The sequence below is a fragment of the Mobula birostris genome, chromosome 14, assembly GCF_030028105.1.
Source record: "Mobula birostris isolate sMobBir1 chromosome 14, sMobBir1.hap1, whole genome shotgun sequence".
Lineage (NCBI taxonomy): Eukaryota > Metazoa > Chordata > Chondrichthyes > Myliobatiformes > Myliobatidae > Mobula > Mobula birostris.
Genome location: NC_092383.1, coordinates 90046324 through 90118412, shown reverse-complemented (window position 1 = coordinate 90118412; position 72089 = coordinate 90046324). Strand labels below are relative to the sequence as shown.

General features: G+C 43.2%; 2 protein-coding genes across 2 annotated transcripts; both read left to right on the top strand.

The window, feature by feature from the left end:
* The first annotated feature begins 36634 nt into the window (after positions 1 to 36634).
* LOC140210086 (pepsin A-like) lies at positions 36635 to 45326 on the top strand. The gene is made up of 9 exons (XM_072278890.1): positions 36635 to 36693; positions 36797 to 36959; positions 37544 to 37661; positions 39210 to 39328; positions 40907 to 41106; positions 41818 to 41937; positions 42785 to 42929; positions 44865 to 44963; positions 45108 to 45326. Exons 1-9 carry the CDS (start codon positions 36635 to 36637, stop codon positions 45243 to 45245), a joined length of 1161 nt encoding a protein of 386 aa, XP_072134991.1. The 3' UTR covers positions 45246 to 45326.
* Positions 45327 to 59194: 13868 nt separating this feature from the next.
* LOC140209551 (pepsin A-like) lies at positions 59195 to 68171 on the top strand. Its single transcript, XM_072277814.1, has 9 exons — positions 59195 to 59253; positions 59357 to 59519; positions 60104 to 60221; positions 61770 to 61888; positions 63471 to 63670; positions 64382 to 64501; positions 65349 to 65493; positions 67429 to 67527; positions 67672 to 68171. The coding sequence occupies exons 1-9, from the start codon at positions 59195 to 59197 to the stop codon at positions 67807 to 67809; spliced, it is 1161 nt and encodes a 386-aa protein (XP_072133915.1). The 3' UTR covers positions 67810 to 68171.
* Positions 68172 to 72089: the final 3918 nt, after the last annotated feature.

Below are 72089 nucleotides of genomic sequence, written 5' to 3'. Positions count from 1 at the left end.
AGAAAAAGACCTCCTGTTTTCTCCTATCATTTTGGATCTCCCCCTCCCCCTCCCACTTTCAAATCTCTTACTAACTCTTCCTTCAGTTAGTCCTGACGAAGGGTCTCAGCCTGAAACGCTGACCGTACCTCTTCCTAGAGATGCTGCCCGGCCTGCTGCGTTCATCAGCAACTTTGATGTGTGTTGCTTGAATTTCCAGCATCTGCAGAATTCCTGTTGTTGACATCTATTCAAACGTTCTTCCAAAGAATTAGATGATACCTACATCGCGATAGCTGATAAGGGGCTCATCTGTAGCAAACGAACGTTGCTGGGCTGATCTCTCGTACTTCGTTGAGAGATCGTATGGATGCCGTCTCAGAAATTCTTCGAGTAATCCACGCTCAGTCAGAATGTCACGCACAGATTTACCCTTGTGAATTTTCACTCTGTAACAATAAGCAACAAGACAGATCACAATTTTTGCTAGGAAGTCAGAAAATATTTCTTTCTATAGGGTGCAGAGGATGGTGCCTGGATTAGGGAGCATATCTTATGAGGTTAGGTTGCATGAGATAGAGCTTTTCTCTCTGGCGTGACAAGAGGAGACTTGATAGAAGTGTATAAGATGATAGATTGAGTGGACTGCCATAGATTTTGTTTCCCAGGACTTATAGATGATTGGAGGAAAGTATAAATGGATGTCAGAGGTAGGTATATTACACAGGGAGTGGTGGGTGCATGGTAGAGACAGATACATTAGGGACATTTAAGAAGTTTTTAGGCTGGAGCATGGATGATAGATAAATGGAGTGCCATGTAGGAGGGAAGGGTTAGATTGATCTTAGAATAGGTTAAAAGATTGGGAAAACATTGTGGGCCGAAGGGTCTGTATTGTCCTGTACTGTTCTATGTTCTCTGTTGTAAATATATTCAGATAATTGTCTTAAACAACTTGGTATCTTGTAGACAAGCTATGTATATGGGGGACACAGAAGCCTGAAGTCCCACACCACCAGGTTGAAAAACAGCTACCTACCTTCAACTATTCAATTCATAAGACCACTAACACAACCCTAATCATTACAGTTTAGAACCACCACGACTACTTTGACCACCTAACATTAAAACTGGATTTCTTCTTTTCTGATTATGCTTCCTTATAAATATTGTATATAATTTATGTAGCATGGTGGTTAGCGCATCTCTTCACAGTGTTAGTTGTTAGATTGGGGTTTGATTCCTGCAGCTGTCCATTAGGAGATTATATATTCTTCCCAATAACTATGTGGGTTTCCTCTGGGTGTTCTGATTTATCTTGTTACCTCTTATCTTGCTATTTCATGCTCGCTATTTATTGCTTTTTATTTATATCTGCATTTGCACGGTTGGTTGTTCATTGATTCTGTTTACAGTTACTGTTCTATAGATTTGCTAAGAATACCCACAGGGAGAGGATCTCTGGGTTGTATGCAGTGACATATATGTACTTTGAATTTTCAAAATATGTACATCCTTTGTATGTAATTTTGCTTTGAACTTTCCCCCCACAGTCCAAAGACATAATTGCACGTATGCACAAATTAGGGTTAGTGAGTTGTGGGCGTGCTAGATTGGCACCAGAAGTGTAGTGATGCTTGAGAATTGCACAGCGTAATCCTCACTGTACGTTCTCATGTTTTAGATGTACACATGACAAATAAAACTAATAGAACATAGAACATAGAACATAGAATAGAACAGCACAGTACAGGTCCTTCAGCCCACAATGTTGTGCTGACCCTCAAACCCTGCCTCCCATATAAGTCCCCACCTTAAATTCCTCCATATACCTGTCTAGTAGTCTCTTAAACTTCACTAGTGTATCTGCCTCCACCACTGACTCAGGCAGTGCATTCCATGCACCAACCACTCTCTGAGTAAAAAACCTTCCTCTAATATCCCCCTTGAACTTCCCACCCCTTACTTTAAAGCCATGTCCTCTTGTATTGAGCAGTGGTGCCCTGGGGAAGAGACACTGGCTATCCACTCTATCTATTCCTCTTAATATCTTGTACACCTCTATCATGTCTCCTCTCATCCTCCTTCTCTCCAAAGAGTAAAGCCCTAGCTCTCTTAATCTCTGATCATAATGCATACTCTCTAAACCAGGCAGCATCCTGGTAAATCTCCTCTGTACCCTTTCCAATGCTTCCACATCCTTCCTATAGTGAGGTGACCAGAACTGGACACAGTACTCCAAGTGTGGCCGAACCAGAGTTTTATAGAGCTGCATCATTACATCGCGACTCTTAAACTCTATCCCTCGACTTATGAAAGCTAACACCCCATAAGCTTTCTTAACTACCCTATCCACCTGTGAGGCAACTTTCAGGGATCTGTGGACATGTACCCCCAGATCCCTCTGCTCCTCCACACTACCAAGTATCCTGCCATTAACTTTGTACTCTGCCTTGGAGTTTGTCCTTCCAAAGTGTACCACCTCACACTTCTCTGGGTTGAACTCCATCTGCCACTTCTCAGCCCACTTCTGCATCCTATCAATGTCTCCCTGCAATCTTTGACAATCCTCTACACTATCTACAACACCACCAACCTTTGTGTCATCTGCAAACTTGCCAACCCACCCTTCTACCCCCACATCCAGGTCGTTAATAAAAATCACGAAAAGTAGAGGTCCCAGAACAGATCCTTGTGGGACACCACTAGTCACAATCTTCCAATCTGAATGTACTCCCTCCACCATGACCCTCTGCCTTCTGCAGGCAAGCCAATTCTGAATCCACCTGGCCAAACTTCCCTGGATTCCGTGCCTTCTGAATCTTTAATCCTCTCTAATCGTTTATGTTTCACCTGTGACTGCTGCTTACCTGATGCTGTGTGCCTGGTGATGCTCCTGCAGGGAAGTTTTTCATCACACCTGTGTGCACATATATTTGTGCAGATGGCAATGAAATCAACTTTATACTAATTACTGCAGTATGTACTGAGGCATGGATTGCTGTGTGTTCATATGAGCGAGGCTATCTCAGAATTGGAGGAGAGATTATCGGAGTTCTGACAATTTGTGTATCACTTCTGTTGGATGAAAGTGACTGCAGGCTGTGTGTGAGAGAGATGTTTTCTACCTTCCAAGAATGCAACTTTAATCCATTCTGCATTGCAACAGGTTCAATTATATTCCCCTGAAAACTTCATTAATGCCTGATTTTCAGGGTCGCAATGTCCGTCACGGGAATACTCTTTGGGATTTGGTAAAGCAAAAATAAATCAGTAGTTTTCCCTGCCCCATATCGAAATCTATTCACATTACAAATGTCATAAATATACTATCAACGTAAAGGAGTTTAATAAATACAGAATTAGAACTGCATCACGTGGAATTTATTTTGCTTCTACGACGGGTGATTCGTAAGTTCGTGGCCTAAGGTAGAAGGGGTCAGTTTTAGAAAATCTAGCACATTTATTTTTCAACATAGTCCCCTCCTACATTTACACACTTAGTCCAGCGGTCGTGGAGCATACGGATCTTGGACCCAGAAAGTGTCCACAGCAGGGTGATTGATAAGTTCGTGGCCTAAGGTAGAAGGAGATGAGTTATACAGCTCTTGTTACATGCACATGCAGTTCAACTCTTTGAGTGATCATGCAGAAAGTTTGAAGTTGATAACTCATCTCCTTCTACCTTAGGCCACAAACTTATCAATCACCCCTGATGAGTTATTAATTGATGAGTTATTAACTTCAAACTTATTGCATAATCACTCAAAGAGTTGCATGTGTATGTAACGAGAGCTATATAACTCATCTCCTTCTACCTGAGGCCACGAACTTATCAATCACCCCTCGTATACTTCACGGTGCCTCAGTAAAGCCAAGCCAGCGGAATCAAAAACTCTGGACATTCTCTCTTCTCCCCGCTCCTATTGGGCAAAAGATTTAAAAAAATCTGAAAGCACGTACCACCAGGCTCAAGGACGGCTTCGATCCCGCTGTTATAAGACTATTAAACAGTTCCCTGGTATGATAGTAAGGGGGTCAGATAGGCGATTCTGTGGATGCAGTCCAGAGACCCGGATGGTAGTTTGCCTCCCTGGTGCCAGGGTCCGGGATATTTCTGATCGTGTTCAAGATATCCTGAAGTGGGACGGTGAGGAGTCAGAGGTCGTGGTACATATAGGTACCAATGACATAGGTAGGAAAAGGGAAGAGGTCCTGAAAGGAGAATATAGGGAGCTAGGAAGGGAGTTGAGAAAAAGGACTGCAAAGGTAGTAATCTCGGGATTACTGCCTGTGCCACGCGACAGTGAGAGTAGGAATGCGATGAGGTGGAGGATAAATGCGTGGCTGAGGGATTGGAGCAGGAGGCAGGGATTCAAGTTTTTGGATCATTGGGACCTCTTTTGGCGCAGGCGTGACCTGTACAAATAGGACAGGTTACACTTGAATCCTAGGAGGACCGATATCCTGGCAGGGAGATTAGCGAGGGCTACTGAGGTGACTTTAAACTAGAATGGTTGGGGGGTGGGAATCAAATTAAAGAGGCTAGGCGAGAGGAGGTTAGTTCACAACAGGGGGATGGGAACCAGTGCAGAGAGACAGAGGGGTGTAAAGTGAGGGTAGAAGCAAAAAGTAGTAAAGAGAAAAGTAAAAGTGGCAGGCCGACAAATCCAGGGCAAGCATCAAAAAGGGCCACTTTTCAACATAATTGTATAAGGGCTAAGAGAGTTGTAAAAGAGCGCCTGAAGGCTTTGTGTGTCAATGCAAGGAGCATTCGTAACAAGGTGGATGAATTGAAAGTGCAAATTGTTATTAATGATTATGATATAGTTGGGATCACAGAGACATGGCTCCAGGGTGACCAAGGATGGGAGCTCAACGTTCAGGGATATTCAATATTCAGGAGGGATAGACATGAAAGAAAAGGAGGTGGGGTGGCATTGCTGGTTAGAGAGGAGATTAACACAATAGAAAGGAAGGACATAAACCGGGAAGATGTGGAATCAATATGGGTAGAGCTGCATAACACTAAGGGACAGAAAACGCTGGTGGGAGTTGTGTACAGGCCACCTAACAGTAGTAGTGAGGTCGGAGATGGTATTAAACAGGAAATTAGAAATGTGTGCAATAAAGGAACAGCAGTTATAATGGGTGACTTCAATCTACATGTAGATTGGGTGAACCAAATTGGTAAAGGTGCTGAGGAAGAGGATTTCTTGGAATGTATGCGGGATGGTTTTTTGAACCAACATGTTGAGGAACCAACTAGAGAGCAGGCTATTCTGGACTGGGTTTTGAGCAATGAGGAAGGGTTAATTAGCAATCTTGTCGTGAGAGGCCCCTTGGGTAAGAGTGACCATAATATGGTGGAATTCTTCATTAAGATGGAGAGTGACATAGTTAATTCAGAAACAAAGGTTCTGAACTTAAAGACGGGTAACTTTGAAGGTATGAGACGTGAATTAGCTAAGATAGACTGGCAAATGACACTTAAAGGATTGACGGTGGATATGCAATGGCAAGCATTTAAAGGTTGCATGGATGAACTACAACAATTGTTCATCCCAGTTTGGCAAAAGAATAAATCAAGGAAGGTAGTGCACCCGTGGCTGACAAGAGAAATTAGGGATAGTATCAATTCCAAAGAAGAAGCATACAAATTAGCCAGAAAAAGTGGCTCACCTGAGGACTGGGAGAAATTCAGAGTTCAGCAGAGGAGGACAAAGGGCTTAATTAGGAAGGGGAAAAAAGATTATGAGAGAAAACTGGCAGGGAACATAAAAACTGACTGTAAAAGCTTTTATAGATATGTAAAAAGGAAAAGACTGGTAAAGACAAATGTAAGTCCCCTACAGACAGAAACGGGTGAATTGATTATGGGGAGCAAGGACATGGCAGACCAATTGAATAATTACTTTGGTTCTGTCTTCACTAAGGAGGACATAAATAATCTTCCAGAAATAGTAGGGGACAGAGAGTCCATTGAGATGGAGGAACTGAGCGAAATACATGTTAGTAGGGAAGTGGTGTTAGGTAAATTGAAGGGATTAAAGGCAGATAAATCCCCAGGGCCAGATGGTCTGCATCCCAGAGTGCTTAAGGAAGTAGCCCAAGAAATAGTGGATGCATTAGTGATAATTTTTCAAAACTTGTTAGATTCTGGACTAGTTCCTGAGGATTGGAGGGTGGCTAATGTAACCCCACTTTTTAAAAAAGGAGGGAGAGAGAAACCGGGGAATTATAGACCAGTTAGCCTAACGTTGGTGGTGGAGAAACTGCTGGAGTCAGTTATCAAAGATGTGATAACAGCACATTTGGAAAACGGTGAAATCATCGGACAAAGTCAGCATGGATTTGTGAAAGGAAAATCATGTCTGACGAATCTCATAGAATTGTTTGAGGATGTAACTAGTAGAGTGGATAGGGGAGAACCAGTGGATGTGTTATATTTGGATTTTCAAAAGGCTTTTGACAAGGTCCCACACAGGAGATTAGTGTGCAAACTTAAAGCACACGGTATTGGGGATAAGGTATTGATGTGGATAGAGAATTGGTTAGCAGACAGGAAGCAAAGAGTGGGAATAAATGGGACCTTTTCAGAATGGCAGTCCGTGACTAGTGGGGTACCGCAAGGCTCAGTGCTGGGACCCCAGTTGTTTACAATATATATTAATGACTTGGATGAGGGAATTAAATGCAGCATCTCCAAGTTTGCAGATGACACGAAGCTGGGCGGCAGTGTTAGCTGTGAGGAGGATGCTAAGAGGATGCAGGGTGACTTGGATAGGTTGGGTGAGTGGGCAAATTCATGGCAGATGTAATTTAATGTGGATAAATGTGAAGTTATCCACTTTGGTGGCAAAAATAGGAAAATAGATTATTATCTGAATGGTGGCCGATTAGGAAAAGGGGAGGTGCAACGAGACCTGGGTGTCATTATACACCAGTCATTGAAAGTGGGCATGCAGCTACAGCAGGCGGTGAAAAAGGCGAATGGTATGCTGGCATTTATAGCGAGAGGATTTGAGTACAGGAGCAGGGAGGTACTACTGCAGTTGTACAAGGCCTTGGTGAGACCACACCTGGAGTATTGTGTGCAGTTTTGGTCCCCTAATCTGAGGAAAGACATCCTTGCCATAGAGGGAGTACAAAGAAGGTTCACCAGATTGATTCCTGGGATGGCAGGACTTTCATATGAAGAAAGACTGGATGAACTGGGCTTGTACTCGTTGGAATTTAGAAGATTGAGGGGGGATCTGATTGAAACGTATAAAATCCTAAAGGGATTGGACAGGCTAGATGCAGGAAGATTGTTCCCGATGTTGGGGAAGTCCAGAACGAGGGGTCACAGTTTGAGGATAAGGGGGAAGCCTTTTAGGACTGAGATTAGGAAAATCTTCTTCACACAGAGAGTGGTGAATCTGTGGAATTCTCTGCCGCGGGAAACAGTTGAGGCCGGTTCATTGGCTATATTTAAGAGGGAGTTAGATATGGCCCTTGTGGCTAGGGGGATCAGGGGGTATGGAGGGAAGGCTGGTGCAGGGTTCTGAGTTGGATGATCAGCCATGATCATAATAAATGGCGGTGCAGGCTCGAAGGGCCGAATGGCCTACTCCTGCACCTATTTTCTATGTTTCTATGTTTCTATAAGACAGACCTTGGGCCTCACAATCGACCTCGTTATGATCTTACACATTATTGTCTACCTGCACTGCATTTCCCCTGTAACTGCCACACTTTATTCTGCATTGTTATTGCTTTACCTTGTCCTACCTCAATCCACTGTGCAACGCTTTGATCCGCAGGAGCTATGTGCAGGACAAGCTTTTCTCTGTATCTCAGTACACGTGATAACAAAAAAACAATACCAATACTGCTTCCTCCTTGCTGCCTCTAAGCCAGGGGTTCCCAACCATTGTTGTGCCATGGACTCCTAACAGTAACTGAGGGATCTTTGGACCCCAGGTTGGGAACCCCTGATCTGAAGGACCTCTAAATCAACACACACAAAATGCTGGAAGAACTCAGAAGTCTCTTCGAGGGATGCCTACCCTGAAGAAGTTTAAATCTTCCCTTCGGTGGGAGTCCAATGATACTCTTCCTTACTGCTCCCGTCCTCTGTGAGCTCCGCTGCCCTCTGACCCGTCGACCTTGTGCTCACCCAGACCCACTACTACAGCCATGTACCCTTCCTGGAAACCTGTCTTCACCACCATCTTGTCTCACACGGCTTCCAGATCCACTTTCGAGCTTCTCGATTCGGAACCTCTGAGGACCCCAGGTGTTCACATTCAACTGACTGCTTCTTCCTCGATGTTCTGAGGTTCCTCTTGCATTTTGTGTGTGTTGCTTTGGATTTCCAGCATCTGCAGATTTTCTTGTGTTTGTAATTCTAAAGGAACTCAGGCAGTTTAAAAGTTCGGATGTTGTAGGAGCTAATTTGATACACAATTTATTGGTGGGAATTCTAAAACTTGAACAAAGCCACAATAAACATGCTTATATTTCAAGTTTATGCTAAGGACAAACTGCGCAGAAGGAAAGATCTCCGATTTTTCCTCTCCTTTTTCTATTGGCAATTTACCTCACAGTGGGCCTTGCACCTTGTTGTCTGCCTGCACTGCACTTTCTCTGTAACACTTGATTCTGCATACTCTTTTCCCTTCGTACTCCCACTATGTACTTACATGTGGAATGATCTGTCTGGATGGCACAAAAACAAAAGCTTTTCACTGTACCTTGGTACACATGACAGCAATAAACCAATTATCACTGCAAGACCAACCATGAAATTAGAAACCAAAGGTGAAAGAAAGATTAGCTTTATTGGCCACATGTGCAGTACCTCCAAACATTGCTTGAAATGCCTCGTTTCTGTCCGATCAAATCAGTAAAGGATACGAAATTATGAGGGGTATAGAGAGGGAAAATGCAAGCAGGCTTTTTCCACCGACCTTGGGTGGGACTACGACTAGAGGTCATGGGTCAGGGGTGAAAGATGAGAGGTTTAAGGGAAACATGAGGAGAAACTTCTTCACTCAGAGGGTGATGTGAGTGTGGAATGATCAGCCAGTGCAAGTGGTGCAGGCAAGCTTGATTTCAACGGTTAAGAGAAGCTTGGATAGGTACATGAATGGGAGGGTTAGGGAGGGCTGCAGTCCTGGTGCAGGTTGATGGGAGTAGGCAATTTAAATGGCTGAGCATGGACTAGTTGTGCCGAGGGGCCTGTTTCTGTGCCGTACTTTTCTATGACTCTATGGTTATAGGATTGTGCTGGGCAGCCTGCAAGCGCTGCCATGCTTCTGGCACCAACATAGCATGCCCACGACTCACTAACCCTGCCATATGACTTTGGAATGGGGGGGAAAATGGAGCCCCTGGAGAATGTTCAGGGGGAGAACGTCCAGACTCTTTAAGTCAGTGGCGGGAATTGAACTCCGATTGTCGATCGCTTGCTGATGCGCTAACACCTTTGCTACAGTGCTGTAAGAGGCATAGAGTGGCCAATGCCCTTTTTTAAGGGCAGCAATGGCTAATGCAAGAGGGCAACATTTTAAGATTTTTGGAGGAAAGTGTAAGGGTTTTGTTGGAGGTAGGTTTTTTTTACACAGAGTGATAAGTGCACGAGGGCAGTACAACAGGAGGCTCTTAGATACGCAAATGGGTGAAAGAGACATGGAAGGCTATGCATTAGATTGATCATGGGGTAGGTTAAAAGGTTGGTATAACATCATAGGCCAAAGGATTTGTGCTGTCACGTACTGTTCTAAGTTCTATGCTCTTTCTTTTAAAATTAAGTATAATGCTCAATTATGTATGATTTATTAATTACTTCCCACTGGGTCTCCTCCTTCCCTTCCCCAATGGCGTACCCATCTCTCCTATCAGATTCCTTCTTCTCCAATCCTTGACCTTCCCCACTCACCTTGGCTTCACCTATCACCTTCCCACTGGCCTCCTTCCCCTCCCCTCACTTTTTTATTCAGGCATGGACCCCCTCCCCCTTCCCTCTCAGTCCCGAAGAAAGGTCTTGGCCTAAAACCTGTTTGCTCTTATCCATAGATGCTGACTAACCTGCCGAGATCCTCCAGCATTTTGTGTGTGTAGTTTTGGATTTCCAGCATCTGCAGGTTTGCTTGTGTCTATAATTTAAGTTTTTCTTGTGATTGCAGACTGAAATGGTGCTCTGTGCCTGAGGTGCTGCTAACAGTTAAGCTTTTCAGTTCACCTAGTGTATACAGCAATAAATTCAACTGAGGAATAAACATAGCTTGCATATCCCTCCCCATAGATGCAGACTGACCTGTTGAGTTCCTCCTGCGTTTTGTGTGTGCAACTTTGAATTTTGTTCTTCCATTCAGGAAAAAATGCATCCAATGATATCTACATTTCAGAAGAAAGGATAAATGTATTCTAAATGTAGCTCTTACCTGATAAGACATTCAGAGAGCTGAATGCAGGCAAACTCAAGGAGCAGCCACTTTATCATCTTCCCCAATTCAGTAGAAGCACTCATGTCAGATACTTCTGTGACCAGCTGCGAAGAACGTGGCCCATGCTCCTGCTTTTATAATGGTCAGGAACAATCCTTATCCGTTGTCTGTAGATTCTGACAGAAGATAAGAAGAAAGTAACTGTTTCACAATCAGAAAATACTCAGTGTAATGACCAAGTTAAAAAATATTACCTCCAATTAAACAACGACAAGTATTGGAATAATGGTTTATCAACAATTCATACATTTGTGAGTGATAATGAATTAATAAGCCTATTTACTGTCCAATTTAAAATTAATTTGGCTAGTACTGATAATAAATGTTAAATAATTTATTAATTGAGTCATGTGAATCAAAAGGAGTGTTTCTAATTTTATTTGAGGTTTTCCTTTTGACATCTGTGGAGAGATTTACTTACTGCCCAATACACAGCTGGCGTTTAGGGCAGCGATGAAGGTCCTCCATCTCTGGGGGTGTTCAGGGCTTCCTTCATCACGTCAGTAAATTCCTCTCAGTTTTCACTACTGGCAGTCATGCAAGTCCTGCTCAGGGATAGCATCAAACTCAGATATAGAAGGATTCTTCATTGCTGTTTCTGTAACAGTTTTGTTTTACCAGTCAGGGTTGTTAGCCCTGAGCTGAACCACCAAACCTGGAAGACCTGTGGACCACTCTTATTTTGGCCTCTACCCTTTGACCTGTCTGGCATGGGTGACCCTACCAACACCCAAAGCATAAAGCCCTGACTCCAGCCAGCACGTCTCTCTGGGTCATTGAGGCACGCAAGCCTCCAAACCACAACAAGGTTGTAGCTCTCTTGGAGGAACTGTGGAACGAGAAGTGGAGATAATGGATCAGATCCAAGGTCCTTCATTAGAATTCATACAGAAGACAAAAAAAGTCATTTGGTTTTGATACTTATTTCTACTTTGGTCTCAGTTTCATATGATCCATCTCTGACTCCTACTTGTGATTCTGTCTCCATCTAGTGGATGGGCTAATGACAAATATCCATTATATTCATATCTTTCTTTATTCAGTTCCATGCTCCATGCTTTCCTATCAGATCCCATCATCTGCAACCCTTGTCATCTCCACCCATCAGCTCCCAGTTTTTGTCAATATTCCTACTCTCCCGTCCTTCATCCGCCTCTCACCCTGCTCAGCTGGATCCACCTATCAGCTACCAGGCCTTACTCTACCCCCTGAGCCCTTTACTGTACCTCTTTATACTGGTTACCTCCCCTTTGTCTTTCAGTTCAGGTGAAGGGTCTCAACCAGCAAAACTGACTGTCTATTTCCCTCCACAGACACTGCCTGACCTCGAGTTTGTCCAGCAACTCACTTTTTGCTCCAGATTCAAGCTTCTGCAGTCTCTTGTGCTTCCGTTACAAGGCCCCAGACTCTCATCTTCACTCTATTTACTCCTGTGCTGCATCTTGTAAGGATTCCACTCCGTTCTCCCAGTCCCTCTCTTTTTGTTATGTCAGTGTTGATGTTAAGGCTTTCCAGACAGGTAATCCTGGGACAGTCTTCCTGAACTGTATCTTTCCTCCACTTCAAAAGGATTCAGAAAATGCTCAAAGCAGACAGCATCTATGCAAAGGGGGAGAACGTCCGAGTGGAGTCATCGGGACGCTGTCATGACCGTGTTTTTTTAGCAGGCTTTCTTACTTTTACGAGGTCGAGTTGCTAGCTGGACGCTCAACGCAGCACGGATGGAAAACGTGCCAGGGAGCCGGCTGGATTCGAACTCGGGAGCCTTCGCTCCGAAGTCCGGCGCTGATGCCACTATGTCACCAGCCGGCCAATTCTTGGTAGGGTCACCAATGCCAAAGAGGTCAGACTAAGAGAGGTCCACCGGTCCTCCAGGTTTGGGGATTCAGCTCAGGGTTAATAACCCCGACTGATCAAAAAAAGTTGTTACAGAAACAGCAATGAAGAATCCTATATCCATGGATGGCCAAGGACAGACAGAGATGGAGGACCTTCATTGCTGCCCTAAATGCCAGTGATGTAACAGTTAGTAATTACTAACCACTTAGGAATAAGGAAGGGATATCAATGTTAATGGGATTATATTACAGACCACCTGATAATTAGAGGAGTGACTTTCAAAAGAGATAGCAGACAGATGCAGGAAAAATAAGACTGTAATCGTAGGTGATTTTATCTTTCCTCATATTGACTGAGACTCCAATGTAAAACGATTGGACAGGATAGAGTTTATCAAATGTGTTCATGAAAAAGGATCTAGCACTTTTCCAGTGTTTATGATGAATAAACTTTACTTGGGCTTCCGGCTGGGTGCAGTGAACAGTGGCTATTACTCCCTCCGAGCTGACTGTACTTTTAATTCTTTCTATTGTGTGTCGTCCTGGAGAGGGGCTTTTTAGAAGAAGAAGTGAATCCAAGAACAGCGCAGTGGCACAGTTGGAGCAGCCAATGCCCAACAGCGCCACAATCCCAGGTTCAACCCCGACCTTTGCTAACTATGTGGAGTCTGCATGTTCTCCCTTTTGACTACACTTTCCCCCACGTGCTCCAGAGGCCTCCCACATGCAGATTTGTAGGCTAATTAGATGCTGCAAATTGGCCCTAGTGTGGGGGTGAGGGATAGAATCTGTTGGGATGGGATGGGGGGAGCTGGTGAGAATATGGGGAGGATAAAATAATTGCGATTAATATTGGATTAGTGTAAATGAGCGATTGATGGTTGGCATGGGCTCAATGGGACAAAGCACCAGATACTCTGCTGTTATGGAGGACTGGATAAATGGCTGGGTGAGTGGTGGCTGATACAGCGACCGCTGAGGGCCCACCATTAGATCACTCCTTAGGGGAATATCGTACTCGACAGAGTATCACAGCTACTCCGTTGTATTCCTCTACAGCCCAATGATTCTAATAATACTCCCAACCTCAGCAGAAGCAGTTGCAATGACAGAGTGTCCTGGAACACCAGTTTGACAATCAGTCCTAGCACTCACCGGGATTTTGGAACCTGTATTCGAAAAGTGAAATATGACCTTGCTCCGAGACTAAATACACTGGTTTCAATTTACCCCGAGTTTTCTCATCTCAAAGTCACAGGCTATAAGGATAAAACAAAACTTTAATCGGCAAACTGACATGTGCTTATTTAAGTGAGATTAGATTCGCCTGGTGAAACTGTGGCTAAACATTAACAACGGACCTCTCTCACATGCTGCATCCTAAATTTGGCATCTTCGTTGTTACCTAACGCTTGGTAGGACTTTTCTGAAATGCAGGCATTCTACTAAGAACCTATTTCTCTCTGAAAACATTGCTGTCAGAGTTAGATATAGAATAGAATTTCATTATCATTGCACAAGACAATGAAGATTGCAATGTTACTTTGGTCCATGCAAAATAGATATTTACAATGTATGCTTACATAATTAGTGGCCGTTACACCACTGGTGTTTAGGGCAGCAATGACCATCCTCTGTCTCTGGTGGTGTTCAGGGCTTCTTTCATCGTATCAGTAGCTTCCTCAATTTTCACTACTGTTAGACATGCAAATCCCAGGTGGAGCCTCAGGAATACCGTTGCACTCAGATGTGGAAGGACTCTTCGTTGCTGTTTCTGTCACAATTTTGTTTGACCAGTCAGGGTTGTTAGCCCTGAGATGAACTCCTGGTACCTGGAGGACCGATGGACCACTCTTAGTCTGTCCTCTACCGTTTGACCTGTTGAGCATTGGTGAACCTACCAGGAGCCAAAGTATCACACACAAAATGCTGGAGGAACTCAGCAGGCCAGGCAGCATCCATGGAAAAGAGTACAGTCGACATTTTGGGCCTAGCCTTCGGCAGGACAAAGCATGAAGTCCAGACTCTGGCCAAAATAGCTCTCCAGATCATTGAGGAACATACAATGCATGTGGTATGGCTCAATTAAAAAAAATCCCATATTTACGTGGAACAAGTGACATTGTTATTCCATAGCACTCAAAGGCCAGGGTGTAGAATTATTCAGCTGCACAATAGGTCTCAGGAAGAAGCTGTTTTTTGGCCTTACTGTCTTGGCTGAGATGTTTCTGTATCTCTGACCAGATGGCAGGAGGTTGAGCAGGACGGGACGGGATAGGTCTTTAATGATGCTACAAGGGTGTGGTAAACCATACATATATATGTTGTAACTGGGTTACCTGTCTGGACACGCCCCTCTGCTGATTGCTCCTGTGGCTCCTCCCACAGACTCCTGTATAAAGGCGATCGTGCCACGGCTCCTCCCTCAGTCCAGGGCAGATACTCAGCAGGGATGTTGGTCCATTTTACTGTTAATTAAAGCCTTTCAGTATTTACTCTACTTCCAGTACTTTTGGAGTAATTGACAGTGCATCAAAGGACGCATTAGGCATCGAGATAGGTGGATTCTCTCCAGATCCGGTAGTTAGTCCCAATAAGGCACAGAGCCATACTAATCACCCATTAACACGAGGAATTCTGCAGATGCTGGAAATTCGAGCAACAAACATCAAAGTTGCTGGTGAACGCAGCAGGCCAGGCAGCATCTCTAGGAAGAGGTACAGTCAACGTCTTGGGCCAAGACCCTTCGTCAGGACTAACTGAAGGAAGAGTTAGTAAGAGATTTGAAAGTGGGAGGGGGAGGGGGAGATCCAAAATGATAGGAGAAGACAGGAGGGGGAGGGATGGAGCCAAGAGCTGGACAGGTGATAGGCAAAAGGGATACGAGAGAATCATGGGACAGGAGGCCCAGGGAGAAGGAAAAGGGGAAGGGGGAAAAACCCAGAGGATGGGCAAGGGGTATAGTGAGAGGGACAGAGGGAGAAAAAGGAGAGAGAGAGAAAGAATGTGTGTATATAAATAAATAACGGATGGGGTACGAGGGGAAGGTGGGGCATTAGCGGAAGTTAGAGAAGTCAATGTTCATGCCATCAGGTTGGAGGCTACCCAGACGGAATATAAGGTGTTATTCCTCCAACCTGATGTGGCTTCATCTTTACAGTAGGGGAGGCCATGGATAGACATATCAGAATGGGAATGGGATGTGGAATTAAAATTTGTGGCCACTGGGAGACCCTGCTTTCTCTGGCGGACAGAGCATAGGTGTTCAGCAAAACGATCTCCCAGTCTGCGTCAGGTCTCGCCAGTATATAGAAGGCCACATCGGGAGCACCGGATGCAGTATATCACCCCAGCCGACTCACAGGTGAAGTTTTGCCTCACCTGGAAGGACTATTTGGGGCCCTGAATGGTGGTGAGGGAGGAAGTGTAAGGGCATGTGTAGCACTTGTTCCGCTTACAAGTGTAAGTGTCGGGAGGGAGATCAGTGGGGAGGGATGGGGGGGGACGAATGGACAAGGGAGTCTCATAGGGAGCGATCCCTGTGGAAAGCGGCGGGGGGAGGGAAAGATGTGCTTAGTGGTGGGATCCGGTTGGAGGTGGCAGAAGTTACAGAGAATAATATGTTGGACCCGGAGGCTGGTGGGGTGGTAGGTGAGGACCAGGGGAAACCTATTCCTAGTGGGGTGACGGGAGGATGGAGTGAGAGCAGATGTGTGTGAAATGGGGGAGATGCGTTTGAGAGCGGAGTTGATGGTAGGGGAAGGGAAGCCCCTTTCTTTAAAAAAGGAGGACATCTCCCTCGTCCTGGAATGAAAAGCCTCATCCTGAGAGCAGATGCGGCGGAGACAGAGGAATTGCGAGAAGGGGATGTCGTTTTTGCAAGAGACAGGGTGAGAGGAGGAATAGTAGGACTATTTCCAGTGGCCACACATTTTAATTCCACATCCCATTCCCATTCTGATATGTCTATCCACGGCCTCCTCTACTGTAAAGATGAAGCCACACTCAGGTTGGAGGAACAACACCTTATATTCCGTCTGGGTAGCCTCCAACCTGATGGCACGAACATTGACTTCTCAAATTTCCGTTAATGCCCCACCTCCCCCTCGTACCCCATCCGTTATTTATTTATTTATATACACACTTCCTTTTTCTCTCTCTCCTTTTTCTCCCTCTGCCCCTCTCACTATACCCCTTGCCCATCCTCTGGGTTTTTCCCCCCTCCCCCTTTTCTTTCTCCCTGGGCCTCCTGTCCCATGATCCTCTCATATCCCTTTTGCCAGTCACCTGTCCAGCTCTTGGCTCCATCCCTCCCCCTCCTGTCTTCTCCTATCATTTTGGATCTCCCCCCTCCCCCTCCCATTTTCAAATCTCTTACTAGCTCTTCTTTCAGTTAGTCCTGACGAAGGGTCTCGGCCCGAAACGTCGACTGTACTTCTTCCTAGAGATGCTGCCCGGCCTGCTGCGTTCACCAGCAACTTTGATGTGTGTTGCAAATCACCCATTGGAGTGCTTCGTGACCTGTCTTGTGCAGCTAGACTGTCATTCTGTATGTCAGTATGCTCTCTAGCACACAGCGATAAAAGTTGGCCAACTATTTTTGAGGCCGATTAGCTCTCCTTAAGCATCTCAAGTTGTAGAGTCACTGTTCTAGCATTTCAGAAAAGCCCCATTGTCTGAAACATATGTTACAATATGTTCTGAACAGATCAGTGTTTAAAACATATTGTAAAAAATATGCTTCTAAACTTGTGTATTTCTTTACAAACCAGCAAGCAGACTAATATGGAACTCTGGCTGTAACCTTGGTGAGAATCAGTGTAGGAGGGATAGGAGAGTAGCCGTTGTAAGGAACGGAAGGCAGGTTGGTGGTAAAAGTGAACAGGATTCTTATTTTTAAAAGATACAACACGTAACATGCCCTTCTGACCCATGGAGCCCATATGGGCCAATTAGACCCATGTGACTAATTAACCTACTAACCCGTACATCTTGGACTCACTTTACACTGCACACTGTCGGAGCAGTGCTGCCAGGATAATCAAGGACACGACCCACCCAGCCAACACACTTTTCGTCCCTCTTCCCTCCGGGAGAAGGCTCAGGAGCTTGAAGACTCATATGGCCAGATTTGGGAACAGCTTCTTTCCAACTGTGATAAGACTGCTGAACGGATCCTGACCCGGATCTGGGCCGTACCCTCCAAATATCCGGACTTGCCTCTCGGTTTTTTTGCACTACCTTACTTTCCATTTTTCTATTTTCTATTCATGATTTATAATTTAAATTTTTAATATTTACTAATTTTTACTATTTTTAATATTTTTAATATTTAATATTTGTAATCCACGGAGCGGGAAGCGCAGAATCAAATATCGCTGTGATGATTGTATGTTCTAGTATCAACTGTTTGGCGACAATAAAGTATAAAGTATCTTTGGGATGTGGGAGAAACCCGGAGCATGCAAAGGAACCCACGCAGTGTTGGGGAGAACGTACACAGTCCTTACGGGCAGCGGTGGGAATTGATCCTGGGCCACCAGCACTGGAAATCACTACACTAACAGCTACGACTCCATGCCTCCCCTTGACTGAAGGGGACAAAACAGAGGCAAATTCAACAGGTAGACTTTTAGTTTTCATTCATTTAGGGGGTGAAGGTCTCATGAATAACACCAAAATTTATGACCCAACATCACTTCTCTATCTCATCTTTTTCCTGCCATAAACCTCTCCCCTATCACCTTCTATACACATCAGAGTCCAGTACTGGCGGCCCTCTGTGAATGTTGGAAACAACTGTCTCCAATAGTTGTTTCCAACATTCACCCTCCCCTCGTGCCACTTTACTCCATCTGCCTCTCAATATATATATTTTCTCTCTTCCTTTGTCTGCCTTCAACTATCATTTCACTGGCACTGTCTCCAAAACCATCCCTGCTCCTGTTCCATGCCTGCTCCAGCCTGCTCTTCGTCTTTCACCCCCCTCCAGTCCACCAGTCATCTCAGCCTGCCACCTCACCACTCCCTTCCCCCTCGTAGCATACAGAAATATGTCCTTCAGTGCATCACGTCCATGCTAAGCTATTATTCTGCCTAGTTCCGTTGACCCGCAAATAGACCAAAGTCATCCATACCCCCTTATCCATGTATGTATCTAAATGTCTCTTAAAAATTGAAATGAACCTCGCATCCACTACCTCCACTGGCAGCTCATTCCATCTCTCACCATCCTCTGAGTGAAGAAGGTCCCCCTTAAATTTCCTTTAAATATTTCATCTTTCACCCTTAACCTATGACATTTGATTCTAGGCTCACCCTACCTCAGTGGAAAAGGTCTGTCTGCATTTACCTTACCTATAGCCCTCCTAATTTTTTACACCTCTATCGTCTCCCCTCGATTTCCTACACCGTAGAAAGCATTCTTCTAGGGTGTATCACAACCTGGTATGGAAGTTGTCCTGTCCAAGACCGGAAGAAGCTGCAGAAGATTGTGAACACAGCCCAGCACATCACACAAACCAATCTTCCGTCCTTGGACTCACTTTACACCGCACGCTGTCGGAGCAGTGCTGCCAGGATAATCAAGGACACGACCCACCCAGCCAACACACTTTTCGTCCCTTTTCCCTCCAGGAGAAGGCTCAGGAGCTTGAAGACTTGTACGGCCAGATTTGGGAACAACTTCTTTCCAACTGTGATAAGACTGCTGAATGGATCCTGACCCGGATATGGGCCATACCCTCCAAATATCTGGACCTGCCTCTTGGTTTTTTTGCACCACCTTACTTTCCATTTTTCTATTTTCTATTTATGATTTATAATTTAAATTTTTAATATTTACTAATTTTTACTATTTTTAATATTTTTAATATTTGTAATCCAGGGAGTGGGAAGCGCAGAATCAAATATCGCTGTGATGATTGTACGTTCTAGTATCAATTGTTTGGCGACAATAAAGTATAAAGTATAAAGTATAAAGTATACATTCCAGGGAATGAAATCCTACTTATTCAACTTTTCCCTATAACGCAAATCCTCAAGTCCCAGCCACATCTTCGTAAATCCTCTCTGCGCTCTTTCAATCTTACAGAATTTTTCCCCGTAGGTAGGTGGCCAGAACTGCACACAATATGACAAATATGGCCTCACCAACACCTTATACAGCGTCAACATTATATCCTAACTGCGGTAATCAGTACTTTGATTCACGAAAGCCAATGTGCCAAAAGCTCTCTTTACAATCCTACCTGCATACCACTTTCAAATAATTATGGGTCTATATTCCCAGGTCCCTCCATTCTACCACACTTCTCAGTGCCCTGTGTAACTCCTACCCTGGTTTGTCCTCCCAAAGTGCAACACTTGCCTGTAATAAATTCCATCTGCCATTTTTCCAGCCGGAACTAATCCCTGATAGCGTTCCTCACTGTCTATTGTGCCCCCAACTTGGTTTCATCTCCGAATTTGCTGATCCACTTTACCATGTTTTCATCCAGATCATTGACATAGATGAAAAAACAATGGACCCAGCACTGATCTCTGTGGCACACGACTAGTTGTAGACCTCCAGTCAGAGACACAACCATCTACTATCACTCTCCAGTTTCTCCTGCAAAGTCAATAGATAATCCAATTTACTACCTCATCTTGAATGCCAAGTGACTGAACTTTCTTGATCAACCTCCCTAGCAGGACCTTGTCAAAGGCCTTGCTAAGGTCCATATAGACAACATCCACTGCCTTGCTTTCATTGACACTCCTGGTAACTTCCTCAAAAAACTCTATAAGATTGCTTAGACAAGACTTACTGTTCATAAACCACGTTGAATACCCATAATCAGTACCTGTCTATTCAGATACTTGTATATCCGGTCCTTTAGAATACTTGCCAATAACTTACTCGCTACTGATGTCAGGCTCAATAGCCTATAATTTTCTGGCTTATTCTTAGAGCCTCCCTTAAACAAAGGAACAATATTAGCTATCCTCTAGTACCTCACCCACAGCTAAAGGACATTTTAAATACTTCTGCCAGTGCCCCTGCAATTTCTGCACTAGGCTCCCACAAGGTCTGAGGGAACACCAAGTTGATCCCTGAGGATTGATCCAGCCTAAATATTGAAAGATAGCACGCACCCCCTTCTCTGTAATCCAGATGTAGTCCATGACCTCACTGTTGTTTTGCCTCCAGTGTCCATCTCCGGAGTAAATACAGATGCAAAATAATCCAGAGTCAGAATCAAGTTTAATATCAGTGGCACATGTCATGGAATTTGTTGTTTTGCAGCAGCAGGAGATAGTAATAAAAATATAAATTACAATTATATATATATATATATTAATTAATTCAACTAAGTGGTGCAAAAAGAGAGCAAAGAAAAGGAATAAGAATAGTGAGGTAGTGCATTGTACATGGTTCATTGTCCATTCAGAAATCCGATGGCAGAGGGGAAGAAGCTGTTCCTAGAGCACTGAGTGTGTGTTATAAGGCTCCTGTACCTCCTCCTTGATGTTAGTAACGAGGCGAGAGCATGCCCTGGGTGATGCAGATCCTAAATGATAGATGCCAGCTTTTCGAGGCATATTCTTTTGAAGGTGTCCTCAATGCTGGGGAGGTTACTGCCATCGGTGGAGCTGGCTGATCCATTTAAGATCTCCCTCATTTCTTTCGGCTCAATGCGTAGATGAGTATGCTGATCCTAGAGTAGACCATTTTTGTCCTTTGCTATCATTTTGCTCTATCAATGTGTCATGGAGAATATTTTGTCCGGTCGCATCACCATTTGGTACAGAGGCTCCAATGCATAGGACTGGAACGAGCTGCAGAGGGTTGTTAATTTAGCCAGCCCTTCCATCCAGAACATCTACAATAGGCGACGCCTCAAGAAGGCAGCGTCCATCAATAAGGACGCTCACCGTCCAGGACTTCTCCTCCCATTGTTACCATCAGGGTGAAGGTACAGGAAGCTGAAGACACACACTCAACGTTTTAGGAACAGCTCCTTCCCCTCCACCATCAGACTTCTGAATGGCCCATGAATATGATCTCACTTTTTGCTCCCCTTTTGCACTATTTATTCTTTATGAAATTTCTCATTGTGATTTATATTAATATTTTATGTATTGCAATGTACTGCTGCCGCAAAACGACACATTTCATAACATACGTCAGAGATATTAAACCTGATTCTGATTCTAAGTTACCCCCACACAAAAAGGTTTTATTCAAGATTCAAGATTGTTTTATGTCATTTCCAGTACACAAGTGTGAGGAAGAAGGGCAGCACGTTGTCGTAGTGGTTAGCATAATACGGTACCAGCAACCGGGGTGCAGTTCCTGTTGTTGCATGTACGGATTTGTACGTTCTCTCCGTGACTGTGTGGGTTTCCTCTGGGTGCTCCAGTTTCCTCTTGCAGTACAAAGACGTACTGGTTGGTAGGTTAATTGGTCACTGTAAATTGTCCCACGATTGGTATTGCGGACCGAAGGACCCACAGGACTTTTTCTGCACTCTATCTCAATCAATAATTTTTAAAAAAATTGTTGCTCCGGATCTGCTGATCCAGAAAGCACAATAAAAGAAAGAACACAATAACAAAAAAAAACACAAATATAAATACATAAGATAGCTTATACACATAGATTGATTGTATGTCTATAAAGTGACGCTAGGCACAGGAGTGACCGTACATAAGGTGACTGACAGGAAATGAACAAGTAGTGGTAGCTGGGGGTGTGAAGGGGTGGGATTGTGGGTGGAGGTGTTGATCAGCCTTACTGCTTGGGGAAAGTGACTGTTTTCGAGTCTCACACACAAAGTTGCTGGTGGAACGCAGCAGGCCAGGCAGCATCTATAGGAAGAGGTACAGTTGATGTTTTGGGCCGAGACTCTTCGTCAGGGCTGCTGCGTTCCACCAGCAGTTTGTGTGTGTTGCTTGAATTTCCAGCATCTGCAGATTTCCTCGTGTTTGTGTTTTTGAGTCCGGTGGTTCTGGCGTGGCTGCTATGTAGCCTCCTCCCTGATGGGAGAGGGACAAACGGTCCATGAGCAGGGTGGGTGGGATCTGTTGTAATGTTCTTGGCCCTTTTCCAGCAGTAATCATTGGCTCTCCACCCCACACTGCAACACCTGTACACTGTGAGTTAATTAACTTTCAGATCTCCTCAAAGAAAACGACAGAAAGTTGCACTGACCATTGATTTACAGAGTTAATTGTACAAATTGAAATCAGAAGACCAGGGATGGTTACTGTCCTTCAAAAAAAACTGCTGGATTTTTCTCCGAACAGTGGAAGGAGATTGACAGGTATTGAGGAGCTATTAAATTATGCATTAAATTATCTTGTGGAACTTGCAGACAAGAAATAATTCATGTGTGTATTTTAAAATTAAAAAAATCAAGAGTAGATGAGATTAGATTAGTTTATTGTAAAGTAAATCAAGTAAATGACTCTGTAATTTGTCATTGTAAATCAAGATCATTATAAATCGCACTGCAGTTAGGCTAGGGTTAAATCAGGTGATTGCTGGGAGGCATGCATTGAAGGGCCAGCAAGCAGCAAGGCCTATTCCACAAAGGATCTCAACAAATAAATAGCTATATATATATATATATATATATATCAGTCGGGTCAGTCAGTGGCTGCCGTCCCGAATCCAGGGTTGGCAGCTATGCACCTCCATCTTCTTCGATCTTGCGACAGCACCGAGTGCAGCCTCTCTTCCAGTCTGTTCTCGCTGGCTGCCTTGGCACCGCCTGCCGCCGCCCCCACCGAACTCGAGCCCGAGGCTGTATTGGCCTCCAGCCGTGGCTGCTTCTTCGAGCTCAGCCCTTCCTCAGGCGGAGGCCTTGGACAGGTCCAGGCACACGGTGCAGCGCCCAAGCTCATCATGTCTCTTCTAACTAGGTACATAGCATATGATTCGTAGATACGCGGTGAGGCTTTAATCTCTTCCACGGAAGATGGCCGTTGGCTCACAAGGAGCTCATCCGCCCTTTGTCAGGTCTTGTTTTTTTTAGACCTGCTGGGTGTCCTCACACCCTCGTCACCAGACTAAGTTTGGTAGGGGAGCCGGCCCAAGTCGCCAACCACCAGACCACAGTCACCGGCCGAGCGCCGGGCGCCCACCCTCCACCGAATCTCTCCGAGCGTCTGGCGCCTGATTGAAAACCATGGACGAATGGCCGGTGACCAAAAAAAAGATATATACTTGTTGCAATTTACATGTTTTATTGTTATGTATTGCAATGCACTGCTGCTGCATAATGACCTTGATTCCAATTCTGATTTACTTCACCTTGTTTGGCGTGTCTCACAACTGAGAGATATTAATAGCTTGACCATGTTTATCGCGGTCAACGCAAGCTTCCCGCGTTGTCAGATGTGTCACTTCATGAAGGTCAATGTGTTATGACTGTCCTTGTGCAAGGACAAGGACAAAAGAGATTGCTCAATCACGATCAGCTGCTGATTTTGACGGTCAAAACTTAAGATATCAGGTTTAACGATAATGCACCCAGTACTGATAAGAAAACCACAATTATATTTGTTAAACAAGGAACCATTTAATTGTGGTTTGAACTTGCATCAGTTGGTGAAATGTAAGTGAAGCATGTGACTGATAGGTCTCAGATAGAATCTTGCATGATTTGCTTTCACTTGAGTTACCTCCAGCTTTCAATCGAGGGCCACACGACAAGTCTGGAAGCTAGGAGAGGTTGCGGCCGTATTCTAGATTTAGTTTGGGGTTCATTGTCAAACACCCCTGTTCTCTTTTCTGTTCTCTTCCACCAGGAGGAAGGTACAAAAGTTAAAAGCACATGCCACCAGCGTCAAAGGCATCTTCTGTTCCACTGTTATAAGACTTTTGAATGGACCTCTTGCATGATAAAGATGAACTCCTGACCACAAACTACATGGCCCTAGTACTTTACTGTCTGCCTGCACTGTGCCTTCTCCGTAACTGTGACATTATAGTCTACATTCTGTTATTGCTGTTAAGGCGGAACAGTAGCATAACGGTTAGCGTAACACTATTGCCATAAGACTGCAAGACCATAAGCCATAGGCAGGAATTAGGGCATTTGGTGTGTTGGCATGTGGCCAGGTGGTTAAGGCGTTGGTCTAGTGATCTGAAGGTCGCTAGTTCTAGCCTCAGGTGAGGCAGCGTGTTGTGTCATTGAGCAAGGCACTTAACCACACATTGCTGTGTGATGACACCAGTGCCCTTCCCTTGGACAACATCAGTGGCGTGGAGAGGGGAGACTTGCAGCATGGACAACTGCCGGTCTTCCATACAACCTTGCCCAGGCCTGCGCCCTGGAAACTTCCCAAGGCGCTAATCTGTGGTCTCACGAGACTAACGGATGCCTGTAAAAGGTCATTTGGTCCATCGAGCCTCCTCCACCATTTCATCATGGCTGATCTATTTCCCTCTCATGCCTTCTCCCCTGACTAATCAAGAATATATTCTCCCCTGTCTAAATATACCCAATGATTTGCCCTCCATAGCCGCCTGTGGCAACAGATTCACCACTCTCTGGCAAAAGAAATTTCTCCTCATCTCCATTCTAAATGGACATCCCTCTTTCTAAAGCTGTGCTCTCTGATCCTAGACTCCCCCACTATAGGAAACGTCTTCTCCACGTCAACTCTATTTGATAGGTTTCAATGAGATCCCCCTTTATTCTTCTGATTTCCAGTGGGTACAGGCCCAGAGCCATCATACACTCCTCATATGATAAGCCTTTCAATCAAAATATCATTTTTGTAAACCCCCTTTGAACCCTCTCCAATGTCAATGATGTCACAGTGCCAACGACCCAGGATCAATTCCCACCACTGAGTGTATTGAGTTTCTGCATTCTCCCTGTGACTACGCAGATTTCCTCCAGGTGCTCTGGTCTCCTCCCAAATTCCAAAGCCTAGTTTAATTGGTCACATAGGTGTAATTGGGTGATGTGGGCTTGTTGGGCTGGAGGGGCCTGCTAATGAGCTGTATCTCTAAATCAACTATCACAACTACCCATGTTTTGAAATGATCTGTATGGATAGTTTGCAGAACTAAGTTACTCACTGCATCTTATCACATTTGATAATAAAGCAACCTCAACCTGTTGGGACCACGAGGAACAGGACTTCCTCGTCATTCAACAAAGGTAGAGAAGGTCTAAGGCAATGGGAGTGTGTGTTCAACTTGTTCTTTGCTGCGTAGACTGTACCACCTTAATGGAGATCAACCTGATGTTTTTATTACCTTATGATTCATTTCCTGGCAGAGATTTACTGGAAAATAAAGAAACACAGTCTCCTCCATGAGGACCACAGCCTTAGGCTTTGGAGTCTTGTGTACCTCAATGACCCAGAGAGCTATTCTGGCTGGAGTCAGGGCTGTTGGTAGGGTCACTCATGCCAAACAGGTCAAAGGGTAGAGGACAGATGAAGAGAGGTCCCCCGGCCCTCCAGGTTTGGGGCTTCAGCTAAGGGCTATCAACCCTGGCTGGCAAACAAAATTGTCACAGAAACAGCAATGAAGAATCCTTCTACATCTGAGTGCAATGGTACTCCTGAGTCTCCACCCGGGACTTGCGATAGTGAAAGCCGAAAGGAAGCTGCTGAAGAGATGAAGGAAGCCATGAACACCACCTGAGATGGAGGATCTTCACTGCTGCCTTAAAGACTGACAACCAATGTGCAAAAGACAAATAGTGCAAAAAATTAGTCAATGTATACAGTGTACACACTATACAAAACACACACATGTAAACATATCACATATACAGTGCTTATAAAAAGTATTCACCCTGATGTTGGAAACTTTCATGTTTTATTGTTTTTCAAAATTGAATTGCAGTGAATTTAATTTGGCTTTTTTGACACTGATCAACAGAAAAAGATTCTTTTGTGAAAGCAGATCTGTAAATGCGATCTAAATGTTTTTTTATAAATAAATAAATACATAAATAAATAAGTTAATTAAAAAAAATATATGATCACATGCAATAATAAAGCAATTTTATCTTCTTATACACACACACACACACACACACACATATATATAATGTGCCTATTAAATATTCACTCCCCCCCCCCTGAAGTTTTCACGTTTTATTGTTTTACAATATTGAATCTGTCTGTCTGTCTAGGTACCATATCTGATGCTGACTTTGGAGACCATGGTTTTCCATATAGATCTATCCTTTGTTTTCTGGATGACTTCCATTTCCTCGATGTGTAGCCACCTGGCTATGCTTTTGATGTACATAAGCCGAGATCTTCCTCTAGGTTTACTCCCCTCAATCTTTCCAGAGAGTATGAGTTTTTCTAGCTCATCTTCTCACATGATGTGTCCTAGGAATCTGAGTTGTCTTTCTCTTATTGTTGGTATGAGTGATCGAACTGCTTAGGCTCTTCTGAGAACTTCTTCATTTGATGTGTGTGTGGTCCATGATATTTTTAACACTCTCCTGTAGAACCATAATTCAGTTGCTTCTAGTCTCTTTTCCATTGCTGGAGAAATGGTCCAGCATTCACTTCCATAAGTCAGGATAGAATAAATGTAGCACTGCAGTATTCTGTTTTTAGTGTACGTGATCATCTTTCTTTCTGTTAATATGGTCTTCATTTTTTGGAAAGCTTCTTTCGTCATTGCTATTCTGTATTTGATATCTGTGTCACACCTGCCATTACGTTATTAGGCTGCCAAGATCTTTGAATTTGTTGACTTGTTTGATGTTTGTATTTCCGATATTGAATATTGAATCACAGGGATTTAATTTGGATTTTTTTTTTGACACTGATCAACAGAAAAAGACTCTTTTGTGTCAGAGTGAAACCTGATCTACAAAGTGACCTAAATTAATTACAAATATAAAACACAAAATAATTGATTGCTTAAGTATTCACCCCCTTCAAGTCAGTATTTAGTAAATGCACCTTTGGCAATTACAGCCTTGAGTCTGTGTGGCTAGGTCTCAACCAGCTTTGCACATCTGAACACTGCAATTTTTCCCTATTTTTTACAAAACTTCTCAAGCTCTGTCAGATTGCATGGGGATTGTGAGTGAACAGCCCTTTTCAAATCCAGTCACAAATTCTCAATTGGATTGAGGTCTGGATTCTGACTTGGCCGCTCTAGGACATTAACTTTGTTGTTTTTAAGTCATTCCTGTGAGGCTTTGGCTTTATGCTTGAGGTCATTGTCTTGCTGGAAAACAAATCTTCTCCCAAATCGCATTTCTTTTGCAAACTGCACCAGGATTTCTGTGTATTTTGCTGCATTCATTTTACCTTCTACCTTTAGAAGCATTCCAGGGCCCGCTGCAGTGAAGCAGCCACCTCCATGCTTCATGGTAGGGATAGTGTGTTTTTGATGATGTGTGGTTTTTGGTTTACACCAAACATAGTGTTTAGTGTGATGCCCAAAAAGCTCAATTCTAGTTTCATTGGACCATAGAACCTTCTTCCAGTTGATTTCAGAGTCTTCCACATACCTTCTGGAAAACTCTAGCTGAGATTTCATGTGAGTTTTTATCAACAGTGGTTCTCTCTTTGCCACTCTCCCATAAAGCTGCGACTGGTGAAGCACCCGGGCAACAGTTGTTGCATGCACAGTCTCACCCATCTCAGCCTCTGAAGCTTGTAACTCCTCCAGAGTTGTCATAGGTCTCTCGGTGGCCTCCTCACTAGTCCCTTTCTTCCACGGCCACTCAGTCTTTGTGGACGGCCTGCTGTAGTCAGATTTACAGCTGTGCCACATTCTTTCAATCACCTGATGAATGACTTAACTGTACTCGAAAGGATATTCGTTGACTTGGAAATTTTCTTGTATCCATCTCCTGACTTGTGCTTTTCAATAACCCTTTTGCAGAGTTGCTTGGAGTGTTCTTTTGTCTCCATGGTGTAGTTTTTGCCGGGGTACTGACTCACAAGCAGTTGGACCTTCCAGATACAGGTGTATTTTTACTACAGTCAATTGAAGCACCTTGACTGCACACAAATAATCCGGATTTAACTAATTCTGTGACTTCTAAAAGCAGTTGGCTGCACCAATAATGATTTAGTGTGTCATATTAAAAGTGGGTGAATACTTATGCAATTAATTATTTTGTGTTTTATAGTTGTAATTAATTTAGAGATCTGTTTTCACTTTGACATGAAAGAGTCTTATTCTATTGATCAGTGTCAAAAAGCCACTGTGATTTAATGTTGGAAAACAATAAACCATGAAAACTTCCGGGGAGGGGGGGGGGTGTATACTTTTTATAGGCATTGTAGACACACATAGATGTATACATTTTGATTTAGTTGGGACACATCAGGACCAGTATATTTTGGCCCAATTTTGGCCAAAGTCTCACGGAAGTGGTAAAAAGACGGAGTAACAAAGCATGTATTTAAATGAAATACAGGACAAAGTAGAATACTACCAAAAATAGCACAATATTATAAAACAGTGAATTAGTTCCTAATAGTTATCAATTGATGAATTCATGCATTACACGCTGCTATGTTCTTCTGATTGATTGTAAATGAACAAAATCAACGCAGATGCCCAGTGCAGATAATGGAATGCCTTCAGACAATGCTTTCCACAATTGCAACCTCCAAATCTTAATTTTCATTATGACATTCAAGATGATTTTCATTCCTAACTTGTTGAAATAGTGAAATCATTTTATTTTCACTCTTGACTGTTTCTGGCATCTCCAAGTCTGAATGCTTGAAACCTGAGTGAGCAAAACAGTTCTGAATTACAGCATCTAGAAGATACCAAAGCCTGAAATCTCATACCACCAGGTCCAAGGACATTTTTTATCCCACTTCTTTAACAATGAGATGGACCCTTGATCCCACAATCTACCTCATCATGGCATTGCGCCTTATTTTCTACCTACACTGCACCTTATTGTCCACTTTCTCTGTAACTGCTGTACAATAATCGGAATTCTGTTATTGCCTTTCCCTTGTACTGATGTGATGAAATGATCTGTACGGGTGGCATGCAAAACAAGATTTATCAATGCACCCCAGTGGTCGTTGTCTATCGTGTCCAATAATGACAGGAAACCTGTCTGGGAGAGTTATTAAAGTGGAAAGTTTGTTACACTGGGACAGTTCAACTCTGTTGACAACAGAAGTCCAGGTCCAGTGGTACAAAAAAGCATTACAAACTGGGGTCTGGCCTGGTTGCGGTGGATGACCATGATGTCTTCCGTGCCTTGCCACGCCCTCCGTTCCCCATGGAGATGCAGCACCACCTTCCTGGCTGTTGGATCTCACTGAAGACCTCAGTTCACCACAGCAGACTTCGCATGCTAGGACAAGCATGTCCCTATCTGACCAGGGTATGTGGCCGTCTGCTACCCCCATCTGGTTTTCCCTACCTGCCAAAGCACTGTATTGGGTATGGCCGTTGCCACATGCAAACCAATATTTGGAGCCACAGGTGAGAGCTGAGTGTCTGGAAGGTGAGTCATCTGCCCCAAAATGGACACGACAAGCCCCTTCGCCAGAGGTGCTACCCATCTCTGGACACCCCATATACCCCTCACCCCTTTTGTGACAATAATAACTCCTTACCGACATTGTCATCTTCTGAAGTTCATTCTAACTGGTAAATTGGTTCATTGTTGTTGCACTCCAGTGAATGTGACAGTAGTAAACCAAATTACCAATTATAATGTACTGCAGAAGATGTTAGATCACAGTATGTATACATATACGATCTAGCGATATGTCTCCTTACAGGTAGCCATAAAACAAAGAAACACAAAAGAATCCATTAAAAAAGCAGACTGTCAAACACCCAATGAGCAGAGAGAAGAAAAACAGATCATGCAAACAATCGAAGCAAGCAAACAGTGATCAGAACTGATGTCCACAAAAGAGAGTCTGTCCACAGACGTGAAGCCGCAGACTCTCAGTTCGGTGCGGAGCTGAGTAAGTATCACGGGGAAGTGAGCTGAACCAGCCTGTCTCTCGCCTCAGGCCCCGACACCCTGACCTTTCAAATCTGTCAATTGAAGAGTGTGAAACGTTATCGAGAAAATAAGGCTACTAGAAGTGCAGCATAAATGCAAAATCTTTCTTATATCGATGCAAAATATACAGAAAACTTTATCAGGATTATTGCCACTGGCATATGTCATGAAACTGGTTAACTTTGCAGCTGCAATACAATGCAATCTATGAGAAATACAGAAAAGTGCTGAATTACAGTAAGTGTATATTTGTATATTAAAGAGAGCTGACTAATTTTACTACTCTGCAATTTACATTGGAAATGAAATTGAACTGAGGAAATTTTTGCAGGCAGTTATTTTTGTTTTGTTGGAGAGTCTCGGCCCGAAACATCGACTGTACTCTTTTCCGTAAATGCTGCCTGGCCTGCTGAGTTCCTCCAGCATTTTGTGTGTGTTGCTTGGATTTCCAGCATCTGCAAATTTTCTCTTGATTTAGTTTTCATTGTTGTCATAGATTGGCAGTGAGAGCAGAGCGAAACACACGAGATTACTTTTATTAATAGAAGTTATGTTTAATTGCACACCTTATCAATGAATAGTCAATAATATGCAATTGTTACTGATTCTCTATTGTTGACTGAGCATTCATAAATACATTTACAAATCTGATAATTATCCATTTGATTAAATAATTCCCCAGATCTGAATACCCTTGAAACTATTATAAAAATAGTTTGAAATAATTTGTCCTGTTCCATGCTTCAGCCTGTATTTCCAAAGATCTTGGTTAATTTCACTAAGTTTTGGAAGAGACAGATTAGCTTTATATGTCACAAAGACAGTACATGGAAACATTGAAACATACTGTGAAATGCATCGTTTGTGTTAGTGACCAACACAGTCCGAATACTTGCTGGGGGAAGTCTGCAAGTTTTGCTGTGCTTCTTGTGCCAATATAGCACGCTGACAATTTATTAATTCTAACTTGTACATCTTTGGAAAGTGAGAGGAAATCACAGCACCCGTTGGAAATTCATGCAGTCAGGGGAAGAAATTAGAAACTCTGAGACGGCAGTGGGAAATTAACCCCGATCTTACAGCTGGCACATTAAAAGGTTATGCTAACCACTATGCGAATGTACATATCTCTTAACTTCCCTGCTATGCTAAAGTCTAATTGTTCTAAAAATATGTTTAATGAACTAGTCTTTACTGCTTCCCCAGACAATGAATTCCACAGGATTTCAATTCTCTGAGAAAAGCACATCTTCTCATCTGCATTATAAATTGATTCCCCCAATCTCTGCTCAATCAAGTCTCAGTTAACAGTGGAATGAATTTTCCTGTCTCTATCTTGTCCATCTCTATCGAAATTTTATATGTCTTTGATGAAGGGGGTAAGAGAAATGAATTCACATGCCCAGAATCAGAACGTACAAAAAAACAGAGGGACAAGGAAATGGTGAGTGAAGTTTATAGATAAGGAAGGAAAGAGAGCGATCAAATCCTGGGTGAAAAATGCAGTGAAGCTGACTAGAGTTTCCAAGTCTGTAAGAAGCATTGGAGAGACTGGACAGGTTGTGTCTGTTTTCCCTGGAGTGAAGGAGGCTGAGAGGTGACCTTCTCGAGGTTTATAAAATCACGAGACGTGTACTCAAAGTGAATGGTCACAGTCCTTCTCACGGTCTAAAAATAAAAGGTATAGGTTTAAGGTGTGTGACGGGAAAGATTTGATGGGGACCTGAGGGGCAATTCATTCCCCACATGGAGTGTGGTGGGTATATGGAATAAGCTGCCAGAAGTAGAGGTGGAGGTAGAGACGTTTAAAAGATAATTATCAAAGTCCAATAGGACTGGTTTGGAGCCAGAGAGTCTTAGAACACTACGGCATATAAACAGGCACTTCTGCCCATCTAGACAAAGCCAAACTGCTCGAGTCATTGACCCTCACCTGGGCCATGGTCCTCCACACCCCTCCTCCCATCCATGTACTTATCCAAACTTCCCTTAAATGTTGCAATCAAACTCGGGTCCACCAGTTCCACTGACAGCTCATTCCACACTCTCACCACCCTCTGAGTTGTGACGGTTCTGCTGTAATTTCTCTTAAACATTCCACCTTTCATCCTTAAACTATTGCCTCTAGTTCTTGTTGTATCCAACCTCAACAAAAAAAGCCTGTTTTCATTGACAATATCCATAACCATCAAAATTTTGTACTCATCAATCAAATTCCCTCACATTCTCCTTCGCTGCAGGGAATGAAGTCCATGTCTATGCAACCTTTCCCTCTACCTCAGGTCCTCAAGTCCCAGCAATATCCTGGTAAATTTTCTTTGTCCTCTTTCGATCTTCCTGATATCTTTCCAGTAGATAGGTGACCAGAACTGCACACAATACTCCAAATTTGGCTTTACCCACGTCTTAGACGACTTTGAGATATATATAACCATATAACAATTACAGCACGGAAGCAGGCCATCTCGGTCCTTCTAGTCCGTGCCGAACTCTTACTCTCACCTAGTCCCACTGACCTACACTCAGCCCATAACTCTCCATTCCTTTCCTGTCCATATAGTTGTCCAATTTAACTTTAAATGACAACATCGAACCTGCCTCAACCACTTCTGCTGGAAGCTCGTTCCACACAGCTTCCACTCTCTGAGTAAAGAAGTTCCCCCTCATGTTAGCCCTAAACTTTTGCCCTTTAACTCTCAACTCATGTCGTCTTGTTTGACTCTCCCCCACTCTCAATGGAAAAGCCTATCCACGTCAACTCTATCTATCCCTCTCATAATTTTAAATACCACTATCAAGCCCCCCTCAACCTTCTACGCTCCAAAGAATAGAGACCCAACTTGTTCAACCTTTCTCTGTAACTTAGGAGATGAAACCCAAGTAACATTCTAGTAAATCTTCTCTGTACTGTCTCTATTTTGTTGACATCTTTCGTATAATTCGGTGACCAAAAGTGTACACAATACTCCAAATTTGGCCTCACCTATGCCTTGTACAATTTCAATATTACATCCCAACTCCTATATTCAATGCTCTGATTTATAAAGGCCAGTATACCAAAAGCTTTCTTCACCACCCTATCCACATGAGATTCCACCTTCAGGGAACTATGCACCATTATTCCTAGATCCCTCTATTCTACTGAATTCTTCAATGCCCTACCATTTACCATGTATGTCCTATTTTGATTAGTCCTACCAAAATGTAGTACCTCACATTTATCAGCATTAAACTCCATCTCCCATCTTCCAGCCTAAATCTCTCTGCAAGCTTTGAAAACCTACTTCATTATCCCCAAATCCACCGATCTTAGTATCACCTGCATACTTACTAATCTAATTTACCACCCCATCATCTAGATCATTAATGTATATGACAAACAACATTGGACCCAGTACAGATCCCTGAGGCACACCACTAGTCCCCGGCCTCCAATCTGACAAACAGTTATCCACCACTACTCTCTGGCGTCTCCCATCCAGCCACTGCTGAATCCATTTTACTACTTCAATATTAATACCTAACGATTGAACCTTCCTAACTAACCTCCCGTGTGGAACCTTGTCAAAGGCCTTACTGAAGTCTATATAGACAACATCCACCACTTTACCCTTGACACCTTTCCTAGTAACATCTTCAAAAAATTTAATAAGATTTGTCAAATATGACCTTCCACGCACAAATCCATGTTGACTCTTCCTGAGCAGACCCTGTCTATCCAGACAATTATATATACCATCTCTAAGAATACTTTCCTTCAATTTACCCACCACTGACATCAAACTCACAGGCCGATAATTGCTAGGTTTATTCTTAGAACCCTTTTTAAATAATGGAACAACATGAGCAATATGCCAATCCTCCAGCACCATCCCCGTTTCTAATGACATTTGAAATATTTCTGTCAGAGCCCCTGCTATTTCTACATTAATTTCCCTCAAGGTCCTAGGGAATATCCTGTCAGGACCCAGAAACTTATCCATTTTTATATTCTTTAAAAGCGCCTGTACTTCCTCTTCTTTAATCATCATTGTTTCCATAACTTCCCTACCTGTTTCCCTTATTTTACACAATTCAATATCCTTCTCCTTAGTGAACACCGAAGAAAAGAAATTGTTCAGAATCTCCCCCACTTCTTTAGGTTCCACACATAGCTTAAAAACTCTGATTCTCTAAGGGGCCAATTTTATCCCTCACTATCCTTTTGCTATTAATATAACTGTAGAAACCCTTGGGATTTATTTTCACCTTACTTGCCAAAGCAACCTGATATCTTCTTTTAGCTTTTCTAATTTCTTTCTTAAGATTCTTTTTACATTCTTTATATTCCTTGAGCACCTCATTAACTCCATGCTGCCTATATTTATTGTAGATATCTCTCTTTTTCCAAACCAAATTTCCAATATCCCTTGAAAACCATGGCTCTCTCAAACTTTTAACCTTTCCTTTCAACCTAACAGGAACATAAAGATTCTGTACCCTCAAAATTTCAGCTTTAAATGACCTCCATTTCTCTATTACATCCTTCCCATAAAACAAATTGTCCCAATCCACTCCTTCTAAATCCTTTCGCATCTCCTCAAAGTTAGCCTTTCTTCAATCAAAAATCTCAACCCTTGGTCCAGACCTATCCTTCTCCGTAATTATATTGAAATTAATGGCATTGTGATTACTGGACCCAAAGTGCTCCCCAACACATACCTCCGTCACCTGACCAATCTCATTCCCTAACAGAAGATCCCACACTGCCCCTTCTCTAGTTGGTACCTCTATGTATTGCTGCAAAAAACTATCCTGCACACATTTTACAAACTCCAAACCATCCAGCCCTTTTACAGTATAGGCTTCCCAGGCTATGTGTGGAAAATTAAAATCTCCCACAATTACAACCTTGTGCTCACTACAAATATCTGCGATCTCCTTACAAATTTGCTCCTCCAATTTTCGCTCCACATTTGGTAGTCTGTAATACACCCCCATAAGTGTTACTACACCTTTCCCATTCCACAATTCCACCCGAATAGCCTCCCTAGATGAGCCCTCTAATATATCTTGCCAGAGCACCGCTGTAATATTTTCTCTGACAACCTCCCCCTCTTGTCTCTCCGATTCTATCACACCTGAAACAATGAAATCCAGGAATATTTAGTTGCCAATCACACCCCTCCTGTAGCCATGTTTCACTAATAGCTACCACATCATACTTCCAGGTATCAACCCATGCTTTAAGCTCATCCACCTTTCTTATAATGCTCCTAGCATTAAAATAAATGCATTTAAGAAATTTTCCACCTCTTACTCTCTGTTTATCACCAACAGTGCAAACAACTTAACTATTTTCTTTTTATTCTTTCTCCCCTATATCTGTTCCTACACTCTGGCTCCCCTCCCCCTTTGTATCTAGTTTAAATCATCTGGAGCCTCTCCAGCAAACCTACCTGCAAGAATATTTGTCCCCCTCCAGTTCAGATGTAATCTGTCCCACCATCCCTGGAAAACTGCCCAATTATCTATAAATCTGAAGCCCTCCCTCCTGCAACATGTCTTCAGCCACGTGTTGATTTGCGCTATCTTACTATTTCTAAATCCGCCTGCACGTGGCACTGGTACCATTCCTGAGATTGCTATCCTGGAGGTCCTGTCCTTTAACTTGACGCCCAACTCCCTAAGCTTGCAGGCTGCCTTGCACAATTCTCGCTGATTTGGTTTGACACAAATGACAGATTTCACTGCACATGAGAAAGTCTTCAGATGCTGGAAATCCAAAGCAACACACTTAAAATGCTGGAGGAACTCAGCAGGTCAGGCAGCGTCTGTGGAAGTGAATAAACAGTGGATATTTAAATATACTCTGGTCTTTGAACTTCAGTTGGACTTCACAAAATTATGAGAGACATAGACAGAGTAGCCAGTCAATGACACCATCGTCCATTCTGTGTCAGGTCTCACTGATGTAGAGGAGGCCTCAAGGGGAAAACCAGATACAATAAATGACACTGGTGGGTTCACAAGTAAAGGGCTACCTCACCTGGAAGGACTGTTTAGGTCTCAGTCATTTGATAAAACAGTTTTGAACCTAATTTCAGATTGTGTTATCTATGATAAGAATTATCTTTAATTTCACAGCACTTAACATACTTTGTTATCAACTTCTACATTGAAGGGTGTCCTTAATAGAATGTATTTTATCAGAGAGAAACTGATCACGAGTACCAGAATATTTACTTTTCATATGGAATGATTGTCTCTGTGTCCACGTGACAATGATTCCTTGAGTATAAGTATTAGGGCTCACAAGCCCGATGTCAGATTCTGAAAGGAATCCAATCGATTCAACATGAAGTGGTTACTCCTCGCCTTCGTATGCATCCAGCTCTCTGATGCCGCCTTGACCAGGTAGGAACAGTTTAACCAAAAGTTAACAGTTGTAGCAATTAAGTTTTCTCCCCAAGGAACAATAATAGATGATGACATTCCTAACCCATTTCCCACTTTACAGAGTTCCTTTATATAAAGGAAAATCTGCCCGAGATATTCTTCGGGAGAAGGGATTGTTGGCAGATTACCTCAAGAATCATCCCTATGATCCCTGCACAAAGTTCAAAGGTGCTTGTTCCATCGCAACTTTGGCATCACTGGAGCCAATGACCAACTACATGGATGTAAGTAATTCTTGACTGCTATGAGCCGAAATGTTGGGTGAAGGGTCTCTTGACCTTCGTAATGAAAATGCTGTAATATTTCTATTGTTTTTATAGCTAGTTCCTATTTGAAGGGAAAAACAGAGAGGTGCAGAAGGAATAGTCCCTTCAGAATGCTGATAGGGGGAGCAGTGGTGGGGAGATGAGTCCAGTGGAGGGATCCTGTGGAGACTGATAGAAATGATGGGGTAGGATCCATTGTATGCAGAGGCTAGTCAGGTGGAGGGTGAGGACAAGAGGAACCCAACGCCGGTTCCTGCTGGGAAGAGGGTGGTGTGATCAGAAGTGGTCAATTGCTAACATGGTGAATTGTTTTACGATTAGTAAAATTCCACCTATCACCTCCCAGTTTCTCACTTCATCCCCGCTCATTCGCCCACCCACCACCCTTCCCTCTCAGCTGGACGTATGTATCACCTGCTAGTCTGTACTCCAGACTCTCCCCCCACTCTCTTACTTCTGTCTTGTCCCCTTTCCTCTCCAGTCATCATGAAGGCAATCACACTAAATCAGACTAACCAAGGAGATTTTGTTTTTGCCGACAGCTGTCATACTATGGAGCCATCAGCCTCGGTAACCCCCCACAGAGCTTCACGGTCGTCTTTGATACTGGCTCATCCAACCTCTGGGTCCCTTCAGTCTACTGCGACCAGACACCATGCGGTAAGAACATGTTCCCTTGCTCTCAAATACATTGAAGCTCTCACATATCCCAAAAGAACATAAGAAATATGAGCAGCAGTAGGTCATCTGGCCCATTGAACCTGCTCCATTATTCAATAAGATCATGGCTGATCTGGCCATGGACTCATCTCCACCTACCTACCTTTTCCTCATAACTCTTAATTCCCCTAATATTCAAAAACCTATCCAACCATGCCTTAAAGTTATTTACTGAGGTTGCCTCCACTGCTTCTTTGGGCAGAGAATTGCACAAATTCACCACCCTCTGGGTAAAGCAGTTCCTCCTCATCTCCGTCCTAAATCTACACCCCCGAATTTTGAGGCTATTTCCAGTATCACCTACCAGTGGAAACAACTTTCCATTCTCTATCATATCTATCTCTTCCATAATTTTATGTGTTTCTATAAGATCTCCTCTCATTCTTATGAATTCCAGCAAGTACAATCCCGGGCAACTCAATCTCTCCTCATAGACTAACTCCTTCATCTCTGGAATCAACCTGGTGAGCCTCTTCTTCAGAGCCTCCAAAGCCAGTCTACCCTTCCTCAAGTACGAAGACTCGAACTGCACGCAGTAGTCCAGGTGGAGCCTCACCAGTACCCTGTACAGTTGCAGCATGACCTCCCTGCTCTTAAATTCAATCCCTCTGGCAATGAAGGCCAACATTCCATTTGCCTTCCTGACAGCCTGCTGCACCTGCAAACCAACCTTTTGTGATTCATGCACAAGCACTCCCAAGTCCCTCTGCAAAACAGTATGCTGCATTGTTTTACCATTGAAATAATAATCTGCTCTTTCATTTTTCCTTCTAAAGTGGATGACCTCACATTTACCAACATTGTATTCCATCTGCCTGACCTTTGCCCACTTACCTAACCAAACTATATCTTCTTGCAGGCTCTCCACATCTTCTGCACAATTTGTCTTTCTTCTCAATTTATTATCATTAGCAAACTTGGATACACTACAGTCGGTCCCCTCTTCCAGATCATTAATGTAGATCATGAACATTTACGGGCCCAGTCCCGACCGCTGTGGCACACCACTCTGCACTGATTACTGACCAGAGTAACACCCCTGTATCCCAACTCCCTGCTTTCTATTAGTTAACTGATCCTCTATCCTTGTTAACACATCACCTTCAACTCTATGCATGTTTCTGGGACTCAGTGTATATTATATGTCATGTGAATGTCGCACCATTGAAACATACGTTAAAATGTGTCGCTTCCAAAGACGTGCAGCGGGCAGCCTGCAAAGTGTTGACTTGCTTCTGCCACCGGTGTAGCGTGACCACAACTTAGTCGCCCTCATGTCTTTGAAAGGTGGGTGGAAACCGGGGTACTGGCCTGGTGAGGGGTAGAACGTTTGCAACTTGGCTCAAGGAGAAATCTAGGAGCCTGCCAGCCTTGCGATGCTTGGTGTGTTTTGACAAGATTTAGGAAACTATTGGCAGGGGCTTGTTTGGCGCAGGGTGATATGTTGAAACTTTTTGTTTCGTTGATGAAATGGATGTTTCTTTGCAGAGAAGCACAACAGATTCAACCCATCCCAGTCCTCAACCTTCAGCACGAATTATCAGTCTCTGTCCATCCAGTATGGGACAGGAAGTATGACCGGTATTCTGGGATACGATACTCTGAGAGTAAGTGAACTCTTCACCCTTATAACTCAAACCACACTAATACCTGTATTCCAAAACTTAGAGATCCTAACTGATAAACATTCTCAATATTATTTTGATGTATTTATTTATTGTTATTTTTTGGCATTGCTTTTCTTGTCCTCATTTTCACATTGCTTGTTTGCCCATCTTTCTGTGCAGTTTTTTTCCGTTAAATTTTTGTTCTACTCTGAATGCGTACAAGAAAATGAATCTCAGGGAATGAAACTGATAAATGGATATGGAATGGCATATTTGTAAACATTCAGTTTGGATTCATGTATATCGAATTATGTTTTGAAATGGTTTGTTTGTGTTCACAAATGAACGTACCCAAGGATGAACTGGGGGCATGTATTCCTGTGCCAACATAGCAGACCCACAGAAACACAGAGCTTGACAATCTGAACAGAACATGCAACAACAGTGAAAGAAGCTCCATTCCTCTCCCCCCCCCACCACCACCTTCCTACCCACACACCCACAAACACACAGCCCTCTCTCCCCAGGACTGGCCACCTTTGACCTCTGTGGAGTTGGAGATCTGGGGCCCCTGCCACCGGATATCACACAATCGTTGAAACTATGCTTAGGAAATTAGGTCCAATCATGATTTTCACCACAAATCTTTACAGCATGGACACAGGCTCCTTGGTGCATCAACAACCATTTAAGTCTCTGCCTACCTTGATCTACTCTTTGTAATTCTCCCCACATTCAGATTAAATCTTCCTTCCGAGCGTCATTATCTGCGATGATTAGGCTGGAATCATACTTCAATACAGCATCTCCCCCTCACCTGCCATCCGACTTTTGAATGGACGTTGAACCCATGAAGACAACCTCACTAATTTGCATTAATACTATTTTTTTGCACTAGTTATTTAATTTAACATACACATTTACTATAATCTGTAGTTTCTTCTCTATTATTATGTATTCCATTGTACTGCTAACAGAAAGTTAACGAATTTCACCTCATAGCAGAATCAGATTTAATATCACCGGCATACATTGTGAAAATTGTTCAGTTTACAGAGGTAGTGCAATGAAATACATGATGAATAAATCTAGAGAGAAAGAACTGTGTTACTCTAAGTTTATATATGTTTATTAATGTTAATTAGAAATAAGTAGTACAAATTAACAGAATAAAAAGTTACACACAAAAAATGCTGGGGGAACTCAGCAGGCCAGGCAGCATCTAGGGAAAGATGACAGTCGAATTTTGGGCCCAAACCATGCTGACCACGTATTCGTCCAACATGAATCATCTTTTAGTCTTGTCAGCACCCTCCAGATTCTACCGCTAGGATAATTGACGGTGACCAATTAACCAATCAATCAGCATGTCTTTGGGAAATGGGAGAAAATCCAATCACCCAGAATGAACCCACCTGAACACAGGGGCCGATCTGCAAACGTCATGCGTGGAATACCAGAGGCTGAGATTGAACCTGGGTCACTGGCATTGTGAGGCAGCAGCTCCATGAGCTGTGCCCATGTGCAGCCTGACGGGATAACTAACTGATTAATCTCTCTTTAAATCTGTCTCACCAGCTTTCTAATCTTGTGATCAATGGACAAGAGTTTGGATTAAGTATGACTGAACCCGGCAGTTTCTTTACCTACTGTAATTTCGATGGTATTTTGGGCTTGGGCTATCCATCACTTGCGGCAGAAGGAGCCACTACAGTCTTCGACAACGTAATGTCTCAGCATCTGGTTTCGCAGCCACTCTTTTCTGTCTACTTGACAAGGTTAGCACGTTGTAACACCTTCCTTCACTACTGGAGAATCTGTCATGTCGCTTGTTAATTTGCTTGGTACCATCATTGCTTCTTCTTCTGATGATTCTGGTTATTTATTGTAGTTCAATGGGATTCTAGGAATTAAATCATGAATACAAAATAATGATAATGCTGAAAACTTAAAAGCAGATGAAATTTACCGGGTCACGTGCAACATGTCAGGTCAGTGCTGATGCCATTAATTGAACTGGAACTTGAAGATATTTTGGTCTCCAGTCTGATAAAGATACCCATCATTCTCAGAGTTTTATTTTTACTTCAGCTTGCACAGCTCATTTAAGGTCTAGAATGACTTGAATACGTGGCTAGGAAAGGTTTAGGAAGACATGGAACAAACGGGGCAGGTGGGATTGGTGTAAATGGTGAGCATGGATGAGTTAGACTGAAGGCCCCATTTCCATGCTGTGAGACTCTAACTCTGCAAATGCACGTTTTTCTTGCAATATTCATGAAATTATTCCTTTAAAGATTGAAAGATGAGCTTTATTAGTTTCATGTATATTGAAACTTGCTGTCTGTTTTAGGGATGTGTTGGTGACAGCCTACGAGTGTCACCACACTGCTGGTGACAGCACATCATGCCTACAACTTACTAATCAATATCTGAATGTCTTTTGAGTGTTGAAGTCTGAGATATTCTTATTGAATGTTGTTTTCCAGGACAAATGGTGAATCTGGAAGTGAAGTCCTGTTTGGTGGAGTTGACTCAAACCACTACACCGGCCCAATCTACTGGCTCCCTGTTACCCATGAGGCCTACTGGCAGATTGAGGTCGAGAGGTAAGTGGTATCTCCATCTGAGGTATTCTCAGCCGTTGAAGATTTACTTTCAGTGAGTTGAACCAGTTATATAGTTAGAATTTATAGGAGAAAGCAATTGTTACAGTCATGATGAGGCTACAGTCAAGATGGAGGAGCAATACCTGATCTGGCCAACCTCCAATCTGCCTACCTGAATATTGATTTTTCTAACTTCCGATAATTTTTCCCCATTCCCTCTTCTCTCTTTATCCATTACCTGTTCTGGTTCCCGTCTCACCCCTTCTCTTCTCCTTACCTCTCACAAGTCATCTCTCATCCGCCTTTGGACCAAAGAGAAAATCCCTAGCTCAGTCAACTTACCTCATGAGATATGCTCTCTAATCCTGGCAGCACACAGGTAAATCTCCTCTGCACACTTTCTAAAACTTCCTCATCCTTCTTATAATGAGGCAATCAGAACTGATCACATTACTCCAAGTCCAGTCAAACCAGATATAATGAATATTTCAGCTTGAAGGCCAGCTTTTCCAAATTATTTTCTTGAATTCTGGACTCAATTCTGAACTGATTCTACAACTTACAGAATCACCGTCAAGGACTCTACAACTCATATTCTCAGTTTTATTTATTGTAATGGGAACAATTTGTTGTTTTTGCACATTGGTTGTTTGTCAGTCTTGGTTTATTGATAGTTTTCATAATATCTATTGAGTTTCTTTATTTGTCTGTCATTGAATCTCAGGATAATACAGCACATGGTGACATATATGTACATTGATGATAAATTTAATTTGACTCTGATCTTTATTTTGGCAATAAATTCAAATGAGCATTCTTTGCAAAAACGATGATTTTTTTCACTCAGAGTGACAGTCAACGGCGAGATTGTGGCTTGCGCTCAAGGTTGCCCTGCCATCGTTGATACTGGAACTTCTCTTATCGCTGTTGGCGGAAATTACATCCGCAATATTCAGCAAAGCATCGGAGCAACTCCAAATTATTATGGCCAGGTAGGGGCTGACTGACCAGTGGTGTATACTCAGCTGGCAGCTGTTAATGCATTATGCAGTCAGCACATGGAGTTAATGAAATTATATGTCATGCAGGCAACAGGAATTGCGGAAAGAATGCATTCTGTTAGAAATGGCTAGGATTAACATCTCCATTCACAACGTAACAAGCAGAAAACGCTGGAGGAACTCAACAGGCCAGGCAGCTTCTATAGAAAAGAATAACAAGTCAATGTTTCATAGCGAGTCCCTTCATCAGGACTGGAAAGAAAGAGAAGTCAGAGTAAGAAGGTGGGGGCGAGGGAAAGAAGAAGTAGAAGGCAGTAGGTGATAGGTGAAGTTGGGGGGAGAGGGGTGAAATAAAGAGATAGGAAGTTGATTGGAGAAAGAGATAAAGGGCTGGAGAAAGGACAGAAGACCATTGGAAAGGGTGAAGGGGAAGGAACACCATCGGGAGGTGATGGGCAGTTAAGGAGATCAGGTGAAGGAGGGAAACGGGAATGAGGAATGGTGAAGGAGTGGTGGGTGGGTGGGGCAATTTCCGGAAGTGCGAGAAACCAGTGTTCATGCCATCAGGTTGGAGGCTGCCCAGATGGAATATAAAATATTGCTCCTCCAACTGATTGTGGCCTTATCGCAACAGAAGAGGAGGCCATCGATTGACATGTCGGAATGTGATTGGGGAGTGGAATTAAAATAGGAGGCCCCTGGAAGTCCTTGTTTTTCATGGTGGATGATGTGAGGTACTTGGCGAAACTGTCTCCCAAGCTATGTCAGGTCTCACTGATATACAGGAGAGCACACTGGGAGCAGCAGATGCAGTAGATGACCCAGACAGGCTCACAAATGAAGTGTTGCCTCAGCTGGAAGCATTGTTTTGGGCCCTGAGTGGTGGTGAGGGGGGAGGTGTACCTGTAAACACTGAGTTCATGGTTACGTTTCTTTATATTTTGAAATCGCTTCATTCAAAAGACATTCAGTAAAGATGCACAAACCACAATTCTTTTCCTGCTTAGCATTTAGATTAGCACTATTATTTCAAAATAACTTATTGTGTTTTATCATCACTGTATATTCAACCTTTGTCTATTAGTAGTAAAAGCATTAAACCATGGAGATAGTCAGTGGGTCAGGCAGCACCTGTGGAGAGAGAAATAAAGAAAAGAGATGCTGAAAATCCTGATGAAGGGTCTTTGCCTGAAATATTAACTGTTTATTCCTCGCCACAGACTCTGCCTGACCGGTTGAGTTCCCTCAGCATTTTGAGTGATGGGGAAATAAAGTAGTGATTCACACCGATGACTTTACATCAGAAGTGGCCATTTCTGGAAAGTCTGTCTATCAGAAATGACTGACTTCACCGATGATTTCTGAGGACTGTAACAAACCTAATTATTAGATGATGTCAGCTTACCAACGTAAGCTCAGGGAAAACAAAGTCAGAGTAGGAATGGGATGGAAATTTAAAATAACAACTATCCGGAAACTTAGGGTCATCCCTGTAGCCAGAATTAAGCGCTATGCAAAGTGGCTACCCTATCTGCCTCTGCTTTCTCTGGTGTAGATGAGGCCACAAAATGAACACCCAATGCAGTAAGTTTTAAAAAAAAGGTATGGAGAGAATGTTTTCAATATTGAGAGAGCCTAGGACCAGAGGACACAGCCTCAGATTAGAAGAATGTCCTTTTAGAACCGTTGAGAAGAGGAATTTTTTTAGCCAGGGTGTGGTGAATCAGTGGAAGTCATTGCCAAAGATGGCTGTGGGTATATTTAAGCAGAGTAGATAGTTTCTTGATTAAGGGGAAGGCAGAAGAATGGGGTTGAGAGGGAATATAAGTTAGCTATGGTCAAATGGCAGCGAGGACTCGATGGGCCGAATGGCTGAGTTCTGCTCCTATGTCTTATGGTCTAAATGTTGTTGCTCTTCTTTCACAGTACTCCATCAATTGCAACAACATTGGCAATATGCCTGATGTGGTCTTCACCATCAATGGATATGACTTCACTCTTCCTGCCTCAGCCTACACACTGAAGGTACGGGATTCATCAGACATATGGGGGATGAGAATTTCAAGGGATGCATTCATTAACTTTGCACGGATTAATGACACATGTTATAATGATCATTTATTGAGTGGACACTTGACCTGGTGTTAATTGCTCTCCATCTCCTTCCAGATGGATTACAATAGCTGCGACAGTGGATTTAGCGGCACTGGTGGAAACCTCTGGATTCTGGGAGATGTCTTCATTAGAGAGTATTACTCCATCTTCGACAGAGGAAACAACCGAGTGGGACTGGCTAAGGCCGTCTAACTTGCCCCTGAATGTTCCCATTGAAGGTCCATCCAAGTTCATATTTGCAGGTTGACTTAAGCCATCTGATTTTTCATCTGACCCGTCAGTATCAAAGATCAGGGAGTCACTTTCAGAATCCTGAAGGTGAAGACACCCTATTGAATGCTGGGGTTTTACTGAAAGGAAAATGCAAAAAGCGGGAGAACTGAAATAAACGCCCAGCCAGGATGGGATTTTAAAGGACCAATCTACGAATTTTGGATCTGGACTGGATATGCAAATATTGACATCATGTAATTATGCCTCTTCTCAGATTCCTCTCTTTTCCTTTCCTCTCTTTTCCTCTCTTCTTCCCTGATTTTCCTCTTCAGCTGTGGTTTCCAGTGATTCACTCCAGAACCTTTCTCATGGAGTGAAATCTATTTGATGTAAATGTGAGCTGAACATCACACAGCCTATTGCTCTACCCTGTGGGATATATCTATAAATAGTTTGTTGAATAAAATTTAATCATGAGATGCATATTACCAGAATTCCAGTTCCTTTTTTCTTTCAGTGTGTGTGTGTGTGTGTGTGTGTGTGTGTTTAAAATCTTCTGGAAGTACAAACTCTGTTTAGTGGACAGAACAGAGCAAGTATTAAAAAACTTACCTGGGTGTGCCCAGGCCCCTCCCACTGCAACACACCTCCTACTCAATCCTGTCGGTGAGACCTCAAAGTATTACGTCCAAGTCCCACTGAATGCTCTCTTTTCATACAGTCCCCAGAGATAAGAAACACTGCAGTAAGTGGACCAATACACAGTGCCAGATGAAGCCACTGAATCAGAACTAATCATCTCCTGTCACCACTCTTCAAGAAGCCCAGCCCTGCATTTCCCAAACTTTCATGTTGTTACTGTGGTTTTGCATTTTCAAGGTTATTTTTCCATCATGGAAATCAGAAACTCAGTAAGGAGGCCACCCTTGTCTCCGGGTGACCGATGTCCAAGCCGCTCTTGAACATCTGATGGGTCCATTGATTACGGGGTCCTTATGTCACGGTGAGTGCTGGAAAAGACTCAACTCTGGTGTGGAGAAATGGCAGATTCACATTCAGAGACAAAAGCAAGAGGTTATAGGTAGGAATTGCATAGAACATCGGAGGCACAATCCAGCGACACCGCGAGACAAGTCATTCTCAACACAAGGACCCTGTGTTGAATGGTATTCAGGAGACCGCTGTAAATAACCACAAAATGCGGAAAACCCGTCCCAGTCACAATTAACTGAACAAGATTAAACAGAAAGCACAAGGGCTGAACGACTCTATTTAAAACAACAATTAGTAAATATAGGTGTTACAGAAAGGCAGAAGCCTAACGCTCTCTGGCAAGCCACAAAGGCCAGCAGATCTCATGACAGCAGACCTGGTATACCCATCAGTATTTGCATGACAAATGGTTACAAAATCATTATTATTTAAAATGAAGTTATTTTTCACATATCTTTTTACAGATGAATATTAATACATTTTTGAAGAGGTTTTCTAAAATGTCTCATTTATTTCAATCTCTCTTAGACTTTTATTAATAATAACTGAATAAATACACATAAATAAAGAGGACACATCCTTTTTCCTTTAAAAATGTTCATGATTATTGTCACTAATGCATTAATTAATGATCATTTCTCCTCAAACTTACCCTGCTGCACAGCAGAATTTCTTTAGATGATTCTCGCCAATTTGGACACACTCTTTCAAAATGGTTCTCCACCACTGGTCTAATCTATGCTTGGCTTCACCAATGTCAAGGAGGCCACGCCAGCAATACCGAATGATGTTAACCAGGGTGGAAGAGGTTCAAGGAATCATTTGCCTCACCTGAGCCATCCAGCATTCTCTTTTAGCTCTGGATTACTTTGGTGAGCAGCCAGAATAATCAAGGACTCATCCACCTGAGACAATGTCTCTTCTCTCCTCTCTCAGAGGGCAGAATCTACAAAACCCTGAAAGCAGGTACCACCAGGCTCAAGGACAGCAATTCCCTGCTGTTTTCAGACTATTGAATGGTTCCCTAGCAAAATGAGATAGATTCTTGAGCTCATAACCTACCTGGTTATGATCTTTCCCCTTAATGTCTACCTGCACTGCTCTTTCTCTGTGACTGTCACTCTTTATTCTGAATTCTGTTGTTCTAACTTCATTTTTTATTTTACTGCGATACAGTGAGGAATAGCCTATTTTGGCCCTTCGAGTCATACTGTCCAGCAATCCTTCAATTTCCGAGCCTACCCAAAAAACAATTTATAATGAACAATTATCTTCTATTATCCCAAACCTCTCCTCCCCAGCCCCCTACTTACACCAATTCCACAGTCATCATGGACTGACCTTCACTACTGAGCAGATGTGAAGGGAAACTCTGTGGAAACTCAGCCATAGCAAAGAATTACTACTGGATGGTGTGAACCCCAAGGTCCAGAAGGAGTGTGCTGAGCAGCTGTGTGGAGTTCTCCAGTGAATTTTCAATCTGGCTAACATCATATTTGGTCTCAGTGCCCAAGAAGGGCTGACCAAATAATCTTGAATAACTGCCATCCTGTGGCCCTGACCTCACACATCATGAAGTCCTTAGAGAGACTGTTCCTGGCTTACCTTTGACCCCTGGTCAGATCAGACCTCGATCTCCTGCAGTTTACCTACCAGGAGCACATTGCAGTTGACGATGGTGTCATTTACCCGCTGAACAGAGCCTACTCCCATTTTGATAAACAAGGCAGTACTGTGAGGATCATGTTGTTTGATTTCTCAAGTGCCATCAATACCATACAACGCTCCTTGCTGGGGGAGAATCTCTGTTCAAAGCAGGTTAGCACTTCCATTGGATCCTGGATAATGGCTGACCTGACTGGCAGACCACAGTTTGTGCAGCTTCAGAGCTGTGTGTCAGACGTGGCTAAAAGCTGCACTGGGACTCCACAGGGGATGGTATTGGCTCCCTTCATCTGTACTCTGTATACCTCAGACTTTAGGTACAACTCTGAGTCATGTCACCTGCAGAAATCTCCGATGACTCAGCAATAGTTGGGTTTTTAAAGGGAGGATGGGAGGATGAATACAGGGCCCTGGCGGAGGACATTGTCAAACAGTGCAAACGGAATCATTTGCAGCCCAACATCAGTAAGACAAAGGAGATGGAGATGGACTTTAGGAAGACTAAGCCAGCCCCTCTGTCTGTTACAATTGATGGTGAGAATGTGGGTGTGGTGGGACCTACAAGTACCCAGGTTTGCACGTGGATTGCGGACTTGAAAGGAGCACCCACACAGAGGCTGTGTACAAGAAGGACCAGAGTCACCTCTGTTTCCTGAGAAGATCGCGGTCCTTTGGAGAACGGAGGCCTCTGCTGCACATATTTTACTCGTCTGCTGCCTCCAGTAGAATATTCTGTGCAGTGGTGTGCTGGGGCAATGGCATCAGCACAGGTGATGCAAACTGGCTGATTTGATTAGAAAGGCTGGCTCTGTTATAGGTGTCAAACTGCACACACTGGAGGCTGTGGTAGAACAAGGAACCCTTTGGAAAATCCTGGCAATTCTGGATAATGTTTCTCACCTTCTGCATACCACCTTGGCGGATCGAAGGAACACTTTCAGTAATAGACTAAGACAACTGCACTGCTGCAAAGAGCGCGACATGAGGTCATTCTTAACCTTGGTCAATAGCCAACCTATAGCCAGGGAAGTGATGACCCCTCGTGTTCGACTGCTATTTACCTCTGATTACTAGAGCTCTGCTTTCAATCTGTTTAGCTCTGTTTACCACTCCTGCTGTCGTGCAATACTGTGCAATACCACCACCAGTTCTTATCTTGATGGTGTGAAGATGCACCCATTACTTTGTAATATTACAGCAATTCTTGCACTACCATCTTATCAGTGTGAACTTGGAAATCTTGAAAATCTTGTAATCTCTGATTTGTAAATCTTGTACATCTTATTTTTAAGGTCACTTTTTTAAATTCTTTCTTACTTCTCTTCTCATATTTGTAAATCTGTACACTTATAATGCTACTGTGACACTGTAATTTCCTTTGGTATCATAAAGTGTGTATCTATGTAAAGTTATTAATACCTGCAATGCACATTCTCTGTAACTGTTACACTATAATCTGTATTCTGCTATTGCCTTTCCCTTGTACAACCTCCATGTAAGACCATAAGATATAGAAGCAGAATTAGGCCACTCAGCCCATTGAGTCTGTCCCACTGTTCCATCATGGCTGATCCCGGATCCCACTCAACCCCATACAACTGCCCTTTCGCCATTTTCTTTGACGCCCTGAGAGATCAGAAAACTAGCAACATCCGCCTCAGATATACCTTTGGAGATGGCCTCCACCACAGTCTGTGGCAGAGTATTCCACCGATTCACGACTCTCTGGCTAAAGAAAAGCTTCCTTTAATTCTGTTCTAAAAGTTTGGCCCTCAATTTTGAGGCTGAACTCTCTAGTTTGGATACCTCCACCAGTGGAAACATCCTCTCCACATCCACCCTATCTAGACTTTTCAACATTTGGTCGATTTCAATCAGATCCCCACGCATGCTTCTAAGTTCCAGTGAGTACAGGCCCAAAGCTGCCAAATGCTCCTCATATGTTAACCCCTTCACTCTCAGAATCATCCTCTCTACTCTCTGCAATGACAACACATCCTTTCTGAGATATGAGACTCAAAACTGTTGACAATACTCCAAGTGCACCTGACTAGTGCCTTTTAAAGCTTAACATTATCTCCTTGCTGTTATATTCTATTCCCCTTGAAATTTTTATCATCAATCTCCAAGTACCCCAAAACCTGATTCTTAACAATAGACTCCAATACTTTTCCAAACATTGAAGTTAGGCTAACTGGCCTATAATTTCCTTTCTTTCACTTTCCTCCCTTCTTAAAGAGTGGTGTGACGTTTACTATCTTCCAGTCCTCCAGGACCATGCCAGAGTTAAGGGATTCTTGAAAGATCACGCCAAAAGCATCCATTATTTGTTCAGCAATGTCTCTTAGGACTCTGGGATGTAGTTCATTTGAGAGAGTCTGGGAATGACTCTAGGAATTGTGAGTGACTTAAGCACCTTAAGACCTTTGTGTCACTCACTCCTGCTGCCTGACACTCACAGACCTCGAGCTCTCTAGGATTTTAAAAGCTTCCCAATCATCCAGTTTCCCACTCACTTTTGCTACCTTATATGCCCTTTCCTTGGCATTCATGCAGACCTTAACCTCCCTTGTCATCCACGGTTGGCTAGCCCTGCTATTTGAGAACTACTTCTTCTATGGGACATATCTATCCTGTGCCTTGTGAATTATTCTCAGAAACTTCAGCTGCTTCTGCTCTACCATCATCCCCGCCAGTATCTTCTGTCACATGACCGGCAACAACGAATCTTCCTTTGATCCACCGGGGTAACCTCCTGTCTCTTGCCTCTGTAATTTTCTTTATTCCATTGCTATACTGTTAGGTAGATAGATAGATAGATAGACATACTTTATTGATCCCGAGGGAAATTGAGTTTCGTTACAGTTGCACCAACCAAGAATAGAGTATAAATATAGCAATATAAAACCATAAATAATTAAATAATAATATGTAAATTATGCCAGATGGAAATAAGTCCAGGACCAGCCTATTGGCTCAGCGTGTCTGACTCTCCAAGGGAGGAGTTGTAAAGTTTGATGTCCGCAGGAAGAATGACTTCCTATGATGCTCTGTGTTGCATCTCGGTGGAATGAGTCTCTGGCTGAATATACTCCTGTGCCCAATCAGTACATTACGTAGTGGATGGGAGACATTGTCCAAGATGGCATGCAACTTGGACAGCATCCTCTTTTCAGACACCACCGTGAGAGAGTCCAGTTCCATCCCCACAACATCACTGGCCTTACAAATGAGTTTTGATTCTGTAACAGGCTGCATGCACGACTGGCATTACCTGTGATTTATGCTTCTCCCTTTCAATTTGCAGTGTGAATTCAATCATATTATGATCACTGTCTCCTAACTGTTCCTTTAACATTAAGCTCCCTAATGAGATCTGGGTCATGACACAACACCCAAAAGCCTTTCCCCAAGTAGGCTCAAGCACAAGATGCTCTGAAAAGCCCTCTCATCGGCATTCAATAAATTCCCTCTCTTTTTCCTGGGGAAAAACCTAATTTTCCCAATCCACTTGCATATTGAGGTCCCCCAATACCACTGTATCATTATCCTTTTCACATGCCTTTTCCAACACTCTTTACAAACTCAACCCCACATATTGGCTATTATTAGGAGGCCTATAAGATTCTCAGAATGTTTTTTTTCACCTTTGCTGTTTCTTAACTCCACCGACAAAGATTCAATGTTCTCAGACCCTCGTCATCTCCATCTACGGATGTAATTCCATCTCTTACTAATATAGCCAGAGCACCGCCTGTACCTTCTTGCCTGTCCTTACTTTACTGAGTATATCCTTTGATGTTAAACTCACAACTATGGTCTTCCAGCCACGACTCAGTGATGCCCACAATGTCACACCAACCAACCTCTAATTGTTCCACGAGTTCACCCACCTTATTCCGGATGCTACGCCGATTTAAATATCGCAGCTTCAGTCCGGCAGCCTTCGCCCTGATGAATTTTGACTCTGTGGTCCAGTTGAGTTCTTTGCTCTGTCTGCATTTGTACCCCATCATTGGCTTGTCCTTCATTACATTCATGTTACACCCATCATCTACTTGTAAACCTGCTGGCTCACCCTCAGCTCGATCATCCTGATTCCCATCATATGTACTGATGTGATGAATTGATCTGTACGGGTGACATGTAAAACAAGGTGTATCATTGCACCGCAAGTGGTTCTTGTTCATCGTGGCCAACAGTGATAGATACCTGTGTGGGAGAGTTTTTAAAGTGGAAAATCTATCGCACTGGGTCAGTTCCACTTTCTAGACATCAGCAGTCCAGGCCCTGTGGTAGAAACAAGCGTCACAAGCTGAGGTATTCCTTGGTTGCAGTGGACAACCATGACAACTTCCATGCCTTTTCATGCCGTTCGCTCTCCTCAGAGCGATGCAGAACCACCTTCCTAGTTGTTGGATCTCACTACAGATCTCAGTCTACCAGAGCAGACTTTGCATGCTAGGGCAGGTCTGGTACCCCCACCTGGTTTTTCCCACCTGGTTTTCCCCACCTGATGAAGCGCTGTATTGGGTTTGGCTGCTGTCACATACAAACAGATACTAGGAGCCACGGGTGAGAGCTGAGTGTCTGAAAGGTGAGTCATCTGCCCTAGAATGGACACAACAAGCCCCTTTGCCAGAGGTGCTACCCATCCCTGGACACCCCATATACCCCTCACCCCTCTTGTAACAATAATAACTCCTTACCGACATTGTCATCTTCTGAAGTTCATTCTAACTGGTAAATTGGTTCATTGTTGTTGCACTCCAGTGAATGTGACAGTAGTAAACCAAATTACCAATTATAATATACTTCAGAAGATGTTCAAAGTTCAAAGTATGCTTACGATCACAGTATGTATACATATACGTTCTTGAGATATGTCTCCTTACAGGTAGCCATAAAACAAAGAAACACAAAAGAATCCATTAAAAAAGCAGACTGTCAAACACCCAACGAGCAGAGAGAAGAAAAACAGATCATGCAAACAATCGAAGCAAGCAAACAGTGATCAGAACTGATGTCCACAAAAGAGAGTCTGTCCACAGACGTGAAGCCGCAGACTCTCAGTTCGGTGCGGAGCTGAGTAAGTATCATGGAGAAGTGAGCTGAACCAGCCCGTCTCTCGCCTCAGGCCCCGACACCCTGACCTTTCAAATCTGTCAATTGAAGAGTGTGAAACGTTATCGAGAAAATAAGGCTACTAGAAGTGCAGCATGAATGCAAAATCTTTCTTATATCGATGCAAAATATACAGCAAGCATGATCAAGACTAATATCACCGGCATATGTTGTGAAATTTGTTAAATTTGTGTTAGCTGTACAGTGCAATACATGAAAAATATTGAAAAAGCTGAATTCCAGTAAGTGTATATTTATATATTAAATGGTTAAGTTAAAGTAACTTGTGCAGAAATGGAAATAAATAATACAAATGTGGTGAGGTGGTGTTCATAAGTTCAATGTCAATTTAGAAACTGGATGGCAAGCTGTTTCTGAATTGCTGAGTGTGTGCCTTCAGGCTTCTGTCCCTCCTCCTGACAGTCACAATGAGAAGGGGGCATGGCCTGTGTGGTGGGGGTCCTCAATGATGGACACAGCCTTTGAGGCTCGGCTTCTTCAAGACGTCACAGATACTACGGTGGCGAGTACTCATGATTGTGCTGACTGTCTACAATTGACTTCAGAATTGAAATGGAACCGAGGGCATTCTTGCGGGCAAATATTTTGTTTTGATGAAGGGTCTTGGCCCTAAACATCGATTGTACTCTTTTCCATAAACGCTGCCTGGCCTGTGAGATCATCGAGTAATTTGTGTGCGTTGCTTGGATTTCCAGAATTTGAAGTTTTTCACTTGAATTTGTTTTCACTGTTGTCTTAGATCAGCAGTGAGAGCAAAGCGAAACACAAGAGGTTAATTTTATTAACAGAAGTCATGTTTAATTGCTCACCTTATCAATTAATAGTCAATAATAGGCACTTATTACTGATTCTCTTTTGTTGACAGAGCATTTTTAATATGTTTACAAATCTGCTTATTATCCATTTGATTGAACAATTCCCCAGGTATGAATACCCTTGAAACTATTATAAAAATAGCTTGAAATTATTTGTCCTGTTCCATGTTTCATCCTGTATTTCTGAAGGTCTTGGTTAATTTCACTGAGTTTTTGAAGAGATAGACCAGTTTTATATGTCACAAAGACAGTACATGGAAACATTGAAACATACTGTGAAATGCATTGTTTGTGTCAATGACCAACACAGTCCGAATACTTTACTTCCCCATTCTGAGTTTTGGTCTGAAGAACAGCTGAACCTCTTGCCCATGTCTGCATGCTTTTATGCATTGAGTGGCAGCTACATGATTGGCATTAATGAGCAGGTGCATGGGTGTAGCTGATAAAAAGGCCTCTGAGAGTATGAGAGGGATAGATAGCTGGCGAGTGTGTCGTCACTCACAGCTCCAATCTGCTAATTAAATTTGCTGACGATACTGCACTGATTGGCCTAATCTCAAATAATAATGAGGCTTCCTACAGAGAAGAAATCATCACGCTGACACAATCATGTCAAGAAGACAACCTCTCCCTCAATGTCACAAAAAGGAAGGAGCTGGTTATGGACTACAGGAGGTATGGAGACAGTAGAGCCGCTATTGACATCAATGGATCTGGAGCTGAGAGGGTGAACAGATTTAAGGTCCTCGACATACACATCTCCAAGGATCTCACATGGTCTGTACATACCGGCTGTGTGGTGAAAAAGGCACTACAGCGCCTCTTTCAGTTGAAGAAATTTGGTATGGGCCTCCAAATCCAAAGAACTTCCTACAGGGGCACAATTGAGAGCATCTTGATTGGCTGCATCCCTGCCTGGTATGGGAACTGTACTTCCTTCAATCGCAGGACTCTGCAGAGAGTGGTGTGGACAGCCCAGCGCATCTGTAGATGGGAACTTCCCACTATTCAGGACAGGTATGTATAAAGGGCCCAAAGAGTCATTGGGGACCTGAGTCGCCCCAACCACAAACTGTTCCAGCTGCTACCATCCGGGAAGCGGTACCGCAGCGTAAAAGCCAGGACCAACAGGCTCTGGGACGGCTTCTTCCACCAGGCCATGAGACTGATTAATTCATGCTGATACAACTGTATTTCCATGTTATATTTGTTGTACGTACTATTTATTATAAATTTATATAAATTGCTTATTGCACATTTAGACAGAGACCTACTGTAAAGAGTTTTACTCCTCATGTATATGAAGGATGTGCGTAATAAAGTCAATTCAATTCCCAGGGTTGAATTATCTAATTCCAGAGGGCATGCAGTTCAGTTGAGAGAGCGTAAGTTTATAGCAGATGCGTGGGGCAAGTTTTTTACATGGGGAGTGTTAGATGCTTGGAATGAGCCCCAAGGGAACATTGAAGGCTGAAGAGAATGTTCCTGTGCTTTGCCATTCATGGGTTTATAGACTGTTCAGACATCTGACGGTGAAGAGGAAGAAGGTGTTCTTAAATTGTTAAGAGTGAGTCTTTAAGAGGTTAGGATAGGTATATGGATGTGTGGGTTCCAGAGGGCATTGATGTGGGTGCAGGAGCTGGAATCAGACAGAAGACTAGACTGGCATGGGCTGGATTGGATGAAGGGCCTGTTTCTGTGTTGTAGTGTCTGTGACAATCGGACTCAAGACAAGTGTATATGACAGTCGGACTCATGTCTGTTGGTACTGCAGTGCCCATGACAGTCGGACTCATAACTCCTCGTACTGAGGTATTGGTGACAATCGGAATCAAGGCTGTTCGTACTGTAGTGTCAAGGACAATCGGACTCATGACTCCTCGTAGAGTACTATCGATGACAATCGGACTCATGGCTCTTCACACTGTAGTGTCGATGACAATCAGACTCATGACTGTAGTGTGGTGTCAATGACAATTGGACTTATGACTCTTCCTACCGTAGTATAGATAGATAGATAGATAGATAGATAGATATACTTTATTGATCTCAAGGGAAATTGGGTTTCGTTATAGCCGCACCAACCAAGAATAGGGCATAAATATAGCAATACAGAAACCACAAACAATCAAACAACAAAATGCAAACTATGCCAGATGGAAATTAAATCCAGGACCAGTCTATTGGCTCAGAGTGTCTGACCCTCCACAGGAGAAGCTGCAAGTTCGATGGCCACAGGCAGGAACGACCTTCCGTGCCGCCCAGTGTTGTATCTCGGTGGAATATGGCCGAAGTCCAACAGTAAAAAGTTCAGTATCCACAGTATCGATGACAGTTAGACTCATGACTGTGGATAGATTATGAAACCATATATTTCACTTCTTTTATGTTTGTTTTTTGTCTTGAATGTGATTCTGAGACTGTTTGAGCCTGTGATTTCCGTTTTGGAAATCGTCAGGGTGTTTTCATGCTCTGTAGTCTCTGAGAGGATCGTGGCAGGAAGACTGCAGCATGGTCCTCAAGCCGATGTTCGGCTCCAATTTGTGGATTAAAGCTTCCATTGTTCGCCGATTAAAACAAGGAGAGAGGGTGAAATATCGAGTGAAAACGGAAGGTGAACACCCACTGCCAGGCTTTTGATCGCTGGTGGGATTGTCCGCTGTCAGAGAAGGGATATTGCCTTTTGAACACTGGTGGGATCACTCTGCTGTCAGAGAGGGAAAGAACAGCCGCTGGTTTACCCAGGTTTTCTGCGTTTTGGATTTGGACTTGGACTGTAGATTTTTGTTCAGTCTTACAGTATTTTATATTCTGTGTTTTTTGCTTGATGTTTCTCGTTCGTTGTGTGTGGAGAGGGAGATTTGGAGGTTGATGTGACTGCTCCAGTTTTGTCCATTTCTGCGTGCGGGGAGTAGGTACTTAGGGGTCGATGATCCTGCTACCGTTCTTTTTGTTTCGTTGTTGGTTCGTGAGACTGGACAGGTTGTGTCTGTTTTCCCTGGAGTGAAGGAGGCTGAGAGGTGACCTTCTCAAGGTTTATAAAATCACGAGCTGTGTACATAAAGTGAATGGTCACAGTTCTTTTCATGGTCTAAAAATAAAAGGTAATGATTTAAGGTGAGATGGGAAAGATTTAAAGGGCACCTGAGGGGCAATATTTTCCCCCATGGAGTGTGGTGGGTACATGGAATGAGCTGCCAGAAGTAGTGGTGGAGGGAGGGACAATTAGACAAGTACAACAATAGGATGGGTTTGGAGTCAGAGTTACAGAACACTACAACAGGTTTCAATAAGTGCATTTAATGTCAGAGAAATGTATACAATACATTGATCCTGAAATTTATTTTCTTCGCAGACATCCACAAAAACAGAGGAGTGCCCCAAGGAATGATTGACAGTTAAAACTTAGAGCCCCAAAGCTCCCCCCCCGGCAACTCTCCCTCCCTTGCACAAGCAGCAACAAGGCAACATCCAGCCCCCCACCCCCACCAGCAAAAATGCATCAACACTGCCCACCGAGCACTCAAGCATGCAGCAAAGCATCAATAAAGACACAGACTTGCAGTACCCCAAAGACTACTCGTTCACCCGATAATTTGACATACCACAGGCTCTCACTCTGCTTAATAAGGGAAAAAAAGGGTGTCCCATTTCACAGTGAGACAGGAGACATAACAAACAACTCACTGATTTACGATGTTAAAAGTCTGTTGCTTCGCTTTTTCTGAGCTCTGCGCCTAGAGATTTGGCAGCAAAAAGCTGCAGCTCCCCGAGCACACAACCCCTGGCAGCCAACCTGCCGCTCCCGATGTTCGCGTTCTCCCGCGATGCTTCAATTTATGGCACCGGCCTGGAATCAGCATGTCCCCAGAGCCATGAAATCTCTGGAACCCTGTAAGCTCGCTCGTCTTCCAGGCCGTGTCCTTGGGGATATTAATAAGCGGCTGTTCGTGAGGTCCTTAGAGTGGGTTCCATTCCCGCAAGATCAGACACAGGCACTTCTGCCCACCTAGGCCAGGCTGAACTGCTCGTGTCATCGACTCTCACCTGGACCATGATCCTCCTCATCCATGTACTTATCCAAACTTCTCTTAGATGTTGCAATCAAACTGGAGTTCACCACTTCGACTGACAGCTCATTCCACACTCTCACCACCCTCGGAGTCATGGTGGTCTCTTCTCAAATTTTTCTTAAATATTTCATCTTTCACCCTTAACCTATTACCTGTACCTCTTGTCTTAACCAACCTCAACAGAAGAAGCCTGTTTCCATTGACAATATCCATACCCATCAACATTTTGTACACATCTATCAAATTTCCTCACATTCTCCTTCGCTGCAGGGAATGAAGTCCATGTCTATGCAACCTTTCCCTCTACCTCAGGTCCTCAAGTCCCAGCAATAACCTTGTAAATTTTCTCTGTCCTCTTTCAATATTCCTGATATCTTTCCAGTAGATAGGTGACCAGAACTGCACACAATACTCCAAATTTGGCCTCACGCACGTCTTAGACAACTTCGAGATAACAGCCCGGTTCTCTGATTTATGAAGGTCAACATGCTGAAAGCACATGTCGGGCAGCACAGTAATGCAGTGGTAAGCACAGTGCTTTACAGAACCTGCAGTAAATTAGGGATCGATGTCCCCCGCTGTCTGTAAGGAGTTTGTACATTCTCCCCGTGACCATGTGGGTTTCACTGCACATGAAAAAGTCTGCAGATGCTGGAAATCCAAAGCAACACACTTAAAATGCTGGAGGAACTCAGCAGGTCAGGCAGCGTCTGTGGAAGTGAATAAACAGTGGATATTCAAATATACTCTGGTCTTTGAACTTCAGTTGGACTTCACAAAATTATGAGAGACATAGACAGAGTAGCCAGTCAATGACACCATCGTCCATTCTGTGTCAGGTCTCACTGATGTAGAGGAGGCCTCAAGGAGAAAACCAGATACAATAAATGACACTGGTGGGTTCACAAGTAAAGGGCTACCTCACCTGGAAGGACTGTTTAGGTCTCAGTCATTTGATAAAACAGTTTTGAACCTAATTTCAGATTGTGTTATCTATGATAAGAATTATCTTTAATTTCACAGCACTTAACATACTTTGTTATCAACTTCTACATTGAAGGGTGTCCTTAATAGAATGTATTTTATCAGAGAGAACCTGATCACGAGTACCAGAATATTTACTTTTCATATGGAATGATTGTCTCTGTGTCCACGTGACAATGATTCCTTGAGTATAAGTATTAGGGCTCACAAGCCTGATGTCAGATTCTGAAAGGAATCCAATCGATTCAACATGAAGTGGTTACTCCTCGCCTTCGTATGCATCCAGCTCTCTGATGCCGCCTTGACCAGGTAGGAACAGTTTAACCAAAACTTAACAGTTGTAGCAATTATGTTTTCTCCCCAAGGAACAATAATAGATGATGACATTCCTAACCCATTTCCCACTTTACAGAGTTCCTTTATATAAAGGAAAATCTGCCCGAGATATTCTTCGGGAGAAGGGATTGTTGGCAGATTACCTCAAGAATCATCCCTATGATCCCTGCACAAAGTTCAAAGGTGCTTGTTCCATTGGAACTTTGGCATCACTGGAGCCAATGACCAACTACATGGATGTAAGTAATCCTTGACTGTTATGAGCCGAAACGTTGGGTGAAGGGTCTCTTGACCTTCGTAATGAAAATGCTGTAATATTTCTATTGTTTTTATAGCTAGTTCCTATTTGAAGGGAAAAACAGAGAGGTGCAGAAGGAATAGTCCCTTCAGAATGCTGATAGGGGGAGCAGTGGTGGGGAGATGAGTCCAGTGGAGGGATCCTGTGGAGGCTGATAGAAATGATGGGGTAGGATCCATTGTATGCAGAGGCTAGTCAGGTGGAGGGTGAGGACAAGAGGAACCCAACGCCGGTTCCTGCTGGGAAGAGGGTGGTGTGATCAGAAGTGGTCAATTGCTAACATGGTGAATTGTTTTACGATTAGTAAAATTCCACCTATCACCTCCCAGTTTCTCACTTCATCCCCGCTCATTCGCCCACCCACCATCCTTCCCTCTCAGCTGGACGTATGTATCACCTGCTAGTCTGTACTCCAGACTCTCCCCCCACTCCCTTACTTCTGTCTTGTCCCCTTTCCTCTCCAGTCATCATGAAGGCAATCACACTAAATCAGACTAACCAAGGAGATTTTGTTTTTGCCGACAGCTGTCATACTATGGAGCCATCAGCCTCGGTAACCCCCCACAGAGCTTCACAGTCGTCTTTGATACTGGCTCATCCAACCTCTGGGTCCCGTCAGTCTACTGCGACCAGACACCATGCGGTAAGAGCATGTTCCCTTGCTCTCAAATACATTGAAGCTCTCACATATCCCAAAAGAACGTAAGAAATATGAGCAGCAGTAGGTCATCTGGCCCATTGAACCTGCTCCGTTATTCAATAAGATCATGGCTGATCTGGCCATGGACTCATCTCCACCTACCTACCTTTTCCTCATAACTCTTAATTCCCCTAATATTCAAAAATCTATCCAACCATGCCTTAAAGTTATTTACTGAGGTTGCCTCCACTGCTTCTTTGGGCAGAGAATTGCACAAATACACCACCCTCAGGGTAAAGCAGTTCCTCCTCATCTCCGTCCTAAATCTACACCCCCGAATTTTGAGGCTATTTCCAGTATCACCTACCAGTGGAAACAACTTTCCATCCTCTATCATATCTATCTCTTCCATAATTTTATGTGTTTCTATAAGATCTCCTCTCATTCTTATGAATTCCAGCAAGTACAATCCCGGGCAACTCAATCTCTCCTCATAGACTAACTCCTTCATCTCTGGAATCAACCTGGTGAGCCTCTTCTTCAGAGCCTCCAAAGCCAGTCTACCCTTCCTCAAGTACGAAGACTCGAACTGCACGCAGTAGTCCAGGTGGAGCCTCACCAGTACCCTGTACAGTTGCAGCATGACCTCCCTGCTCTTAAATTCAATCCCTCTGGCAATGAAGGCCAACATTCCATTTGCCTTCCTGACAGCCTGCTGCACCTGCAAACCAACCTTTTGTGATTCATGCACAAGCACTCCCAAGTCCCTCTGCAAAACAGTATGCTGCATTGTTTTACCATTTAAATAATAATCTGCTCTTTCATTTTTCCTTCCAAAGTGGATGACCTCACATTTACCAACATTGTATTCCATCTGCCTGACCTTTACCCACTTACCTAACCAAACTATATCTTCTTGCAGGCTCTCCACATCTTCTGCACAATTTGTCTTTCTTCTCAATTTATTATCATTAGCAAACTTGGATACACTACAGTCGGTCCCCTCTTCCAGATCATTAATGTAGATCATGAACATTTACGGGCCCAGTCCCGACCGCTGTGGCACACCACTCTGCACTGATTACTGACCAGAGTAACACCCCTGTATCCCAACTCTCTGCTTTCTATTAGTTAACTGATCCTCTATCCTTGTTAACACATCACCTTCAACTCTATGCATGTTGCTGGGACTCAGTGTATATTATATGTCATGTGAATGTCGCACCATTGAAACATATGTTAAAATGTGTCGCTTCCAAAGACGTGCAGCGGACAGCCTGCAAAGTGTTGACTTTCTTCTGCCACCGGTGTAGCGTGACCACAACTTAGTCGCCCTCATGTCTTTGGAAGGTGGGTGGAAACCGGGGCACTGGTCTGGTGAGGGGTAGAACGTTTGCAACTTGGCTCAAGGAGAAATCTAGGAGTCTGCCAGCCTTGCGATGCTTGGTGTGTTTTGACAAGATTTAGGAAACTATTGGCAGGGGCTTGTTTGGCGCAGGGTGATATGTTGAAACTTTTTGTTTCGTTGATGAAATGGATGTTTCTTTGCAGAGAAGCACAACAGGTTCAACCCATCCCAGTCCTCAACCTTCAGCACGAATTATCAGTATCTGTCCATCCAGTATGGGACAGGAAGTATGACCGGTATTCTGGGATACGATACTCTGAGAGTAAGTGAACTCTTCACCCTTATAACTCAAACCACACTAATACCTGTATTCCAAAACTTAGAGATCCTAACTGATAAACATTCTCAATATTATTTTGATGTATTTATTTATTGTTATTTTTTGGCATTGCTTTTCTTGTCCTCATTTTCACATTGCTTGTTTGCCCATCTTTCTGTGCAGTTTTTTTCCGTTAAATTTTTGTTCTACTCTGAATGCGTACAAGAAAGTGAATCTCAGGGAATGAAACTGATAAGTGGATATGGAATGGCATATTTGTAAATATTCAGATTTGGATTCATGTATATCGAATTATGTTTTGAAATGGTTTGTTTGTGTTCACAAATGAACGTACCCAAGGATGAACTGGGGGCATGTATTCCTGTGCCAACATAGCAGACCCACAGAAACACAGAGCTTGACAATCTGAACAGAACATGCAACAACAGTGAAAGAAGCTCCATTCCTCCCCCCCCCACCACCACCACCTTCCTACCCACACACCCACAAACACACAGCCCTCTCTCCCCAGGACTGGCCACCTTTGACCTCTGTGGAGTTGGAGATCTGGGGCCCCTGCCACCGGATATCACACAATCGTTGAAACTATGCTTAGGAAATTAGGTCCAATCATGATTTTCACCACAAATCTTTACAGCATGGACACAGGCTCCTTGGTGCATCAACAACCATTTAAGTCTCTGCCTACCTTGATCTACTCTTTGTAATTCTCCCCACATTCAGATTAAATCTTCCTTCCGAGCGTCATTATCTGCGATGATTAGGCTGGAATCATACTTCAATACAGCATCTTCCCCTCACCTGCCATCCGACTTTTGAATGGACGTTGAACCCATGAAGACAACCTCACTAATTTGCATTAATACTATTTTTTTGCACTAGTTATTTAATTTAACTCATACACATTTACTATAATCTGTAGTTTCTTCTCTATTATTATGTATTCCATTGTACTGCTAACAGAAAGTTAACGAATTTCACCTCATAGCAGAATCAGATTTAATATCACCGGCATACATTGTGAAAATTGTTCAGTTTAGAGAGGTAGTGCAATGAAATACATGATGAATAAATCTAGAGAGAAAGAACTGTGTTACTCTAAGTTTATATATGTTTATTAATGTTAATTAGAAATAAGTAGTACAAATTAACAGAATAAAAAGTTACACACAAAAAATGCTGGGGGAACTCAGCAGGCCAGGCAGCATCTAGGGAAAGATGACAGTCGAATTTTGGGCCCAAACCATGCTGACCACGTATTCGTCCAACATGAATCATCTTTTAGTCTTGTCAGCACCCTCCAGATTCTACCACCAGGATAATTGACGGTGACCAATTAACCAATCAATCAGCATGTCTTTGGGAAATGGGAGAAAATCCGATCACCCAGAATGAACCCACCTGAACACAGGGGCCGATCTGCAAACGTCATGCGGGGAATACCAGAGGCCGGGATTGAACCTGGGTCACTGGCATTGTGAGGCAGCAGCTCCATGAGCTGTGCCCATGTGCAGCCTGACGGGATAAGTAACTGATTAATTTCTCTTTAAATCTGTCTCACCAGCTTTCTAATCTTGTGATCAATGGACAAGAGTTTGGATTAAGTATGACTGAACCCGGCAGTTTCTTTACCTACTGTAATTTCGATGGTATTTTGGGCTTGGGCTATCCATCACTTGCGGCAGAAGGAGCCACTACAGTCTTCGACAACATAATGTCTCAGCATCTGGTTTCGCAGCCACTCTTTTCTGTCTACTTGACAAGGTTAGCACGTTGTAACACCTTCCTTCACTACTGGAGAATCTGTCATGTCGCTTGTTAATTTGCTTGGTACCATCATTGCTTCTTCTTCTGATGTTTCTGGTTACTTATTGTAGTTCAATGGGATTCTAGGAATTAAATCATGAATACAAAATAACGATAATGTTGAAAACTTAAAAGCAGATGAAATTTACCGGGTCAGGTGCAACATGTCAGGTCAGTGCTGATGCCATTAATTGAACTGGAACTTGAAGATATTTTGGTCTCCAGTCTGATAAAGATGCCCATCATTCTCAGAGTTTTATTTTTACTTCAGCTTGCACAGCTCATTTAAGGTCTAGAATGACTTGAATACGTGGCTAGGAAAGGTTTAGGAAGACATGGAACAAACGGGGCAGGTGGGATTGGTGTAAATGGTGAGCATGGATGAGTTAGACTGAAGGCCCCATTTCCATGCTGTGAGACTCTAACTCTGCAAATGCACGTTTTTCTTGCAATATTCATGAAATTATTCCTTTAAAGATTGAAAGATGAGCTTTATTAGTTTCATGTATATTGAAACTTGCTGTTTCTTTTAGGGATGTGTTGGTGACAGCCTACGAGTGTCACCACATTGCTGGTGACAGCACATCATGCCTACAAATTACTAATCAATATCTGAATGTCTTTTGAGTGTTGAAGTCTGAGATATTCTTATTGAATGTTGTTTTCCAGGACAAATGGTGAATCTGGAAGTGAAGTCCTGTTTGGTGGAGTTGACTCAAACCACTACACCGGCCCAATCTACTGGCTCCCTGTTACCCATGAGGCCTACTGGCAGATTGAGGTCGAGAGGTAAGTGGTATCTCCATCTGAGGTATTCTCAGCCGTTGAAGATTTACTTTCAGTGAGTTGAACCAGTTATATAGTTAGAATTTATAGGAGAAAGCAATTGTTACAGTCGTGATGAGGCTACAGTCAAGATGGAGGAGCAATACCTGATCTGGCCAACCTCCAATCTGCCTACCTGAATATTGATTTTTCTAACCTCTGATAATTTTTGCCCATTCCCCCTTCTCTCTTTATCCATTACCTGTTCTGGTTCCCGTCTCACCCCTTCTCTTCTCCTTACCTCTCACAAGTCATCTCTCATCCGCCTTTGGTCCAAAGAGAAAATCCCCAGCTCAGTCAACTTACCTCATGAGATATGCTCTCTAATCCTGGCAGCACCCTGTTAAATCTCCTCTGCACACTTTCTAAAACTTCCTCATCCTTCTTATAACGAGGCAATCAGAACTGATCACATTACTCCAAGTCCAGTCAAACCAGATATAATGAATATTTCAGTTTGAAGGCCAGCTTTTCCAAATTATTTTCTTGAATTCTGGACTCAATTCTGAACTGATTCTACAACTTACAGAATCACCGTCAAGGACTCTACAACTCATATTCTCAGTTTTATTTATTGTAATGTGAACAATTTGTCGTTTTTGCACATTGGTTGTTTGTCAGTCTTGGTTTATTGATAGTTTTCATAATATCTATTGAGTTTCTTTATTTGTCTGTCATTGAATCTCAGGGCAGTACAGCACATTGTGACATATATGTACATTGATGATAAATTTAATTTGACTCTGATTTTTATTTTGGCAATAAATTCAAATGAGCATTCTTGGCAAAAACGATGATTTTTTTCACTCAGAGTGACAGTCAACGGCGAGATTGTGGCTTGCGCTCAAGGTTGCCCTGCCATCGTTGATACTGGAACTTCTCTTATCGCTGTTGGCGGAAATTACATCCGCAATATTCAGCAAAGCATCGGAGCAACTCCAAATTATTATGGCCAGGTAGGGGCTGACTGACCAGTGGTGTATACTCAGCTGGCAGCTGTTAATGCATTATGCAGTCAGCACATTGAGTTAATGAAATTATATGTCATGCAGGCAGCAGGAATTGCGGAAAGAATGCATTCTGTTAGAAATAGCTAGGATTAACATCTCCATTCACAATGTAACAATCATGAAACACTGGAGGAACTCAGCAGGCCAGGCAGCTTCTATAGAAAAGAATAACCAGTCAATGTTTCATAGCGAGTCCCTTCATCAGGACTGGAAAGAAAGAGAAGTCAGAGTAAGAAGGTGGGTGTGAGGGAAAGAAGAAGTAGAAGGCAGTAGGTGATAGGTGAAGTTGGGGGGAGAGGGGTGAAATAAAGAGATAGGAAGTTGATTGGAGAAAGAGATAAAGGGCTGGAGAAAGGACAGAAGACCATTGGAAAGGGTGAAGGGGAAGGAACACCACCGGGAGGTGATGGGCAGTTAAGGAGATCAGGTGAAGGAGGGAAACGGGAATGAGGAATGGTGAAGGAGTGGTGGGTGGGTGGGGCAATTTCCGGAAGTGCGAGAAACCAGTGTTCATGCCATCAGGTTGGAGGCTGCCCAGATGGAATATAAAATATTGCTCCTCCAACTGATTGTGGCCTTATCGCAACAGAAGAGGAGGCCATCGATTGACATGTCGGAATGTGATTGGGGAGCGGAATTAAAATAGGAGGCCCCTGGAAGTCCTTGTTTTTCATGGTGGATGATGTGAGGTACTTGGCGAAACTGTCTCCCAAGCTATGTCAGGTCTCACTGATATACAGGAGAGCACACTGGGAGCAGCAGATGCAGTAGATCACCCAGACAGGCTCACAAATGAAGTGTTGCCTCAGCTGGAAGCATTGTTTTGGGCCCTGAGTGGTGGTGAGGGGGGAGGTGTACCTGTAAACACTGAGTTCATGGTTACGTTTCTTTATATTTTGAAATCGCTTCATTCAAAAGAAATTCAGTAAAGATGCACAAACCACAATTCTTTTCCTGCTTAACATTTAGATTAGTACTATTATTTCAAAATAACTTATTGTGTTTTATCATCACTGTATATTCAACCTTTGTCTATTAGTAGTAAAAGCATTAAACCATGGAGATAGTCAGTGGGTCAGGCAGCACCTGTGGAGAGAGAAATAAAGAAAAGAGATGCTGAAAATCCTGATGAAGGGTCTTTGCCTGAAATATTAACTGTTTATTCCTCTCCACAGACTCTGCCTGACCGGTTGAGTTCCCTCAGCATTTTGAGTGATGGGGAAATAAAGTAGTGATTCACACCGATGACTTTACATCAGAAGTGGCCATTTCTGGAAAGTCTGTCTATCAGAAATGACTGACTTCACCGATGATTTCTGAGGACTGTAACAAACCTAATTATTAGATGATGTCAGCTTACCAATGTAAGCTCAGGGAAAACAAAGTCAGGGTAGGAATGGGATGGAAATTTAAAATAACAACTATCCAGGAACTTAGGGTCATCCCTGTAGCCAGAATTAAGTGCTATGCAAAGTGGCTACCCTATCTGCCTCTGCTTTCTCTGGTGTAGATGAGGCCACAAAATGAACACCCAATGCAGTAAGTTTTAAAAAAAAGGTATGGAGAGGATGTTTTCAATATTGAGAGAGTCTAGGACCAGAGGACACAGCCTCAGATTAGAAGAATGTCCTTTTAGAACCGTTGAGAAGAGGAATTTCTTTAGCCAGAGTGTGGTGAATCAGTGGAAGTCATTGCCAAAGATGGCTGTGGGTATATTTAAGCAGAGTAGATAGTTTCTTGATTAAGGGGAAGGCAGAAGAATGGGGTTGAGAGGGAATATAAGTTAGCTATGGTCAAATGGCAGAGAGGACTCAATGGGCCGAATGGCTGAGTTCTGCTCCTATGTCTTATGGTCTAAATGTTGTTGCTCTTCTTTCACAGTACTCCATCAATTGCAACAACATTGGCAATATGCCTGATGTGGTCTTCACCATCAATGGATATGACTTCACTCTTCCTGCCTCAGCCTACACACTGAAGGTACGGGATTCATCAGACATATGGGGGATGAGAATTTCAAGGGATGCATTCATTAACTTTGCACGGATTAATGACACATGTTATAATGATCATTTATTGAGTGGACACTTGACCTGGTGTTAATTGCTCTCCATTTCCTTCCAGATGGATTACAATAGCTGCGACAGTGGATTTAGCGGCACTGGTGGAAACCTCTGGATTCTGGGAGATGTCTTCATTAGAGAGTATTACTCCATCTTCGACAGAGGAAACAACCGAGTGGGATTGGCTAAGGCCGTCTAACTTGCCCCTGAATGTTCCCATTGAAGGTCCATCCAAGTTCATATTTGCAGGTTGACTTAAGCCATCTGATTTTTCATCTGACCCGTCAGTATCAAAGATCAGGGAGTCACTTTCAGAATCCTGAAGGTGAAGACACCCTATTGAATGCTGGGGTTATACTGAAAGGAAAATGCAAAAAGCGGGAGAACTGAAATAAACGCCCAGCCAGGATGGGATTTTAAAGGACCAATCTACGAATTTTGGATCTGGACTGGATATGCAAATATTGACATCATGTAATTATGCCTCTTCTCAGATTCCTCTCTTTTCCTTTCCTCTCTTTTCCTCTCTTCTTCCCTGATTTTCCTCTTCAGCTGTGGTTTCCAGTGATTCACTCCAGAACCTTTCTCATGGAGTGAAATCTATTTGATGTAAATGTGAGCTGAACATCACACAGCCTATTGTTCTGCCCTGTGGGATATATCTATAAATAGTTTGTTGAATAAAATTTAATCATGAGATGCATATTACCAGAATTCCAGTTCCATTTTTCTTTCAGTGTGTGTGTGTGTGTGTGTGTGTGTGTGTGTGTGTGTGTGTGTTTAAAATCTTCTGGAAGTACAAACTCTGTTTAGTGGACAGAACAGAGCAAGTATTAAAAAACTTACCTGGGTGTGCCCAGGCCCCTCCCACTGCAACACACCTCCTACTCAATCCTGTCGGTGAGACCTCAAAGTATTACGTCCAAGTCCCACTGAATGCTCTCTTTTTATACAGTCCCCAGAGATAAGAAACACTGCAGTAAGTGGACCAATACACAGTGCCAGGTGAAGCCACTGAATCAGAACTAATCATCTCCTGTCACCACTCTTCAAGAAGCCCAGCCCTGCATTTCCCAAACTTTCATGTTGTTACTGTGGTTTTGCATTTTCAAGGTTATTTTTCCATCATGGAAATCAGAAACTCAGTAAGGAGGCCACCCTTGTCTCCGGGTGACCGATGTCCAAGCCGCTCTTGAACATCTGATGGGTCCATTGATTACGGGGTCCTTATGTCATGGTGAGTGCTGGAAAAGACTCAACTCTGGTGTGGAGAAATGGCAGATTCACATTCAGAGACAAAAGCAAGAGGTTATAGGTAGGAATTGCATAGAACATCGGAGGCACAATCCAGCGACACCGCGAGACAAGTCATTCTCAACACAAGGACCCTGTGTTGAATGGTGTTCAGGAGACCGCTGTAAATAACCACAAAATGCGGAAAACCCGTCCCAGTCACAATTAACTGAACAAGATTAAACAGAAAGCACAAGGGCTGAACGACTCTATTTAAAACAACAATTAGTAAATATAGGTGTTACAGAAAGGCAGAAGCCTAACGCTCTCTGGCAAGCCACAAAGGCCAGCAGATCTCATGACAGCAGACCTGGTATACCCATCAGTATTTGCATGACAAATGGTTACAAAATCATTATTATTTAAAATGAAGTTATTTTTCACATATCTTTTTAAAGATGAATATTAATACATTTTTGAAGAGGTTTTCTAAAATGCCTCATTTATTTCAATCTCTCTTAGACTTTTATTAATAATAACTGAATAAATACACATAAATAAAGAGGACACATCCTTTTTCCTTTAAAAATGTTCATGATTATTGTCACTAATGCATTAATTAATGATCATTTCTCCTCAAACTTACCCTGCTGCACAGCAGAATTTCTTTAGATGATTCTCGCCAATTTGGACACACTCTCTCAAAATGGTTCTCCACCACTGGTCTAATCTATGCTTGGCTTCACCAATGCCAAGGAGGCCACGTCATCAATACCGAATGATGTTAACCAGGGTGGAAGAGGTTCAAGGAATCATTTGCCTCACCTGAGCCATCCAGCATTCTCTTTTAGCTCTGGATTACTTTGGTGAGCAGCCAGAATAATCAAGGACTCATCCACCTGAGACAATGTCTCTTCTCTCCTCTCTCAGAGGGCAGAATCTACAAAACCCTGAAAGCCGGTACCACCAGGCTCAAGGACAGCAATTCCCTGCTGTTTTCAGACTATTGAATGGTTCCCTAGCAAAATGAGATAGATTCTTGAGCTCATAATCTACCTCGTTATGATCTTTCCCCTTAATGTCTACCTGCACTGCTCTTTCTCTGTGACTGTCACTCTTTATTCTGAATTCTGTTGTTCTAACTTCATTTTTTATTTTACTGCGATACAGTGAGGAATAGCCTATTTTGGCCCTTCGAGTCATACTGTCCAGCAATCCTTCAATTTCCGAGCCTACCCAAAAAACAATTTATAATGAACAATTATCTTCTATTATCCCAAACCTCTCCTCCCCAGCCCCCTACTTACACCAATTCCACAGTCATCATGGACTGACTTTCACTACTGAGCAGATGTGAAGGGAAACTCTGTGGAAACTCAGCCATAGCAAAGAATTACTACTGGATGGTGTGAACCCCAAGGTCCAGAAGGAGTGTGCTGAGCAGCTGTGTGGAGTTCTCCAGTGAATTTTCAATCTGACTAACATCATATTTGGTCTCAGTGCCCAAGAAGGGCTGACCAAATAATCTTGAATAACTGCCATCCTGTGGCCCTGACCTCACACATCATGAAGTCCTTAGAGAGGCTGTTCCTGGCTTACCTTTGACCCCTGGTCAGATCAGACCTCGATCTCCTGCAGTTTACCTACCAGGAGCACATTGCAGTTGACGATGGTGTCATTTACCCGCTGAACAGAGCCTACTCCCATTTTGATAAACAAGGCAGTACTGTGAGGATCATGTTGTTTGATTTCTCAAGTGCCATCAATACCATACAACGCTCCTTGCTGGGGGAGAATCTCTGTTCAAAGCAGGTTAGCACTTCCATTGGATCCTGGATAATGGCTGACCTGACTGGCAGACCACAGTTTGTGCAGCTTCAGAGCTGTGTGTCAGACGTGGCTAAAAGCTGCACTGGGACTCCACAGGGGATGGAATTGGCTCCCTTCATCTGTACTCTGTATACCTCAGACTTTAGGTACAACTCTGAGTCATGTCATCTGCAGAAATCTCCGATGACTCAGCAATAGTTGGGTTTTTAAAGGGAGGATTGGAGGATGAATACAGGGCCCTGGCGGAGGACATTGTCAAACAGTGCAAACGGAATCATTTGCAGCCCAACATCAGTAAGACAAAGGAGATGGAGATGGACTTTAGGAAGACTAAGCCAGCCCCTCTGTCTGTTACAATTGATGGTGAGAATGTGGGTGTGGTGGGACCTACAAGTACCCAGGTTTGCACGTGGATTGCGGACTTGAAAGGAGCACCCACACAGAGGCTGTGTACAAGAAGGACCAGAGTCACCTCTGTTTCCTGAGAAGATCGCGGTCCTTTGGAGAACGGAGGCCTCTGCTGCACATATTTTACTCGTCTGCTGCCTCCAGTAGAATATTCTGTGCAGTGGTGTGCTGGGGCAATGGCATCAGCACAGGTGATGCAAACTGGCTGATTTGATTAGAAAGGCTGGCTCTGTTATAGGTGTCAAACTGCACACACTGGAGGCTGTGGTAGAACAAGGAACCCTTTGGAAAATCCTGGCAATTCTGGATAATGTTTCTCACCTTCTGCATACCACCTTGGCGGATCGAAGGAACACTTTCAGTAATAGTCTAAGACAACTGCACTGCTGCAAAGAGCGCGACATGAGGTCATTCTTAACCTTGGTCAATAGCCAACCTATAGCCAGGGAAGTGATGACCCCTCGTGTTCGACTGCTATTTACCTCTGATTACTAGAGCTCTGCTTTCAATCTGTTTAGCTCTGTTTACCACTCCTGCTATCGTGCAATACTGTGCAATACCACCACCAGTTCTTATCTTGATGGTGTGAAGATGCACCCATTACTTTATAATATTACAGCAATTCTTGCACTATCATCTTATCAGTGTGAATTTGGAAATCTTGAAAATCTTGTAATCTCTGATTTGTAAATCTTGTACATCTTATTTTTAAGGTCACTTTTTTTAATTCTTTCTTACTTCTCTTCTCATATTTGTAAATCTGTACACTTATAATGCTACTGTGACACTGTAATTTCCTTTGGTATCATAAAGTGTCTATCTATGTAAAGTTATTAATACCTGCAATGCACATTCTCTGTAACTGTTACACTATAATCTGTATTCTGCTATTGCCTTTCCCTTGTACAACCTCCATGTAAGACCATAAGATATAGAAGCAGAATTAGGCCACTCAGCCCATTGAGTCTGTCCCACTGTTCCATCATGGCTGATCCCGGATCCCACTCA

Bases quoted from the DNA above. Each gene is read 5' to 3' on its own strand.
- LOC140209551 (XM_072277814.1), top strand. From the start codon at position 59,195: ATGAAGTGGTTACTCCTCGCCTTCGTATGCATCCAGCTCTCTGATGCC. The intron at 61,889-63,470 runs GTAAGTGAACTC...CTGTCTCACCAG, and splicing joins TGGGATACGATACTCTGAGA to CTTTCTAATCTTGTGATCAA. The intron at 67,528-67,671 runs GTACGGGATTCA...ATTTCCTTCCAG, and splicing joins CCTCAGCCTACACACTGAAG to ATGGATTACAATAGCTGCGA.
- LOC140210086 (XM_072278890.1), top strand. From the start codon at position 36,635: ATGAAGTGGTTACTCCTCGCCTTCGTATGCATCCAGCTCTCTGATGCC. The intron at 36,960-37,543 runs GTAAGTAATTCT...TTTTGCCGACAG, and splicing joins CAATGACCAACTACATGGAT to CTGTCATACTATGGAGCCAT. The intron at 37,662-39,209 runs GTAAGAACATGT...GTTTCTTTGCAG, and splicing joins CTGCGACCAGACACCATGCG to AGAAGCACAACAGATTCAAC.